Here is a 72089-nt window from a genome sequence, read left to right on the forward strand (position 1 = left end):
TGTCTTTATAGCAGCATGACTTATAATCCTTTGGGTATACACCCAGTAATGGGATGGCTGGGTCAAATGGTATTTCTAGTTCTCGATCCTTGAGGAATTGCCACACTGTTTTCCACAATGGTTGAACTAGTTTACAGTCCCACCAACAGTGTAAAAGTGTTCCTATTTCTCCACATCCTCTCCAGCACGTCTTGTTTCCTGATTTTTTAATGATCACCATTCTAACTGGTGTGAGATGGTATCTCATTGTGGTTTTGATTTGCATTTCTCTGATGGCCAGTGATGATGAGCATTTTTTCATGTGTCTGTTGGCTGTATGAATGTCTTCTTTGGAGAAGTGTCTGTTCATATCCTTTGCCCACTTTTTGATGGGGTTGTTTGTTTTTCTCTTCTAAATTTGATTGAGTTCTTTATAGGTTTTGGATATTAGCCCTTTGTCAGATGAGTAGATTGCAAAAATTTTCTCCCATTCTGTAGGTTGCTTGTTCACTCTGATGGTAGTTTCTTTTGCTGTGCAGAAACTCTTTAGTTTAATTAGATCCCATTTGTCAATTTTGGCTCTTGCCGTTGCTTTTGGTGTTTTAGATATGAAGTCCTTGCCCATGGCTATGTCCTGAATGGTATTACCTAGGTTTTCTTCTAGGGTTTTTATGGTTTTAGGTCTAATATTTAAGTCTCTAATCCATCTTGAATTAATTTTCGTATAAGGAGTAAGGAAAGGATCCAGTTTCAGCTTTCTACTTATGGCTAGCCAATTTTCCCAGCACCATTTATTAAATAGGGAATCCTTTACCCATTTCTTGTTTTTGTCAGGTTTGTCAAAGATCAGACGGCTGTAGATGTGTGGTATTATTTCTGAGGGCTCTATTCTGTTCCATTGGTCTATATCTCTGTTTTGGTACCAGTAGCATGCTGTTTTGGTTACTGTAGCTTTGTAGTATAGTTTGAAGTCAGGTAGCATGATGCCTCCAGCTTTGTTCTTTTGGCTTAGGATTGTCTTGGCAATGCAGGTTCTTTTTTGGTTCCATATAAACTTTGAAGCAGTTTTTTCCAATTCTGTGAAGAAAGTCATTGGTAGCTTAATGGGAATGGCATTGAATCTATAAATTACCTCGGGCAGTATAGCCATTTTCACAATATTGATTCTTCCTATCCATGAGCATGGTATGTTCTTCCATTTGTTTGTGTCCTCTTTTATTTCACTGAACAGTGGTTTGTAGTTCTCTTTGAAGAGGTCCTTTACATCCCTTGTAAGTTGGATTCCTAGGTATTTTATTCTCTTTGAAGCTATTGTGAATGGGAGTTCATTTATGATTTGGCTCTCTGTTTGTCTGTTACTGGTGTATAAGAATGCTTGTGATTTTTGCACATTGATTTTGTATCCTGAGACTTTGCTGAAGTTGCTTATCAGCTTAAGGAGATTTTGGGCTGAGACAATGGGGTTTTCTAAATATACAATCATGTCATCTGCAAGCAGGGACAATTTGACTTCTTCTTTTCCTAACTGAATACCCTTTATTTCTTTCTCTTGTGTGATTGCCCTAGCCAGAACTTCCAACACTATGTTGAATAGGAGTGGTGAGAGAGGGCATCCCTGTCTTGTGCCAGTTTCAAAGGGAATGCTTCCAGTTTTTGCCCATTCAGTATGATATTGGCTGTGGGTTTGTCATAAATAGCTCTTATTATTTTGAGATACGTTCCACCAATACCGAATTTATTGAGAGTTTTTAGCATGAAGGGCTGTTGAATTTTGTCAAAGGCCTTTTCTGCATCTATTGAGATAATCATGTGGTTTTTGTCTTTGGTTCTGTTTATATGCTGGATTACATTTATTGATTTGTGTATGTTGAACCAGCCTTGCATTCCAGGGAAGAAGCCCACTTGATCATGGTGGATAAGCTTTTTGATGTGCTTCTGGATTCGGTTTGCCAGTATTTTATTGAGGATTTTTGCATCGATGTTCATCAGGGATATTGGTCTAAAATTCTCTTTTTTTGTTGTATCTCTGTCAGGTTTTGGTATCAGGATGATGTTGGCCTCGTAAAATGAGTTAGGGAGGATTCCCTCTTTTTCTATTGATTGAAATAGTTTCAGAAGGAATGGTACCAACTCCTCCTTGTACCTCTGGTAGAATTTGGCTGTGAATCCCTCTGGTCCTGGACTTTTTTTGGTTGGTAGGCTATTAATTATTGCTTCAATTTCAGAGCCTGCTATTGGTCTATTCAGGGATTCAGCTTCTTCCTGGTTTAGTCTTGGGAGAGTGTAAGTGTCCAGGAAATTATCCATTTCTTCTAGGTTTTCTAGTTTATTTGTGTAGAGGTGTTTATAGTATTCTCTGATGGTAGTTTGTATTTCTGTGGGGTCAGTGGTGATATCCCCTTTATCATTTTTTACTACGTCTATTTGATTCTTCTCTCTTTTCTTCTTTATTAGTCTTGCTATCAGTCTATCAATTTTGTTGATCTTTTCAAAAAACCAGCTCCTGGATTCACTGATTTTTTGAAGGGTTTTTTGTGTCTCAATCTCCTTCAGTTCTGCACTGATCTTTGTTATTTCTTGCCTTCTGCTAACTTTTGAATGTGTTTGCTCTTGCTTCACTAGTTCTTTTAATTGTGATGTTAGGGTGTCAATTTTAGATCTTTCCTGCTTTTTCTTGTGGGCATTTAGTGCTATAAATTTCCCTCTACATACTGCTTTAAATGTGTCCTAGAGATTCTGGTATGTTGTATCTTTGTTCTCATTGGTTTCAAAGAACATCTTTATTTCTGCCTTCATTTCATTATGTACCCAGTAGTCATTCAGGAGCAGGTTGTTCAGTTTCCATGTAGTTGAGCAGTTTTGATTGAGTTTCTTAGTCCTGAGTTCTAGTTTAATTTCACTGTTGTCTGAGAGACAGTTTGTTATAATTTCTGTTCTTTTACATTTGCTGAGGAGTGCTTTCCTTCCACCTATGTGGTCAATTTTGTAATAAGTGCAATGTGGTGCTGAGAAGAATGTATATTCTGTTGATTTGGGGTGGAGAGTTCTATAGATGTCTATTAGGTCTGTTTGGTGCAGAGATAAGTTCAATTCCTGGATATCCTTGTTAACTTTCTGTCTCGTTGATCTGTCTAATGTTGACAATGGGGTGTTAAAGTCTCCCGTTATTATTGTATGGGAGTCTAAGTCTCTTTGTAAGTCTCTGAGGACTTGCTTTATGAATCTGGGTGCTCCTTTATTGGGTGGATATATATTTAGGATAGTTAGCTCTTCCTGATGAATTGATCCCTTTCCATTATCTAATGGCCTTCTTTGTCTCTTTTGATCTTTGTTGGTTTAAAGTCTGTTTTATCAGCGACTAGGATTGCAACCCCTGCTTTTTTTTGTTTTCCATTTGCTTGGTAGATCTTCCTCCATCCCTTTATTTTGAGCCTATGTGTGTCTCTGCATGTGAGATGGGTCTCATGAATATAGCAAACTTATGGGTCTTGACTCTTTATCCAATTTGCCAGTCTGTGTCTTTTAATTGGACCATTTAGTCCATTTACATTTAAGGTTAATATTGTTATGTGTGAACTTGATCCTGTCATTATGATATTAGCTGGTTATTTTACTTGCTAGTTGATGCAGTTTCTTCCTAGCATCGATGGACTTTACATTTTGACATGTTTATCAATGGCTGGTACCTGTTGTTCCTTTCCATGTTTAGTGCTTCCTTCAGGATCTCTTGTAGGTCAGGCCTGGTGGTGACAAAATCTCTAAGCATTTGCTTGTCTGTAAAGGATTTTATTTCTCCTTCACTTATGAAACTTAGTTTGGCTGGATATGAAATTCTGGGTTTAAAATCTTTTCTTTAAGAATGTTGAATATTGGCCCCCACTCTCTTCTGGCTTGTAGAGTTTCTGCCGAGAGATCTGCTGTTAGTCTGATGGGCTTCCCTTTGACCATAGTATTATTCTTTAATCTCTATGTGCTTATAAGATTGCAATCTAATATCATTACAAGTCATCCCTTGTGTTTAAAGTACAAATCCATCAGAATTAGTTCCCAGATTGTATTAATTCTTTAAGAATTAAAATAACTATTAGCAAGAGAGAAACGAAAAATCTAGGAAAAAGAACAACATAGCATATATATTGTATGCGCGCACACACACACACCCACTCACACAGGCTGGCCTGTTGACTGCTCCAGGCAATGTTGGAATGGGAAGTACGTTTTCTGTTGAGGTTAATATTTTGTGGATTTTTTTAAACCATTGTAAGAAAACCTGCAATAAACTTAAGAGTAGAAAAAATACTTTTGCTGTTAGGAAAGATAAAAGAAAGTTATCATATATTATACTCTATAGATTGTTTCTTTCGCTGGTACCAAAAGAATTGGGCCATGTTTGAAGATCTGAATTTAATTAAGTCTACACAGAATATAGTTTAAAGTTGTGAAGACTTTGCTATTAATATGATAAATAATTTTTCTTAAGACATTGTTTATCTACAGAGAGACCACCATATTCAAGATTTAAGGTAGATTATTTTTGTTCACATCATTTTGAGCTTAGGTTTTGCTTGATACATTCACAAGAAGGGAGCCTTTAATTTATATATTCTGTAAGAATAATTAATAGCTAATTTGCAGATTAAAAAGAAAATCCTGGCCAGGTGCCGTGGCTCACGCCTGTAATCCCAGCACTTTGGGAGGCCGAGGGGGGCAAATCACGAGGTCAGGAGATCAAGACCATCCTGGCTAATATGCTGAAACTCTGTCTCTACTAAAAATGCAAAAAAATTAGCCAGGCCTGGTGGCATATGCCTGTAGTCCCAGCTACTTGGGAGGCTGAGGCAGGAGAATCACTTGAATCCGGGAGGTGGAGGTTGCAGTGAGCCGAGATTATGCCACTGTACTCCATCCTAGGCAACAGAGCGAGACTCTGTCTCAAAAAAAAAATTCCTTTTTTGTTTTTCCACAAAAATTATTTTCTATGTTTTCCTTGAAGGTTTTCCAAGGAAAACTTTGGAAACCATGTCATTTCCCCCTCCCTTGGATTACTTTTAATAATCTCAAGACAGCGTGGATTGGCTTGCAAAGACTAATAGTTGACTTCATGTCCCAGAAACATCAGAGAATGTTGATCATGTTGAGAGCTGCCCCTTTGTAGGCATCTACTGGGTTTCCTGGAAGTGAAAACTTGTAATTTTCAAGTATGGCATGGGAATAGTTGCTCTGAAATACATTCCAGAACTGTCAAGATTAGGTCTTCATAAGAAGTCAGGTCTGAAGAAGTCATTCATTCAAGGTGATGTTTAGTTAGTAGAAATCAGTGAAGGCAATTGCAGAGGTCAAAGATCATGACCCCACGTTCTAATGACTGGAATTGTAAATTCAGTAAATAATCATTATCATTCTTAACTATTGTCCCTCTTGATCAGAACCTAGTTCGAGGTATAAGAATAATGCTACAGCACAATCAAGGTGGGGAAGAGCCATTTTGGCCTCTTGGTCCAAGCATCCATTGTAACAAGACAACTCATTCTGATGTCCCATGATCATGAAAGGAGCCCATGGTAGGATTGAATGAACACTGGTCTCTTAGAAATACTTAGGCTGAATCATGAGGGCCAGGGCCCAAGCCTTTAGTTGGGCCTACTGCTTGAATAGGGCGGCCTTATACAACCAAAATGGCCTAGATTTCCAGCACATTTCCCTGATGCTCTGCAATATTTATCTTTTTCTTGCAAGAGCTCGTTAGCAAGATGGAAGATGTTCAGGTTACTCATGAATGTACATATTATAGACTTCCCTTTATGAGTGTATGTGTCAGTTCATTTTTGTATTGCTATAAATACCTGAGGCTTGGTAATTTATAAAGTAAAGAGGTTTAATTAGCTCACAGTTCTGTAGTCTGTATAGGAAGCATGGTACTGGCATATGCTCAGTTTCTGGTAGGGCCATAGGGAGCTTTTACTCATGGCAGAAGGCCAAGGGGGAACAGGCATGGTGAGAGAGGGAGCAAGAGAGAGAAGGGGGAGGTCCCAGACTCTCTAAGCAACTAGGTCTATTGTGAACTAACTGAGTGAGAACTCAGTCATCACCAAGGGGATGGTGCTAAACCATTCATGAGAGATCTGCCCCCATCATCCAATACCTCCCACCAGGCCCCACCTCCAACATTGAAGATCACATTTCAACATGATATTTGAAAGGGACACACCTCCAAATCCTATCAGTATATGAATTATGTTGAAATATACTTTTCTGGGAGAATATAGGGGAGGTAGGGCCCGTGGTTTGCTCATAAAAATATTTCAAAAATTGTGAAAGCTATCATTAAAAATTAATTTATATATAAACCTGTACTAAATATAAGATCTTAAAAACAACGTTTGTAAATAATCAAAACTCACCACTTCATAATTATTTTACTGCATTTTACTAATATCTATGCTTTTGAGTTTGTGTCTGTTGTGTCTGTATGGGAGAAATATTCTATGGTGGTCTGCTATTGTCATCATATATCTTTTCTCAGTTCAGTGTATTCAGTGATGTCACCTTGGTAGCTTGAAATTAGCCATGATGGGAATAGTCACACCATGGAAACTGGTGAGCACTACAAATAAAGGCTTGATTTATTGTTTGTTGATTGCCTAGACCTTAGACAGTTCCACAGGAAATGCACATTAAACTTAATGTTTAATTGACTATAAATTGACTATAACCAGCACGGTGTGAATGGACCAAAAAATGAGGAAATACTCTTCAAGTATTCAAAAACAATTCTCTGATAGAGCAAAGAAGTCACTTCATCATTGAGAAACTATTGAAGTTCCTGTATTTATCTTCATTGTTTCACTTTCTTGTTAACCAACATTTATGTCAGGACTATACTGTGGCTCATCAATTGCAGCCATAGGTTGGCTGTGAATGCAACAGTTTAGTAAAAACAAAAACATTCTGTGAGATTCAATTAGCTATATAGAATTCACAGGAACAAATATTATGTATTTTATTATTTGCAAATCATATGCTAAGAATCCTTCATATTAGTCACAATTTATAATAATTGTATGTATGTGTCCATCTATCTATGGCTATATTACTTGTTTTAAATGAGAGATGGTTGTTAAATATTTTCCAGAATACTACTCATTGCAACCTATGGATCTAACCTTGTCTGATGTCAGTACTGCCCCTAAGGGTTCTGGGCTTGGCCATTGTGATATTTTAAGTCCATGGAGATGCCACATCACTAGTGATTAAAGCCAAAGAGGTGAAGCTTGAAGACTGAAAAATAAGAGTGAATGGTGACTTAAATTGGAGGCACACACTTGAAAAGGGACAGAGAGTAAGTCAGGATGGGAAACTAGACAGTCAGAGAAAGAATGAGATGAAGGATGGAGGTGGTTCCTGAATTCTCTCATTAAAAGAAGCCCATCTGATGTGAGGCTGCCAGATGATTTATTGTTCTGGGCACACGTGTAAAGGCATGTGTATTTTATGTATATGTACATACATTCACATTTATATACATATGTATATACATGTATGTACATATATATATATATGTGTAATTGTGAATCCATCTGAAGTTCAATTTTTTGTATGAAGGGAAGACCGGGCTTGATTTATTTTCTGAAAGTCTACCAAATTTTATTAGCATGTTCATCAGTAAAATACATTTTTAGTGAGAGAGACACTTGAAAAACAGTGGCTTAAACCAGAGGCTCTCAGACTTTTAAGTAAGCATCAGAATCTCCTGGAGGACTTGTTAAAACCCAGATTGCTGGACTGCTTCTCCAGAGTTTTTGGTTCAGTAGGTCTGGAATGGGGCCAAAGATTCTGGATTTCTAACAAGTTCCCAGATGATACCAATGCTGCTGGTCTGAGAACTACCTTCAGAATTACTGGTTTCAACAAATAAAGTATTGATGAATATCAATGGTGATATGGTTTGGCTCTGTGTCATGGGAGAGACCCAGTGGGAGGGAATTGAACCATGGGGGCAGGTCTTTCCCTTGCTGTTTTCATAATAGTGATTAAGTCTTACGAGATCTGATGGTTTTATAAAGGGGAGTCCCCTGCACATGCTCTCTTGCCTGCTGTCATGTAAAACATGACTTTTCTCCTCCTTTGCCTTCCACCATGATTGTGAGGTCTTGCCAGCCATGTGGAACTGTGAGTCCACTAAATGCTTTTTTCTTTATAAATTACCCAGTCTCAGGGATGTCTTTATTAGCAGCATGAAAATGGACTAATACAAATGGATATAAAAAACTGACTGTCTAGAGGTAGGCCACGCAGGGTGTGGTGGTTGTGTGATACTTTGGGAACCTCTTGTCCTTGACTTTTTCTCCCCAATAATCCTGAAAGTGTGGCTTTAGGCCTCATGGTCTTACGTGGCTCCTGCAATTTCATGCTTCTTTCAAGAAGAAGAGGAACAGCCTCCCCCTAAACTACCCTCCCCTTCCAATTCTTCAGCCCCCATCCGGGGATTTCTGCTTACAGGGTTTTGGCTAGAACTGTGACACATAGCGACTTTTACCTTTAATAATGACTTGAAAATATAGATTATTTTTGCTTTGCATTTTCTTAAACTAGATACATTTCTACCCAAAACAAAACTGGACATGGTAGACATTTATGTGTTCTTAGTAATTTCAGTGGCAGTGTTTCTAGTGTCTCATCATTAAGATGTTGGCTTCTCATATAGACAAAGATTCTCTCTTGACCAAATTCTGCTTAGGCCCCTGTGAACTCTTTCAGCTAGGCCTCAGTTTTTGGATTTTCATGTTCATCTCTGCATTGTACAGTTTTAGCAAGAATCCTGCCAAGTCAGTTTAACTAAAATCCCCCACCATCAATATCTGATCACCTTCAATATCTAATGGAGTTCCTTCCTCATCCTCCACCATCCGCATGGTGATATCTGAATACCTTGGCCTGCCTTGACAAGAATTCTGTTAAGTTTGTTCGGCCAGGATCCCCTCTTACCCCTGATGTATTCTCTTACTAGCGTTCCATCCGCTGACCCACACTCTGCTCCTTGGCTGTAGATTCCCACTTGCTCATTCTATATTTGGAATTAAGCCCAGTTCTATATTGAAGTCTCATTTCCTGCATTGTAATAGTCCTGAATAAGATCTGTTTTTATTGCTTTAACTACTATCCAGCTCTGTTTTTTCGTTGACAATATTAAGGAGATATCTTACTTTCCTTTCTCACTAATAAAAGGATATCAAGGCCAGGCATGTTGGCTCATGCCTGTAATCCCAGCACTTTGGGAGGCATAGGTGGGTGGATCACCTGAGGTTAGGAGATCGAGACCAGACTGACCAACATGGTGAAGCCCCATCTCTACTAAAAATACAAAATTAGCTGGGTGTGGTGGTGCATGCCTGTAATCCCAGCTACTCCGGAGGCTGAGGCAGGAGAATTGCTTGAACCCAGGAGGCGGAGGTTGCAGTGAGCTGAGATTGCGCCATTGCACTCCAGCCTGGACAACAAGGGCAAATAAAACTCCATCTCAAAAACAAACAAACAAAAGACAAAGGCTATCAAGAATAGGTTCTTTAAATGTGATTATATGCTTTTCTTATTTCATGTATTTATGTAGCTGGACTCATTGCATTGGTACATGTCGTAATAATAGATTATCATTGTATTTATATATGATTACTTTCTTATGATGTATTCAGTTTTATTGCATATATTTTGTTCAGATTTTTATACTGTTTTTCATTAATTAAATTGATATGTAGTTGACTTCAGAGTTATATTTAACAGTTTTATATCAGAGTTATTCTAGCTTTACCAAAAAATAGCTATTAAGTGTGTAGTGTGTCCCTGGGAATCTACTAAGCTGAGGTTTATATGCATTATCCCTTTTAAGTTTCACAGCAATTTTATGAAATCTATGCCTTAATTGTTATTCTGTTTTAGATAAGAATATTGAGTTTGAGAGAGCTTGTCTAACGCCACTGATCTAGATATTCTAAGGCTCTTATTCCCTAGATTGATTTTTAATTTATTTGTTTCACTAGGAAGCCTTCCATCTTTTGTTGCGTTGTAGAATAGTTTATGTCGTGTGGAAATTATTGATTTCTCAGATGATTTAAATAATTTATCTATAATATAAATCCAGGTATTTATTATCTGATTCTGTAGTCATTTGAGGAATTTTTTAATGATAATTTAGCATTTTATTTACAGTTGAACTAGATTTTCAATGTCTTCCTTGTCATTGAAATTGTCAAATTTATTAGCACAGAGTTGAACACAAAATACACACATAAAAATCACCTCCGTAGTTGTCACAATCTCTTTCTATTAAAATTATTAAATTATTATAATTACATTATATTTTCCTCAAAGAACTAGACTATGGCTTTATCTATCAATTTTCTCTATGTTCTAATTCACTGTATTATAAATATAGGATCATTACTTTCTACCTCCTGCCTACCTTAAATACTATTATAGTTGTTTCTTCCTAATATCTTAAAATAATTAGCTATGGCTTAGTATATTTTGTGTTTCTGTAACAGAATAGCTGATACTGGGTAATTGATAAAGGAAAGAGATGGGTCAGGCATGGTGGGTCATGTCTGTAATCCCAGCACTTTGGGAGGCCAAGAGGAGGGGATAACTTGAGGCCAGAAATTCAAGACTGGCCTGGCTAACATGGCAAAACCCCATCTGTACTAAAAATACAAAAATTAGTCAGCCATGGTGGTGTACCCCTGTAATCCCAGCAGCAACTTGGGTGGCTGAGGCATAAGAATTGCTTGAACCCAGGAGACAGAGGTTGCAGTGAGCTGAGATTACACCACTGCACTCCAGCTTGGGCAGCAGAGTGAGAGTCCCATCTCAAAAAAAGAAAAAGAAAAGAAAAGAGATGTATTTGGCTTACAGTTCTGTTGACTGCAAAGTCCAAGGTTGGACGGTTGCATCTGTTGAGGGTCTCATGATTTTTCCACTCATGGTGGAAAGTGGAAGAGGAGTGGGCGTATGAAATAGAACACATGGTGAAAGAGGAAACAAGAGAGATAAACCGAGAAAGCCAGATTCTTTCTCAGCAACCCGCTCCCAAAGGAATTTATCCATTCTTGAGAGAGAGTGAGAACTCATTCACCCATGAGAGGGTATTAATCCATTTACAAGGGATATACTTCTGTGATCCAGACACTAGGCCCCACCTCCCAACGTTGCCACATTGGGGATCAAATTTCTACATGAGATTCTGCTGGGACAAACCACATTCAAAGCATAGTAATCTAGTTTCTCTATATATTTTATTATTTTAAAAAATTGATGCAAGTTTTTGAGTCTATCCATGTATTTTCAAATATGGCTACAGTTTGAATTCCTTACCTTTTTGTATATGTTAGTTTCCTTTTCATTGTTCTCTGTTAGTCTCTCATTTTGCATTTGATTTCTTGTTTAGTCAACAGTTATTTAAAAGAAATTATTGAAGTTAGTAAAGGGCTATGAATATTTGTCTGATTTTTTACTATTAACTTTTAGTTATTTTGTGTTTTGTTTTGTTTTATGTTATGATTAGAGAAAACCAGTACAATTTTCATTTTCTAAGTTTACTGAGGTTTTGTTTCTAGAAAATGATGAAATTATATTTTTCAAGGACGTTGTAAAAAAAGACTATATGTGTTTGTCATAGATAAAACTATGTTATATAACTTAGTTTTCTAAATGAATTTGTCAAATATTTTCCACTTGATATTTCATAGACTTATAGTGGTTTATTAAGAATTCCAGTAGAGCCTATTTCTGTCCATTTCTTCTATTTCTGTCAGTATGAACTTTTTATATTATTGTAACCTGACAAAATTTTATAACTCTTATCTCTCCTTTTAGTCTTCTACATTCATTTTCTTTAACTCATATATGCTTTTATTCCTGCGTGGGTGTTTTCTTGTCAATAGTAGTATCACTCTTATACTTTTTAAATCTTTAAAAAACATTTGTTGAAAATATTGTTGGCTATCTCATTTTCTTCATTTTCTTAAGGTTTTTGCTTACTTTATTTTCAATATTTTTCGTGTAAGCAACAGTTATTTGGATTTTTATAAAGTTAAATCTAAACGTTTTGTTTTTCTTAATAGGGATTTTTTTTTTTTTTTGGAATGGGATCTTACTGTGATGCCCAAGCTGGTCTGGAACAGAGATCTTTCCTCAGTCTCCCAAGTAACTGGGATTATAGGTGTGTGTGACTGCATGTGGCAATAAGAAATTTTAATCCATATACATTAATTATCATAAGTAATCTTTTAAATCTACTTTTGAGATTTTGTTTTTTTTTTGTAAGTTTATTCTTCTTGTTCTTTATTAATCTGCCTTTTACTAGATGAACTATATATTTTTCAGTTGTATTTGTTTCAGGCATTTGGAAGATGCAGTCCCACTTTTAGTTCTTTCAGTTTCTTTTATTCAGAGTTATTTTTTAGTTAAAATGTGAGCATATGTAAAGCTTTAATTATTCATTCAGCAAGCATTTCTGATTGGATTTTGTAAGCGAGACACTATTGTAGGCCATGAGATAGCATGGTTGGCAAATAAATAAATTCAAATTCATTGGTTTTGGCAATGATTTCTTGGATATGACACCAAAAGCACAGGCAAAGAAAATGAAAACAGACAAGTGGAACTACAACAAACTGAAAAGCTTCTACACAGCAAAGGAAACAATAAAGAGAATGACAAGTCGGTCTGTGGAATGGGAGAAAATATTTACAAATTACATATCTGATAAAGGGTTAATATCCAAAATATATAAGGAACTCCTACAACTCAATAAGGGAAAAACAAGCAACCCAATTTAAAAATTGGCAAACGACTTGAATAGACATTAATTCAGTCAAGACATACAAATGACCAATGGGCATATAAAAAAATACTCATCCCTAATTGTTAGGGAAATACAAATCAAACTACAATGAGATATCATCTCACATCAGTTAAGATGGCTATTATAAAAACAAAAACAAAACAAAACAAGATAACAACTGTTGATTAGAGTGTGGAGAAAAGGAACGCTTGTACACTGTTGGTAAGAATGTAAATTGGTAACAATCACTATGGAAAACAGTGTGGAGGTCCCTTGAAAAATTAAATATAGAACTATCATATCATCCAGCAATCACACTTCTAGGTGTATACCCCAAATAATTAAAATTATGATTTCGAAGAAATATCTGTACTCCCATGTTCATTGCAACATTATTTATAATATCAAAGACATAGAAACAACCTAAATGCCCATCAACAAATTAATGGATAAAGAAAATGTGGTTTATATATACAGTGAAATATTATTCAATATTAAAAGAGAAGAAACTTCTGGCTGGGTGTGGTGGCTCATGCAGTCACAGCACTTTGGGAGGTTGAGGCAGGTGGATCACCTGAGGACAGGAGTTTGAGACTAGCCTGGCTAACATAGTGAAACCCCATCTCTACTAAAAATGCCATAATTAAGCAAGGCGTAGTGGTGGGTTCCTGTAATCCCAGCTACTTGGGAGGCTGAAACAGGAGAATTGCTTGAACCTGGGTGGTGGAAGTTGCAGTGAGCTGAGATTGCACCATTGTACTCCAGCCTGGATGACAAGAATGAAACTTCATCTCAAAAAAAAAAAAAAAAAAGGAAGAAGAAGAAACTTCTAACATTTGCAACAACCAACTACATGGATGAACCTGGAGAACACTGGAGTAAGTGAAATAAGTCAGGCATAGAAGGACAAATACTGCAAGATTTTATGTATATGAGGTACCTAAATTAGTCAGATTCACTGAAGCAGAGAACAGAACAGTGGTTACCAGGAGAAGGGAGAAATGGGGGGGTTGTTCAATTGGTATGAAGGTTCAGTTATGCCAGATAAATTAGTTCTAGACATCTGCTATACAGCATAATGCCTATAATCAACAATGCTGTATTGTGTACCTTAAAATTTGTGAGAAGGGTAAATCTCATGTTAAATGTTCTTACCACAAAACCAAACCAAAACAAAAAACAAAGAGACACAAATAAACTTTTGTGGGTGATGGATATGTCTATTGTCTTTATTGTGGTGGTGATTTCATGGGTGTATGCATATATCCAAACTCATCAAATTTCATACATTAAATATATGCCATTTTTATATATCAACTATATCTCAATAAAGATGTTTTCTAAAAAGACTATTAAATACGTCTTTCCAAATTACAATCATGTAAAGTGTTATAAGGAGAAGTACATAGTATCATAAGGTTGAATAAGAGGAGAAAAGTTGACTCAGACATGGAGGCCAGGCAGGCCTTGGCCCTTTAATTGTCCATCTTGTTGCTTGACTTGGCATAAAACTTTGTAACTATTTAGGGGTCATGGGCCCTGTTGAGTTTTCAGGTTGGCTAAGGCTTGGTAGCAACAACGCAGTGACTTTTGTCTTAAAAGAAAGCATTATTTCATTTATATACATCCGATTATCTTCCAAGTGACCGAGGCCAAAAGATAGCTTTCTTTACAACGATTCTGAGACTGTTTTTTTTTTTCACTTTGAAATGTGAATAGAAGCAAACAAATAATCCATCATCAACAACAATAGCAAAATCTATTTTTCAAAAAAGCATTTTATGACTTTTCTGAAATCTAATGCACTTTTGTACAGTTAAGAATTTAATATTCTGTCTTTCATTCTCAGCAAAACCTCTTGAAAAGGTGATAAATTTGTCCCTGATTTTGATAAAATGACTTTAATTGCAGGAGACAGTATTCATGTAGGATGCAGACATCCCCTTAATGTCAGTGTAGTCTGGTAGAGAGCATAACGAGGCTCAGTACCGCGTGTATAGCTTTCATCTTCGCCCTAGAAGCAAAATTAAACAAGTAGTTCATCATTTCAGGCACTCCATCTGCACCTTAGGTACCAACATGTTTTGTTCAATTTAATTTTTACTCAACAAATAAACATTTTACCATTTCAAATGTACTGGCAGCCTTTAGAATTTTCAAAAAGTGTTCATAAACTAGGAGTTTTTCTTGGACGTCATCAGTGTGAATATACAGGATAAAAACCAGGAATCTGGCAGCACAGAGGAATATTAGGATCAAATTACATCCTGAAGATAAAGGGAATAATTGTCAATTCATCTATATCCTACTTCAAAACATAAGAAGACCAACATTTCTGGACTGGATAAAATCATTTGTCAGAGGTGTTGCCTTACTTTTTCCCCTCTTCTCCAAGACACAACCGGTTCCATCATTTCCAGGGTACCTGGCTTTACCATGGTCCCCATAGCTGTGAGGATCTTCTTTTTGTTTGGATTTGAGATAAGCAAATTTGGAAGATGCTTTTAGATAAGGATTGTGTATTAGAAACTAATTCAACTTTGCTAAAATTATCTAGTCTGCACAATGAACCTCCTTTTTCACACAGATTTGTGCTGATGTATTCTTAGGATGTACAATTGTAAGGTCAACTTTACAATCGTTGTGTTTCATAACACATAACAATGTGATGCATTTCCTTGAATGCCTTTACATTGGTCTTGAAACCGTCTTGAGCCAGGAATCAGCAATCTGTCCTACCCCCCAAAATGAAAGTAACTTTAAAACCACTAGCAAAGAAAGCCTATTTCTGTGTCTTTTTCTTCTCTTTCTTTACTCTATTTTTTCTTAGCAATTGGCCTATTTATCTCAAATTGTGTTCTCCACTTAGCAAAACAAAACAAAACAAAAAAATTTTATCTGTAAAACCACTGCGTGGGAGAAGTATAAATCAGAGCAGTGAGACAAGAAGCAGGCGTGTTGAGGATTGCTGGCACCATTCTCTCTGCAGTTGTACTATCTTTAACATGAGAAAGAAAAAAAAGTGCTACTGGAGACCAAGTTCCATCAAAATAATGGAAAAAACCAAAAAAGCAGAAAATCTTGAAATTCATGAGATGTATAATCTAAATTAGGAGACAGGCAGAGGGAATTCCTAGGAGGAGATGGCGCAAGATATTAGTGGTGCAATTTATTTCTACTCCAGATAAAAGCAGAATGAAAGTTCTCAGAAGGGAAGTCTTCAAAAATAAAACACAAAAACAGAGAACTTATGTCTGATGAAATATTATTCTGACAACTGGCAAGTGTGTGAAAAATTAGCAATAAATATAAGTAAAAATGAAATAAATGAAAACAGGCAGGAATCAGAGATGTCAGGTGGCCTAGACAGGGATTCCCAATTGTGGCAAAGTGAAGAGGCTGGCAAATATTCTCCCACTAATATAAGTATGAAACTGGACACATTTAAATATAAACAGACAAACCACACATATTTCAGGGCTCTGGAAATTAAACAAATACAAACAACAAATTGAGAATTTACTAATTAAAAAAAAAATCACTCTACTTCAGTTAAGCACGATGGAAGTCTGTGCCATTCTTGCCTGGGGCGATTCCTGTCCAATCCTTCAGTCATTTGGCATGATAGTACTGTCCGGTGGGGCTGGTCATAAAATTATTAATAGCAGCTTTGCTGCTGTAGAGGCAGACTTGATTTGGAGTGCAGAGCAAAAAACTCCCGTATCCAAATAGGAAAAGAATAATGAAAGCCATAATACTGCAATAAAAGACTGAAGTTATCCTTGGTGGGGTGAACAGCAGAACCAATGGCACCATGGAAGAGCTAGCTGAGGTCTTTATAACACATCACTGGCAGACTGGGAGGCCTTGCATATGTACAGAGGAGACCTGTAAGGACACTACAGGAAGTAAAAGCCTGATACGTGGATGTGCTGCCATCACACAAACAGATCTATCAATGGGGTATAAGCCCTACTGGCTCAAGGTGCCAGAGCACAACATCTGGCCAGTCTTGGGGTGACCACTAAGCTATACATACTCTGTTGATTCCCAATCTAGTCTGACGGAGAAAAAAATGAGAGAAGACACAAACTATTATAGCAAATTCAAGAATAAAAGAGAACACATCACTACCACCCCTCAAAAATTAAAATAATTGTAAGAAAATATTATCAACGATTAAAATTTTGAATAAAGCCCTGGAAGAAATGAGGGAATATGCCATGTAGATATCTGGAGAAAGAGCATTCCAGGAAAGAAATAGCAAGTGCAAAGGCCCTGGTCAGAAGCCTACCTGGTGGGTTGAAAAACAGTGATCGGACTCTTTGGCTAAAGCAGAGAGAAACAAGAGAGCGTAACAGAAGATGAGGTCAGAAACAGGAAAGAATCTGGAACCCAGATCACATGAGGCCTTATAAACTTTGGAAAAAGGTTAGCAGTTTTTAAAAAGTGAAACATAAACTTATTGTACAACTCAGAAATTCCATGCCTAGATATCTACCCAAGGGAAATGAAATCATAAGTCCACACAAAACTTGTACATATATGTTCATGGCAGCAATATTTCTAGTAGCCAAAAAGTGGAAACAATTCATCAGCTGGTGAAAGGATTAACAAAGTGTTGTATATCTATAAAGTAGAATACAATTCATCAATAAAAAGATACAGACTACAGATACATGCTATGACATAATGAATCTCAAAATATTATGCTAAGTGAAAGAAGCCAGATGCAAGAGACTACGTATTGCATGATTCCATTTATATGAAGTTTCCAGAAAAGGCAAATTTATAGAGACAGAAAACAGATGAGTGGTTGCCTGGGGCTGGGAGTGGAAGTGAAGATTGACTGCAAACAGGCACAAGGGAGCTTTTTTGGGGTGATGGAAATGTTTCAAAGCTGGTTTGTGATGGTAGTTGCATTACTCTGTACATTTACCAAAGTTCACTGAATTGTATACTTATGATGGGCGCATTTTATGGTGTATAACTTGTACCTCAATCAAAAAAAGATGGTAATAATTAACTTTGGTGAAAATATAAGAAAGGAAGTGTAATCATAGTACAGTGCTCAGCTGTGAGTAATATTTACACAGACTTAACTGAATATTGATTTAATCTAAAAATGACTACAACTGAATTGGAATCATAGAGGAGGGAAAGTAGAGGCAATGGGAGCCTAAGAGAGTAAAATGCTAAACTACCATAATAGGAAGTAATTAGATAATGCTCAACATTCATGTATCTAAGAATAGCAAATACACATACTATTTAAACATATAAAGTTAGGTAAATGTCAAAAGAAACAGCCGAAAGAATCAAAGTGACTGCTTCTGAAATTACCAACCTGGGAGTAGAAAAAAGTGGGTGGGAAATAGATTATTTTATGTTATAAACCTTTTAGCACAATTTGAAATTTTAAAGCATATGAATTTAATTACGACTTTAAACATGCAAGCTTCCTTATTTTTTTTCTCTCTTCTCTGTTTTTCTTTCCTCTGCTTTCTGGGAGATTTTTCTAACTTTTTTCTAAATTTTATTTCCTAGTAAATCTATTAAGTTAAAAAAATTAATGCTCTCATGTTTTCAATTCCATACTCTTTCTTTTGTTCTTTGAATGCTCCTTTTTATAGCATCTTATCAATGCTCTTCTTTCTCTAGGATTATTGTGTTTTTCTCAAGTTTTTTTTCCCCCCCTGCAGTCTTTGTTTCCTTTGCATGTTTTTTTTTTTTTTCTTTCTCTTTTTGGTTTCAATTATTCACATTATAAGGTTTTCTCTGCTGTCTGTGGATCTTGGTAGCTCACTTATGTTTAAGAGTATCAACCTAAGATTAATATCCGCAGAATAAACTCCTGGTGTTCTGCCTGGTGATGGGGGAGAATTTGCCCAACTTCACAGAGTAGAAGAGGGGATTTGGTGTTTGTTCCTTAAACTGCTCTTAACCAATTTTCCTTATGTTAGTACCCCATTTCTGGGAGCACTTAGTCCTGATATCTGAGCCTTTGGAGGAGTCTGTGAACACATTCAGGCTTCCCACATTACTGGATTAGGATTCATCTTCTTCCAGTTTCCTGTTAGTTACCACTGGTTCATCTGCTTCCCCTTTCCACAAATGTAGTTGAAGTTGTATCCTCTTCTGCTCTACTAATACTTTGAGATTTAGGTCTTTAAAAGCAAAAATCCCTTTATTGCCATTTTTAGTGGAAAGGAGAAAAATTATAGGCATATGTTCAATCTTCCATTTTATCTGCATAACTGACATAGATATTTTGACTGCAGGATCATTTTTGATGTTGCATAAACAAAGAAACAATTAAAATCTTGATTTCCAAGGAAAATTGGTAAGTGATGTTTGAAATGGACATCCATACCTTGGACCAGAGCATGTCAACTTCTGGGAAAGACATGAGATTGATACAAATTAAGTCTGAGGATAAGGGAGGTTGGGACGGGCTAGGGTTGGCACATATAGTAGGCGATGAGGTGGGTGTCAGACAACGTGCAGAAAAAAATCGTACCAAACCCAGACTCATATGTCTACTCAATAACAACTTTTTTTTTTTCCAGAACCAGTCTAAGCAAAATATTTGCTTATTTTCTAGTGTCCTACATAATATGCATATCAAATCCTCTCATTTCTTTGTTAAAGTAGCAGTAATCATGCTCATTTAATTTTAAATAATACGTGCATTTATCAGCTTAATGATGGCACGTATTTTTCTGTTGGAAAATTTAAAGGAATCTTCTGCTTTTGGTAGTGTTGTTGATTACAATTCCCGAAGCAGAGTGTGAATAATTCAGAAATGCATTTCTTAACTCCTATTGATCATATGAATAGGGGAAATTTTCCCCAAGTCAAAAGTATCTTATTTTTTCTTCAACCAGAGGTGTTATCAATTTGTTTCATTTTACATAAAGTTCTAATTTTGATTGAGTATTTATTATAAAATGACTGTAAGGGAAGAGATATTTGTGTTACATTATAATCTTATTCTCAGTTCCCGGTTGTCCAGGATATTGTCACATCTCTTTTCCTATCAGATCTTTTAGTATTCAATATTATACATATATTTAATTGAATTATTTAGGCTATTGTATAATAATCATTTAAGAGCTATTTTCATGTCTTTAAAAGTTAAATCAGTTATGACACTTAAAAATTATTGTTAGTTCTAAAAGTAATATATACTTGTAAAAAAATTTATGTCATATCAGAATGAAAAAGTAAGGAGTGAAAGTGTCCCTTAATTGGAGTGGTTATGTCTGCTAAGCATCTTCCTTGCTAAAATAATAATATGCGAGTAACAAAGCAGTGATTTTACATTCTGACAGACTAACTTGGATGTTAAAATAGCCAAGACAATAGTCTCTTTAGTCATTATGTGGGGATCGACAAGTTTGTCTCAAATTGCACTGTGCATTTGATTAGTGGTACTGTTGAATCTTGAGAGGAATGGTATCTGGATGCAAATGGAAAAAGAAAAGCCTTGGAAGTGGTGAAGGAAGAGAAAGATGTTGACTGATTAGAAAATAATTGCTTTGGAGAATAGAGGTGGATTTCTGGTAAATGCACCCAGACACCTTTGGGTTGGGTGTGCTAGGTGATGTAAGTCAAAACCTTTTCTACCTTTCAGGTACCTGTTCTTAATGTTCTGATTCACAGATTAAAGTCTGAGGAAGTGAGGAATGTACTTCTTAACTCATCCTTATTGTTTACAGAGAGATTGGAAATCCCTTGAAGAGTAGGATGTGCTCTTTTGCCTTCAGTCAATGTAGTTGCCAGATTTTGTCTTTTTATAAATCCTTGTCATGAGGTTAAGAACAGAATTTAAATGGAAACTTGTAGGATATTTAAACAGACAGGAGACTCAAATACACTGTGTTTGTCTTATTTCTGCTGTCATTTATATTCTACAGCTTTCATATGATAGTTGATTATGGCATAGGAAACATGGTGCTATGGTTTCCAGAGCAAAACTTTATAGGACTATATTTTTATTAGGGAGGAGTAGGTGGTTCAAAGGAAAGAGTATTGGACTTCAGAAAATATAATTTGAGTTCCAATCTGTCACTCACTAGTTGTGTAAAATGGTTCTAAGTTACTTAACTTCTCTGAGCTTCAGTTTCTTCATCTGCAAAACGAGATGATGCCTGCTGCTTGGGGTTGTTGCAAAACTTAAAGACATGCTATTTGGGAAAGTGCAACATCAACTGTGTAATGGTGAACAAAGAGAAGTGTGGTCCTTGCCTTCACGGAGCTTGCTATCAGGAGGGACAGTCAGTATTAGATAATCAATATCACCAGCAAATGTAAAACTGCATCTGTGACATGCTACTATACTCCATATCCCACCTTCCAAAAAATCCTATTGTCTCTGTCTCTGTCTTCATTATATAGGGAATCCTCACTTTGTGGTTGATAGGCTTGAATTTCAGTTACCACAGTTTAGTTAAACAATGCCAGCTCACCGACAACATGGTTCAAATTTCAGTTACCACAATATATTAACTGAGTAATACTAGCTCTTCAGCTCATAAATCTCTACAAAAATAATAGCTGCTCATCATAATCAATGATCAATCATGTGACTTCTTTCAGAGCTTGTCAGTGACTCATCATAGCACATCTCTTATTCCCAGCAAAGTATGCAGTTGTGTTGACTCCTTGTCTCTTAGTGACAAATACATATGACATTTCACAAAAATGGATAATTGAAAGAAGAAATTGACCCATAAAGATGAAAGTGTGGCAAAAAAAAAAAACAAAAACAAAATGATAATAATGGTGGAAGTGAAATGCAAATCAAATGTAAATGGAGTTATAGAAGAAATACTTATCCGTGGCAATGTAAGTGCTACCATACTTCAAGAGACTCTAGATTTGTAGCCAGAAGGACTGTGTTCAGATGGACTTACCAACAAAAATGAAGAAAGTAGTTGCACTAAAAAGGATGAAGATGCCCCAGAGGAAATTACAGAGAAATTAACTGCACATTAAAGACAGTCAGAAGTATTTCATGATGTTGAAAGTACAAACATTAAATGGTGGAAGTTGATGCAAATTTAAATAGAAGTATAATAATTCACCAAGGTATATAGGAAAGAGGCTTGCTCATTATTGTAAATTATATGGCAATTTTAAAAAGGCAAGAACTGTTCAAAGCACTCTTCATACGTGTTTTATTTTTTACAAAGAAACAAAACACTATTTTTCTAGTGTTTCAAATTACTGTGTTCTAAATAAACAATAGTTTTAGTAGTTTTTAGTATTTCATTTCCCTATATATTTTAACTGACAGAGAGTTTTTAATGTTTTGAGAAAAATTTTAAAGGTTGTAGAATAATCACAATTATTCCTATTGATTATTAGGATGAGATTATTGATTATTAAGTTGCACAGTCATATTTACTGTTCTGCAGCATATTCAAAGATTGCCTGAATATATTAAAAAAATTCGACCATCATCATCTCATGCTTGGATTATCGCGATAGTCATCTGAACTGTTTTTTTTTCTGCTTCTTGCCTTGTTCTCCTGAAGCTTATCCTCAACGCAGAAGCCAGAGTCATCCTGAGAAACATATGCTAGATCACGTCATGCTTCCACTACTGGTTTCTGATCTCACTCAGATTAGAAGCCACCATTCTTACTTTTATAAGGCCTCATGTGATCTGGGTTCCAGATTCTTTCCTGTTTCTGACCTCATCTTCTGTTACGCTCTCTTGTTTCTCTCTGCTTTAGCCAAAGAGTCCGATCACTGTTTTTCAACCTACCAGGTAGGCTTCTGACCAGGGCCTTTGCACTTGCTATTTCTTTCCTGGAATGCTCTTTCTCCAGATATCTACATAGCATATTCCCTCATTTCTTCCAGAGCTTTATTCAAAAGTCACCTTCCCCATGTGATTATTTCCCTGGCTACCCAATATCTGAAGTTTCAGCCCTTCCTTTCTCATCCCTCTTTTCTTCTTTATTTTTATCTTTCCCTTAGTAAGTATCACTAACACTGTATTTTTCACATTTTAATCTTGCTTATATTTATTTCCTTCACTGCAATGTAAATAGAAGGAAGAGAGGGATCTTCTTTTTGTTTTTGTTCTCTGTGACATATCCTCAGTGCCTTACATGTGGTATGTGGCCTCTGAATATCTGCTAAATTAATGTGGAGTACATGATTGAAAGTCTACACTTTCAACAGTTTTCAGAAACAAAATTATTTCTGGATCATAAAGGAACTATTGTATGATATTTCACAAGTAAATTAATATTTTTATCATCTGGATATTAAATTTTACAAGTAGATAAAAACAACTAAATACAGCTTTGTCTTCCATGACAAACATATTATCATTTAGTTTCCTAAATGGTAGTAAAGTAGGGATGTTTGTTTGTGTCATTGGCATTGAGAGCTATGGAGTTATACAAAAGATGCCATTCATCAAAGTCCTGAAGGAAATATTCAGTTGCATTTCAGCAGCTAATGCAATTAGGAGGGAGATATTTTGTTCAAAAGAAATCATACTATAACTAAAGAAAAAAAGGAACACTCCACATAATAATATTTTTAATTCTACATAGGTTAAAAACAGAAGGTAAGATAAATTAGCTCTTGATGATATTAATTTTCAGCTATATCCTCCACTATTTCTCTCCTTGAAGTTTCTGTAACTGCTTTTAGTAGTCAAAACTTAAAAAATTTTCTACCTCCTCTTTTTAACACTTTTACCCAATGTATGAATCTTCCATTTTTTACATTTTTGTTTCTCACTTTTAATTCTATTTTTCCTCTGCCATGTTCCCTAACCTTGAATTTGCTTTTCTTTCTTAAACTAGCTTTCCCTCAGTTCTCTCATTATACTTTTTTTCTATGAAACTTTTAAGATGCTTATAGAAAATTCTTTTGCAGAGATAAAATATGGATATAATTGAGTTAGATTGAAAGGGCAAAGTAAAATGAAATATTGAGAAACAGTTTAATTGTCATTAGCTGAGGGATTTTCTTGCTTTCCCCAGTGTGTTCAGGGCCTATCTTTATTTGTAGTATGAGTAAGAAAATATAATGTGATCTGGCCAGGTGCGGTGGCTCACGCCTGTAATCCTAGGACTTTGGGATGCTGAGGCGGACAGATCACCTGAGGCCAGGAGTTTGAGACCATCTGAGGAGTTTGAGATCACCTGAGGCCAACATGGTGAAACACCATTTCTACTAAAAATACACACACACACAAAATCAGTCAGGTGTGGTGGTGCATGCCTGTAATCCCAACTACTCAGAAGGCTGAGGTCCCAGAATCACTTGGGCCTGGGAGGTAGAGGTCTTGGTAAGCCAAGATCACACCACTGGAATCCAGCCTGGGTGACAGAGCAAGAATCTGTTTCAAAAAATAAAATAAAATAAAAGAGAGAAAAGAAAATATCCTGTGACCTATGTCAGTCAAGGAGTCTAGGCTGTGTTGGGTTCAGCATCTTCCAGCTCGCTCAGGTTTATGAGATCTCCTGTGATCTCAGCCTGTGTAGAACTGAAAACCACACTTTGCCCTGGGGTTCCCCCTAGATGCTTGGGGCCAGCTAATTGTTCCAAACCTCTCTCTTTGAGCAGACTCAGCTGTGCTCTGAATGCCAGCCTCTGGTCATCTCTTCATTTTAGTCGTCTCCCCCTGGACTCTGCATGTTCTTGCTGCCCATCCTTCTGTCACTGCCCTTTACCCAACACTACCCGCTCTGCCCACTGAAGCCTCTGCTCCATGGTAAATAAACTCTCTTGGTCTTTAGCTTTTCCTAGACCTCCCTTAGTTTTATGACTGAAGTGAAATCAGAGCTCCCTGAAATGTGTGATGGGGATAAGGTGGAAGCAATATCTAACTTCTCATGCCTATGTGCCTACTCAGTTTCACTCTAGTGTAAAAACATTGTGGTGTTTTTCCTTTTGTTTTTCTTTTTGTAGAGACAGGATCTCACTCTATTACCCAGACTGGAGAGTGCAGTGGTACGATCACAGCTCATTGTAACCTGGAACTCCGGGGCTCAAACAATTCTCCTGCCTCAGTCTCCCTGGTAGCTGGGATTACAGGTGCTCACCACCACATATGACTTCTTTTTAAATTTTCTTGGGTTTTGCTGTTTCTCAGGCTGGTCTCAAACTCCTGAGCCTCCCAACACACTGGGTTTATAGGCATGAGTCACTGCGACTGGCTACAAATTATTCTCTTTTGAGGCTTCTCTCTTCAGATGCTAACCACCTACCTTACCAGTCATTGTCATTAACTGAATTGTGGACCCATATAGCTGCCTTCATCAACAGCACTGGCCCCCAGCTTAATCGTTCCTTTCACTTAAGTCCACAACCATTCTTGGTCATGCATGTCTACTTTGGAGGCACTTTTCAACCATTAGCATATACGGCCATGTTAGGCTATAATTAGTTTTTTAAAGCAGCGAGACAAACATTTCCTAATACTAAAAATGGCAGTCTATGTAATCATTTACAAATATTAAGGTCCTGTAGAAGAATGAAACACCCCACCTCTTTGAATTGAAGAATGACCAAGTGACTCTCTTCGGCCTATGCAGTATGAAAGGACAAATCATGTGTTACTTCCATTTTAAAGTCGTAAGAGCCAGGGAGGGCTTCATTACATTTTCCCCACCCCTGTGCTCACTGAGATACAATAAAAGTGTGCAATAAACGTTATGTTAAGCTGCTGATATTTTCTTGCTGCTGATTCTCTCAGCACAATTTAGCATATACTGATGGATATATTAAGAAACAGATTTCTCCTCCTCCACACACATAAAATAAGGTTTTTATCAGTAAGGTACTTTATTTTATATCCAAAATAATCTATGCTTGTGAGAGAGAGAGAGAGAGAGAAAGAGAGAGAGAGAGAGAGAGAGAGAGAGAGAAAGAGGTACTGTCGTATCAAACTAGTCTAGACCCTTCATGTTCCTAAAGACAACCATGGATCAATTTTCAAAATACCACGATAGCATATAATGTTCCTCCTTAAAATAAAGTGAAGTATAACCAAAAATAGGAATAGTCCCATAAATCCCTAATGAAGATTCCTGCATGAAAGACATGAAAGACAATCTTTGATGCAGTCAGTGGCAGAGATCCGTTCTTAAGCCCCCCACCCATTCAGATATGGTTATACCTCAGCAACATGGCAGACTATTGCACAACAACTTCATGAATGCTTGGAAGAGTCCCAGTTGTAAGCACTGAGCCCCTGAGTGCCAGAGACCTTCTTGTATTAATGGTTCTAGAAAAGATATTTAGACTTTTTGTCACTTCGTAGTTTGCAGATGAGGGTCCCTCTGCCTCAAAGGCTCTTTTGCCACATTCACCCCCTTCTTTACCTAGGTAGGCCCTGCTTCTGGGATTTGTGGATTAAAGTATACAAACAGTAAAACACTTTAATGGATATCCAAGAAATAGTTGTCAGAAATTTGTATCAATTTAAACTCCTACTAGCAGTGTGTGAAAGTGTCCTTCCCACCAAAAGGAGGACATATTTTTAATATTATGTTTCAAAATAATGTTAAGTTGTTTCAAAAAATGTTTTAAACCACATAATTGTATACATGTCCAAACCCAATGCTTTATTCTGTGAATGTTTGATACATTATAATTATAGTACCAATAACCCCTATAATTCTTTACCTTGGTTTATTCTACGGAATTATTTCAGCACTTTGGGAAAAATCATTCTGGGCATGTTGTAAAATTTGTTTTATTAGCCATGAGTGAAACCTGAAACTGTAGGTATTTAAGCAATTGCTTCTTGAGAGGTGTTCATCCGAGTGCAAATGAGTTTGGCTCTGAACAGATTTTAGCAGGCATTTGACAGCTTGGATGACTGGCACATTGTCATCTTCATAACACACCTAAAATGCAGAGTGCCAAAAATCACAAACAGGTTGGGTGTAGTTAAAGATCTGAGACCTTGTCCAACTTAGTTAATCTTTTAAATCATAGCAGCAGAAATATGCCAACTTTAATTAAAATTGCAGATTATGGTGTAAAACATGACTACCTGATCCACAGATACGAATTTTTTTATATTAATGTTCCATATTTGTGTTATAAGACTCATGTATTGTGTGGACTTGGCAGCTAATGGTACTGGGAACCCTCTTGGGCAATGATGGTTGATTTTGGCATAACAAGCAGCATTTTTTTTCTCTGATCATTTTGATTTCATGCTCTAGGGCTATTTAACTTCGGTAATTTTTATGGATGGGGAACAAAATCTATGTTTTTATATAATATATTGATAATTTATTATCAATATATCCATTTAATAAAGGACCGTGAAAGGACTCAGAGAGCCAGTGGTTCACACCATATAAGATATTCTTCTTGGGAAGTATTAGGGTTTTTTCATTAGAGGGATTTTGGATCATAGGATGTGTGTGTGTGTGTGTGTGTGTGTGTGTGTTTTAATGTTCTGCTGTTGGTGAAATACAAAAAAGAGAACAAAGTTATGTTGTCAACCAAATCTCATCTTGGAGCATAGTTCCCATAATCCCCACGTGTTATGGAAGTGACCAGGTGGAGATAATTGAATCATGGGGGATGGTTTATTATGTTTTCATGATGGTGAGTTAGTTCTTATGAGATCTGATGGTTTTATAAGGGACTTTCTTCTTCACTGGGCACTCACACTTCTCCCTGCTGCCATGTGAAGAAGGATGTGTTTCCTTCCCCTTCCACCATGATTGTAAGTTTCCTGAGGCCTCCCCAGCCATGCTGAACTGTGAGTCAATTAAACCTCTTTCCTTTATTAATTACCAGTCTTGGGTGTGTCTTTATAGCAGCGTGAGAACAGACTAATACAGTAAATTGGTATCAGGTGGTGGGATTCTGCTGTAAAGGTACCCAAGAATATGGAAGCAACTTTGGAATTGAGTAACAGGCAGAGGTTGGAAGTTTGGAGGGCTCAAAAGATGACAAGAAAATGTGGAAAGTTTCAGAAATTCCTAGAGACTTGTTGAATGTCTTTGATGACAATGGTGATAGTAATATGGACAATGAAGTCCAGGCTGAGGTGGTCTTAGATGGAGATGGAGAACTTGTTGGGAACTGAAGTAAAGGTCATTCTTGCTATGCAAAGAGACTGGCAGCATTTTGCCCCTGCCCTAGAGATCTGTGAAACTCTGAACTTGAGAGAGATAGTTTAGGGTATTTGGCAGAAGAAATTTCTAAGCAGCAAAATGTTCAAGAGGAAGCAGAGCATAAAAATTTGGAAAATTTGCAGTTTGACAATATGATATAAAAGAAAACCCCATTTTCTGGGTATAAATTCAAGCCTGTTGCAGAAATTTGCATAAGTAGCAAAGAGCCAAATGTTAATCACCCAGACAATGGGGAAAATGTCTTCAAGGCATGTCAGAGACCTTCATGGCAACCCCTCCCATCACAGGCCTGGAGGCCTAAAAGGGAAAAATGGTTTCCTGGGCTAGGTCCAGGGACCCCCTTTTGTGTGCGGCCTAGGCACTTGGTGCCCTGAGTCTCAGCTGTCCCAGCTATGGCTAAAAGGGACCAAGGTACAGCTTGGGCCATGGCTTCAAAGGGGGCAAGTCTCAAGCCTTGACAGCTTCCATGTGGTGTTGAGCCTGTGGGTGCACAGAAGTCAAGAATTGAGGTTTGGGAACCTCTCCCTAGACTTCAGAGGATGTATGGAGACACCTGGATGTCCAGGCAGATGTGTACTGCAGCGGCAGAGCACTCACAGGGAACTTTTGCTAGGTCAGTGCAGAAGGGAAATGTGGAGTGGGAGCCCCCACACAAAGTCCCCACTGGGCTACTGCCTGGTGGAGCTGTGAGAAGAAGGACACCATCCTCCAGACCCCTAAATGGTAGATCCACCGACACCTTGCATGGTGCGCCTGGAAAAGCCACAGACACCTAACACTGGCTGAAAGCAGCCAGGAAGGGGGCTGTATCTTGCAAAGCCATAGAGGCAGAGCTGCCCAAGGCTGTGGGAGCCCACCTCTTGCATCAGCATGACCTGGATGTGAGACATGGAGTCAAAGGAGATCATTTTAGAAATTAAAGTTTAATGACTGCCCTTTTGGATTTCAGACTTGCATGGGTCTGCAGCCTCTTTGTTTGGCCTATTTCTCCCATTTGGAATCGGTGTATTTACCCAATGCCTGTACCCTCACTGTATCTAGGAAGTAACTAACTTGTTTTTGATTTTACAAGCTCGTAGGTAGAAAGGACTTGCCTTGTCTCAGATGACACTTTGGGCTTGGATTTTTGATTTAATGCTGGAATGAGTTAAGACTTTGGGGGACTGTTGGAAAGGCATGATTGTATTTTGAAATGTTTGATTTCAAAATGTTTGATTGTATTTTGAAATGTTTGATGTTTGATTGTATTTTGAAATGTTAGGACATGAGATTTGGGAAAGGTCAGGGTAGATTGATAGGGAAGGGTCAGGGTAGATTTGGGTGGCTGTATCCCCACCCAAATCTCTCTTGAATTGTAGTTCCCATAATCCCCACATGTCATGGGAAGGAACAGATGGAGATAATCGAATCATGGGGGTAGTTTCCCTCATCCTGTTCTCATGAGCGTGAGTTAGTTCTCATGAGATTTGATGGTTTTATAAGGAGCTTCTTCCTTCTCTGGGCACTCACACTTTTTCCTGCCGCCATGTGAAGAAGGATGTGTTTGCTTCCCCTTCCACCATGATTGTAAGTTTCCTGAGGCCTTCTCAACCATGCTGAACTGTGAGTCAATTAAACCTCTTTCCTTTATAAATTACCTAGTCTCGGGTATGTCTTCACAGCAGTGTTAAAAGGGACTAATATAGGCTCTTTTTTATGAAATTTAGTTTTCAAAAAAATTTTATTATGTTGCAAAATATTCACTAGATAGATGTTTTTATTCCTAGCATAATGTCATCAAAACATATTGAGTACCTATTTTTAAATTTCTTCTCAATGTTTTTCTTTCAAAGAGGAAATATAGGAATCCTGATCAAAGAATGGAGAGAGTGGGGCATGACAGGTAAAAAGAGAAGTCATTGAGGAATGGTAATCAGGAGAATCAAAGCTAGAGTGTCAGGATGGAATGAAGAGGAAGAAACTGCATTTTGTTAATAAATAAATTACTAGTAGTTCTGAAAATCAGCACCTTGAGGAAGATACTTATCATAAAGCCATGAGTTTAAGAGCTGCAAGAGACCATGGTGAGTTTTAATTCACCCATTCATTTTTCCAAGCAAGAAAATTGAGATCCCAAAACTTGTCTAAGATCTCACAAAGTGGGTGTCTCAGGCATTGGGGGTGGTGGTTAAAGCTGAGGTCAGAAGGCACATTCTTGTATTTTCACTTCTGTGATCACTCTTCGTTGCTTTGGCTAATATGTCCACTTTAGAGTTTAAATTCACTGAAATCTGGAGCATCAGTGATTGATATTTTTTAAAATGAACATGCTAAAAGTTATACAATGAATCGGTTTTATCCCTTAATAGAATCACTACAGAATTATACATTAATTCCAAAACTGATTTATGAACTGTGTAACCTTTGGCAAATTTCTTCATCTTTCTACTCTTTCATTTTCTCATCTGTAAGATGAAGGTATTGACCTTGCAAAGTTGTTATAAAGTTTATAGAAAATGTATGTAGCACTATACCTACTCAAGAAATAGTAGCTAGTGATTTAAAAAGAAATCACAGCTAGCATTTATTGATATGTGTTTGTGTTTAGTACTTTATATGAAATATCTCATTGGCTCATTTACATTATTTGCTTGAATATTATTTAAAATATATGATAATCTTTTATTACCATATAAAGTTACAGTGCACTGTGTAACAACACTTTGGTCAGTAGAAGACTGCATATATGAAGATGGTCTCATAAGATTATAGTGGAGCTGAAAATTCCTATCACCTAAGTGACATTGTAGCCATCCTAATACCATAGCATAACACATTACTCACATTTGTTGTGATACTGGTGTAAACAAACCTACTGCACTGCCAGTAGTGTAAATCTAGCACATACAACTATATACAGTATATAATGCTTGATAATGATTATAAACTACTATGTTATTGGCTTATGTGTTTACTATATTATACTTCTTATCATTATTTTAGACTATACTCCTTCTACTTATATATATGAAAAAAGTTAGCTGTAAAACAGCCACAGGCAGGTTTTTCAGGAGGTATTCCAGAAGGAGGCATTGTTGTCATAGGAGATGACAGCTCTGTGCATGTTACTGCACCTGAAGACTTTCCAGTGAGACAAGATGTAGAGGTGGAAGACAGTGATATTGATGACCTTGACCCTGTGGAGGCCTAGGCTAATGTGTGTGTGTACGTGTGTGTGTGTGTGTGTGTGTATGTATGTGTTTTAGATTTTAATTATGAAGTTTAAAAAGCTAAAAAAAAGAAATAAAAATATCTTCAAGAGTAAGGATATAAAGAAAATTTTTTTTTGCAAAGCTGTACAATGTGTTTTAAACTAAATATTTTTAGAAAAGAGTCAAAAGACTTAAAAAGTTTAAAAGGATTTATAAAATAAAAATGTTTCAGTTATCTAAGGTTTGTTTGTTATTAAAGAAAGAACAAAATTTTTAAATGTACTTATTGTAGCCTAAGTATCCTGTGTTTATAAAGTCTATAATAGTGTACAGTAATGTTCTAGGGCCTCACATTCACTCACCACTCACTGACTTACCCAGAGCAACTTCCTGTCTTGCAAGCTCCTTTCATGGTAAGTGCCCTGCACAGGTGTACCATTGTAAATATTTGATATGGTATTTTACTATACCTTGTCTATGTTTAAATATGTTTAGATGCACAAATACTTACCATTGTGGTACCATGGCTTGCAGTATTCGGTACGGTAATGTGCTGCACAGGTTTGTAGCCTAGGAGCAATAGGCTATACCACATATCATAGGTGTGTAGTGGGCTATATCATCAAGGTTTATGTAAGTACATGCTATGATGTTCACACAATGGAATCGCCTAATGGCACATTTCTCACAAGGTATCCCTTTCATTAGGCAATGCATGACTGTATATTAGCATTGCTCAAAGTATGTTCTTGCTATTCCTTTGGAATTCTTGCATTTGAGTAATTAGAAGAGCCAGATTTCTGAATGTGAAGCTGCTACTTCCCTGCTACCAGTGCCTGACACCTTACAGGTGGAGCTGGGTCACCACAGGCAGTGCCTCTTGTCATGACACTTTGTGTTGTTTTATGTGGATGTGTATTAGATTCCTCTTGCTCCTGTAACGAATCACCATAAACTTACTGGCTTAAAACAACACCATTTATTATCTTACAGTTTTGGAGGAAAGGAGTCCAACATGGGTCTCATTGGGCTAAAATCAAGAGATTGGCAGGGCTGCATTCCCCCCCGAGGCTGTAGGGGAGAATTAGTTCCATGCCTTTTGCAGCATCTAGAGGCTTCCTACATTCCTTGGGTCATGGCTCCATTCTTCCATCTTTGAAGCCAATAACATTAGGCCAAATCTGTCTCACACTGCTATTTCATTTCCACTTATAAGGACCCTTGAGATTCTACTGGGCTCACCCAGATAATTTAGGATAATCTTATTATAAGGTTGGCTGATTAGCAACATTAATTTGATCTGCAGCCTTAATTTTCCCTTGCCGTGTAACAAAACACATTTATAGAGTCTGGAAATTAGGATGTGGACATGTTTATGGTTTGGAGGGCATTATTCAGCTTGCTACAAAAAAGAAGTAGAAATCCCTAGTTAAGAGCTAAATAATCTCACTATACTGTATCTATATCTCTGCAGGAAATAATCTGATAGCATTGCCATATTCTTCACCAGTTTTGTTTTGTCTTCAGTGCTGCCTTGCAATAGTGAGATTTTTCTTTTTTGCCAGTAAAATAGTTTCTTTTATATAGATATTATATGCAGCAATTTCTTTAAGATGTATTAGTATTGGTCAGGTGCTGTGGCTGACGCCTGTAATCCTCGCACTTTGGGAGGCTGAGACAGGCAGATCATGAGGTCAGGAGTTCGAGACCAGCCTGACCAACATGGTGAAACCCTGTCTCTACTAAAAATACAAAAATTAGCTGAACTTGGCGCACATCTGTAATCCCAGCTACTCAGGAGGCTGAGGCAGGAGAATTGCTTGAACCCAGGAGACAGAGGTTGCAGTGAGCCAAGATCGTGCAACTGCACTCCAGCCTGGGTGACAGAGCCAGACTCCATCTCGATATATGTGTGTGTGTGTGTGTGTGTGTGTGTGTGTGTGTGTGTGTGTGTGTGTGTGTGTTAGTATTATTATTCCTAATATGTCCCAATTACTTGTCCTCAAAGAGATAGTGTAGCATTAGAAAGGCATTCTTGGTGGGGGTGGGGACCAGGAGGGAGTACAGAAGGGTCAGAGGGAATTAGGTATCTACTATGTCTTTGCCTTATGCATCCTGATCACCACACTGAGTCTAGGAGCACAGGTGTTGCAGTCAGATGAACCTGAGTTTGAATCTTACTGTCTCTTATTAGCTAAGCGACCCTGGGCAAGTTATTTAAATTTTATAAGTGGCGATTTTCTCACATGCAAAGCAAAAATGTTAGCGCTTATTTTACAGGGTTATTGATATTAAATGAGATAATGCATGCAAAGCATTTAACATACTACCTGACTCAGTGAGGACTCCATTAACATGAGCAGCTGTTGTGGTGGTGGTTTTTATTTTATTTGATTATAATTTTTTAATTATACTTTAAGTTCTAGGGTACATGTGCACAATGTGCAGGTTTGTTACATATGTATACATGTGCCATGTTGGTGTGCTGCACCCATTAACTCATCATTTACATTAGGTATATCTCCTAATGCTATCCCTCCCCGCTCCCCGCACCCCACAGCAGCCCCAGTGTGTGATGTTCCCCTTCCTGTGTCTAAGTGATCTCATTGTTCAATTCCTACCTATGAGTGAGAACACGCAGTGTTTTGTTTTCTGTTCTTGCAATAGTTTGCTGAGAATGATGGTTACCAGCTTCATCCATGTCCCTACAAAAGACATGAACTTATCCTTTTTTATGGCTGCATAGTATTCCATGGTATATATGTGCCACATTTTCTTAATCCAGTCTGTCACTGATGGACATTTGGGTTGATTCCAAGTCTTTGCTATTGTGAATAGTGCCGCAATAAACATATGTGTGCATGTGTCTTTATAGCAGAGTGGGTATACCCAGTAATGAGATGGCTGGGTCAAATGGTATTTCTAGTTCTAGATCCTTGAGGAATCGCCACACTGTCTTCCACAATGGTTAATTAGTTTACAGTTCCACCAACAGTGTAAAAGTATTCCTATTTCTCCACATCCTCTCCAGCAACTGTTGTTTCCTGACTTTTTAATGATTGCCGTTCTAACTGGTGTGAGATGGTATCTCATTGTGGTTTTGATTTGCATTTCTCTGATGACCAGTGATGATGAGCATTGTTTCATGTGTCTGTTAGCTGCATAAATGTCTTCTTTTGAGAAATGTCTGTTCATATCCTTTGCCCACTTTTTGATGAGGTTGGTTGTTTTTTCCTTGTAGATTTGTTTGAGTTCTTTATAGATTCTGGATATTAGCCCTTTGTCAGATGAGTAGATTGCAAAATTTTCTCCCATTCTGTAGGTTGCCTGTTCACTCTGATGGTAGTTTCTTTTGCTGTGCAGAAGCTCTTTAGTTTAATTAGATCCCATTTGTCAATTTTGACTTTTGTTGCCATTGCTTTTGGTGTTTTAGACATGAAGTCCTTGCCCATGCCTATGTCCTGAATAGTATTACCTAGGTTTTCTTCTAGGGTTTTTATGGTTTTAGGTCTAATATTTAAGTCTCTAATCCATCTTGAATTAATTTTTGTATAAGGTGTAAGGAAGGGATCCAGTTTCAGCTTTCTACTTATGGCTAACCAGTTTTCCCAGCACCATTTATTAAATAGGGAATCCTTTGCCCATTTCTTGTTTTTGTCAGGTTTGTCAAAAATCAGATGGTTGTAGATGTGTGGTATTATTTCTGAGGGTTCTGTTCTATTCCATTGGTCTATGTCTCTATTTTGGTACCAGTACCCATGCTGTTTTGGTTACTGTAGCCTTGTAGTATAGTTTGAAGTCAGGTAGCATGATGCCTCCAGCTTTGTTCTTTTGGCTTAGGATTGTCTTGGCAATGCGGGCTCTTTTTTGGTTCCATATGAACTTTAAAGTAGTTTTTTTCCAATTCTGTAAAGAAATCATTGGTAGTTTAACGGGGATGGCATTGAATCTATAAATTACCTTGGGCAGTATGGCCATTTTCACAATATTGATTCTTCCTATCCATGAGCATGGAATGTTCTTCCATTTGTTTGTGTCCTCTTTTATTTCATTGAGCAGTGGTTTGTAGTTCTCCTTGAAGAGGTCCTTCACATCCCTTGTAAGTTGGATTCCTAAGTATTTTATTCTCCTTGAAGCAGTTGTGAATAGGAGTTCACTCGTGATTTGGTTCTCTGTTTGTCTGTTTTTGATGTATAAGAATGCTTGTGATTTTTGCACATTGATTTTGTATCCTGAGACTTTGCTGAAGTTGCTTATTAACTTAAGGAGATTTTGAGCTGAGACGATGGGGTTTTCTAAATTGCAGATGGCAATCATGTCATCTGCAAACAGGGACAATTTGACTTCCTCTTTTGTTAATTGAACACCCTTTATTTCTTTCTCTTGCCTGATTGCCCTGGCCAGAACTGCCAACACTATGTTGAATAGGAGTGTTGAGAGAGGGCATCCCTATCTTGTGCCAGTTTTCAAGGGGAATGCTTCCAGTTTTTGCCCATTCAGTATGATATTGACTGTGGGTTTGTCATAAATAGCTCTTACTATTTTGAGATACGTTCCATCTCTCTGAACTTCAGTTCCCTTGTTTGCAGGGGATGGTTGTTGTATTAGATGCTCTCTAAGATTCATCCATTTCTAACGGTCCATGATGGACTGGGCACTGTGGCTCATGCCTGTAATCCCAGCACTTTGGGAGGCCGAGGCTGGTGGATCACGAGGTCAGGAGATCGAGACAATCCTGGCCAACATGATGAAACCCTGTCTCTACTAAAAATGCAAAAATTAGCTGGGTGTGATGGCGTGCACTTATAATCCCAGGTACTCTGGAAGCTGAGGCAGGAGAATCGCTTGAACCTAGGAGGCGGAAATTGTGATGAGCCGAGATTGAACCACTGCACTCCAGCCTGGCAACAGAGCAAGACTCCATCTCATCTCAAAAAAAAAAAAGAAAAAGAAAAAAAAAAGTCCATGCTGTTAGATATTATTGTCCCTGTATGAAAGGTTTGATTAACTTTGTTTCATTTTATTGCTGAAGAGTGAGCTGTGTAGATTTTAATTACGGATTCAATATCTGTGTTCTAAAGGTTATATATCCGGTGAAGTTATTTGTTTCTTGAGATGGGTCAGATAAATTATATATTTTTCAGAGACTGTCCTTTTAATCTTAACTTTCAAATTTCATGGCATAAATTTGGCCATAGTATTCTCTTCTGATTAAAAAAGTCTCCACTGTTTCTGTAGCTATGTCCTTTATGTCTGCTTTTAAGATTATTTTCTATTTGTCTTTTCTCTTTTTTATTCTTTATTGTTTTGGCTAGTAGTTTGTCTAATTAGTTTTTTTTGTTTTCAAATCAACTTTTGTTTTTTGCTTGTTCTTTTTAGTTTTATTCTTGTTTTTAAACATTTTATTAATTTCTGCTTTTATTGTTATCATTTTATTTTATATACTTTGCAGTTGATGCTCTCCTAATTTCTTAAGTTGGATAGGTGAGTTATTGATTTTTACTTTCTAAAAATATTTATACTGTTAAGAATATAATTTTTTTCAAAATATTGCTTTAGCTTTATCTCGTAAGTTTTGATATGTAAAATTTTCATTGTTCAATTAATTATAAATATTTTGAAATGGCCATTGTAATTAGAATACATAAATTACTTATATAAATTTTAAATTTCTAAATATATGGGATTACTTTTTGTATTTGACTTCTAATCTGTACTTGTTCAGAGATTGTGATCTGAATGACAGAGATTCTTTAATACTTGTTGAGAATTGCTTTTTGTTCTAATAGATGATCAATTTTTATAATTTTTCTACATAGGCTTGAGAAAAGTATGTTTTCTTTCATTAGTGGATGCAATTTTATATGCAAAATATGAAGCAATGCATAGTAATATTTTGTTTTTGATTTATCAATTACTAAAACAGATGATCAAATCTCTCATTATAATTTTGCCATTATCAATATGTCCTTGCATTTCAACTGATTTTTGCTTTTCATGTCTTGAGGCTATATTATTAGGTACATGCAAGTTGCCATTTTTTCATCTTCCTGCTAAATTGTTGATGCTTTTAATATATAATGACCTTCTTCATTTCAATATGTTTTTTTTTTGCCCTAAATTGCATTTTATCTGCTATTAATATAGTGACAAAAGCTTTTTTTTGATGGTGGTGGGAGGGCAGATATCTTGTTTCTTTCTTTGCTTTCAAACTTCTGTGTCTTTATGTTTTGGGCATCCCTCTTTCAAATACATACAAACACATTTCTATGTTTATTCAATCTTAGAGTTTGTAACCAACTTGTATTTTATCTTCACTGAAGATCTTTTAAACTGGATAATTTAGTTTTTAAATATTTGCTTTTATTAATGGCATTTGGGAATTTATTTCTACCATATTATTTCATCCTTCCCTTGCTTTCCTCTTTAGTAGTTACATTAGGGCTTAAATTTGGAAATTATGTACCTAGAGGCGATTGTAGAAGCCATTGGAATGAGTATATTGTCAAGAATAAGAGTAAAGGAGTTGAGGTGGCAGAACTTGGAGGAAAGTTTATCAAGCCAGTAGAAAGAGATCCTACAAAGAGACTGATGAATTCTGAACAGAGAGACAGGAAAAGGATCTGGAAAGGGTAATGTCTTAAGAGTCCAGCAGGTGAAAAGGTTTCAAATAAGAGTGCATGGTTAGCAATACCAGATGCTACTGAGTCTATGAAAGGGAATTACATTTTGTGGTTAGAAGATTATTGAAGACTTTTGAAATAAATATTTCAATGCAGTAATAGGAACAGAAATTTTATGGACAAAGAAAAGGCATGATATAGAATACAATCTTTGACTGAAGGATTTGTAACAATGGGGGAACTTTAGCATGAGAAGGAAAGCACTCGTCAAGATGTAGAAGCAATAATGCAACAGAATAGGAGCAACTGATGAGCCAAAGTCATCAATATAATGAAAATCTCCACACTTTCTTCTGATGTAGGTTTCTTTTCAAGAATCCACTTAGAGACTGCACAGATTACATGCCTAATTACGAGTTGGAAGAAATGCAATATAAATGACAAGGGTGTCTCAACGGGCAGCACTGATGAATCCATTAATTTGGGTATCATTGATCAAGCACTGTGAAGTTAATCCCACAATGTGGGTTAGATCAGAGCATACATTAATAAATGCACTTGCATTTGACCTATAAAATGAATGATCAACATGTCCCATAGGGCCGGGAAACTCGTGAGCTCTCTGAAGAATCATCACTATCACTAAGCCATTTTAAAGGCCTGGTTTTAGATTTTCATTAGGAGAAATATCTCTGAATGCCTCTGCTAATGAAAACCAAGTGCCTAATTTCTGCTAAAACAGACTCAAGGCAATTATTAAAGTTTTTGCTCTTAAAGTGAAAATAAAGTCATTTTACTTTACTTGTACCTTTTGTCTTCTTTCTTTTGGGAAGTGACTGCAATCACTAATTTATTTAGCAAATATTTGTTGAACAATATCAAGAGTGTGACACTCACCCTAAGTGGTACTAGCTTATCAAATAGTTCAGGAGGAGCTATTTCTATTTTATTTTTAAAAAAGAATATTTTAACTAGGGTATACTTCCTCTAGTTATCTTAAATAAAGCATTGTTTTAGGGGAGGGCAGTTATCCACACTGCTGAGAGCTTTGACTGCTTAAACAAGGCTCTATCACCTTTCTAGAACTCTAAAAGTTGTGTAGTGAGAAAAACATAATGGGTGGCTTCATTTTGAAGTGGCCACCCTTAAAAAAGAGGATTTCTCTTTTTGTAAGGAAAATCTTTTTTTGTTGTTGGTGTTTTAAAATGAAAAGTAAGTGCCCCAAAACTCACCTAGATATTGGGAGGGTGCTTTATTTGCTCTGTATCATCAAGTAACAAGAGTTTGATAATTGTCCTTTGGAAGCTCAAGAAGGAGTTGTTTAGGGCTTGAGTAGTATATAGAGTAGAGGAGAGATGGAGTAATAGGGTCTTAGTAGGAAGATGACATGGATATCAGTCAGGACCTAAGCAGGGAAGAGGGTTAGTAAGACAGTTATTGTAGAAGAATGGCTGAATATATTTATGATGTGAAATATTCCATTTGAAGTTAGTTTTTGATCTGTGGTGTAGTTTAATTTCCTTCCATAATCCTCAATAAAAGTCAGCTTTACATAGCACCCTTATTTAATGAGGCTTTGGGTGATGCAGGAAGAGGAGCTCTCCCATGCTTGGGACAGAGTGGGAATGAGGAAGAACTCACCTGGACGTGAGATGGCAAGGAGGGGGATTTCAGAAAGAGTAGGAATCAGACACAGGGAGCCTTTTGGGAACCCACGGAAGTATTGTGGTGTGGTGAGATTTTTCACAGAAAGTGGAATGATTACAGAGTGACTATTTATAAAAACATGGCTCCTGATTCTTGAGTGCCAGAGAACTTGGGGATAGCCAGCTTACTCTTGAAATACTGATAGCAATGCCAGTTGGTCATAAGAATGTATTCCCTCAGGCAGCCCAGGAAAATAAAAACAATGGAAAAGAAAAAAGCTGGATCTTGAAAGTTCTAGGACTCAAATTGGAAATAACAGACTTTTCAAAGAGGGAAATGAAGACATCCTAGCTTTGCTCTCACCTGCAGGGACTCTGGATAACTGACTTATCCTTCCCAAGCCTTAGTTTCTCAATCTATAAAATGAGAGAATTAAGCGAGTTACCTATTAGAAGAGTGCCTGTCACATATTAAGTGCTTAATAAATGCTAGCTTCTAAAGAAGGTGACTCTGATGCTACCCAAATAAGTCATTTATCCTTTTAACATTGCATACCTGGAGTGTGCCAGCATCTGTTAGACTAAGGCTAAGACTCACTCTTCTATTCTCTGGTTTTATTACTATTGAGAAATAGGAGAGGATGAATTGGGATCCAAACTTTATATTTAGAAGCCTAACACTACCTAGTGCAGGGCCCCTGGCAAAAAGAGAAGAGAAAATGGGGCATCCTATCATTCTTTTGTAAACTGAGCAGCAGAGGGAGCTGCCATGATGTGCTTGCCTCTTAGAGACAGGACATGAATGAGGAAACACCATCTCTTGGGAACAAGCAGCCCTGGGAGAGCATGAAAGGAGCACTTGTCCCAGTTGGAAATAATGTAATCTCACCACTTCTGAGTGGGACTTGGCCCAGTGCTGCTTGGTCTATTCTCACCATCATATAAGTGATTCCTCTTCTAATCTCACAAATGTGCACGTGTGTGCAGTTTTAAACGTTTGAGAGAATGGATTTTGTATTAAAGGCATCTCCATTCATGTTTATTAATGGAGAGGTTGTAGAAGCAGGACTGGTGTTTGTTTCATTTATTTAGCACTTGTGACAAGATGGCTCTGGGCCTGGCCAGTGCGAGGACATTACTTTATTGATTAAATAATGTGATGAAAGGGAACGGTGCTTATGTGTTGAGAGATTACTGCCAGAGACACTTGGCCAACGAAGTGCTGAAAGGAAAGCAGTGTGACACTTTCACTGCGAGTAAGTAATTAGCAGCCAGTTGGAACTGAAATGAAGTGTCCTGGGGAAAGTTCCCATTAATGTTGCAGGTTTGCATTTTTAAAGGCGTACGGAAACATACATTTTACTTCTTCATGTTTTGACTCTGAAATAATAAAAAATAAACATCGGAAACTACAGTGATACAGAACAATATCTTTGAAATGGCACAAAATAAAACTGCCCAAGTTTATATAAAAGGGATATAATTCTAACCTCAGGTATCATATATAAAACAGTAAAAAATTCAAACAATGCATTTATTACATTACTTTATTGCAGTTCTAAGAAACATCTACAACTCACAGAAATATTCTAGGGTCCGTATGAAGAAGACGTCTTATGCAGGCATTTATGGGAGAAAATAGGGCTGGGCTATTCAAGAGTGTAACCTGACATTTGTTCTTTAACACATGGAGTGATTTGAAGGATGGATATTTTGCCCAGAAAGATGGGGATGTGTAAAAACTCGAGGCACTTGTAGGTCTAGTTTGAGTGATGGCATCAGGATTTACTCTGTGTCTCATGCAGATAGTCTAGCACTACTGAAAGTGCATAAATGGGCATTTGCAGCTCTTTTTGACAACTTGGTCTTTATTCCATCATGTCTGTAACTCTTCAGAATATTGCTCCTTGCTTTTTGTTCTTCATTATTTATCTTTTTCTCTCATTAACCTGCCTGTCTGTATTCTTTTTCTTTTTCTCTCTCTTCTTTTTCTTCTTGGTAGAGCAAATAGTTAAAACAAGGACTCTGAAGGCTCTCTTCCTAGATCCAAATCCTGATTCTGTGACTTACTTGCTGTGTGACCTTGGGAAATCTGCTTGACATTTCTGTGCTTCCTCATTTGTAAAATGATGATAATAATAGTGCTTACTCTTAAGGATGCTACAAGAATAAAATGATTTAAAATATTTAAAGTGCTTAAGCTATTCTTGACACATAATAAATGCTATTATAATTTTTATGTATTTGTACAATGAATTAATACATTGGTTTGATTCCCACTGATTTAAAAACATTTAATCACTCTGTAAGACCTCCAGAAAGATGCCAAAATTATTACCAAGAGATTCAAGGTACTCTATTATTTGTCTATAACCTTTTAAAACTCTTTTATGATATGCTCCATCACATCCCACATTCAAGTCACTTGAGTATAGTCATGCCATAGTTTAGATGTTTGAATCCTCCAAACCTCATGTTTCAATTTTATCTTCAATATTGGAGGTGGGCTTAATGGGAAGTATTTGGATCATGGTGGCAGATCCCTCATGAATAGATTAATGCCCTCTGGTGGGAGCCGGAGATGAGTGAATTCTCTCTCTTAGTTTCTGTGGGAGCTGGTTGTTAAGAAGAGCCTAGCACTTCCCTTCCCTCTCTCTTGCTTCGTTTCCCACTGTGTAATCCCTGTACATGCAGGCTCCTCTTCACCTTCTGCCATGAGTGCAAGCAGTCTGAGGACTTCATGACAAGCAGATGCTGGCACCATTCTTCTTGTACAGCCTGCAGAACTGTGAGCCAAATAAACCTCTTTTCTTCATAAACTACTCAGCCTCAGGTATTCCTTTATAGCAACACAACTGAACTAAGATAATTCATCACAGCTTGAATTTGCCATATATTTTCTAACTTCCCCATACTACTCACTCGGTAGAAATACTCCCATTTCTTCTTGTTTTCTGCCACTCATATGCTGAACACCTATGTTTTTATCACTTTAGAATTTGAGCATTATCAGCATATGAAAAGTTCCCTGTGTAGAACTCTCTTATTTACCAAGGTTGTGGGATGCTGAATGATGGCCTCATACCCCAAATGGCCACATTTTAATCCCTGGAATCAGTGAATATTACTTTATATGGCAAAGGCTGTGCAGAGGGATCAAGGATCTTGAAATAGGAGATTATCTTGGAGTATTCACCTGATCCCTAATGCAATCCTGAGTATCATTATAAGAGGGGAGCAAAGGCAGAATTCACACAGACTAAAGAAGAGAAATTAATATGACCATGGAAACAGAGATTGGAGTGATGCAGCCACAAGCCAAGAAATGTCAATGGCCACCAGTAGTTGGAGGAGGCAACCTCCAGGAGGAGCCTGGGCCTATCCACACCTTGATTTTAACTCTGTAAGACTCATATTGGACTTCTGGCCTCTAGAATTATGGAAAAGTACGTTCATGTTGTTTAAAATCACCAAGTTTGTGGTTATTTGTCACAGCAGCCATAGGAAACTAATACAATAGTATTGTGGTCTATGATTTTTTTTCAATACATTTTCTTAATTTGTTTTAAAATTTACATACAGCAGAACTCACTCTTTTTGGTATATAGTTCTATGAGTCTTAACAAATGTACAAACTCATATAACCATCATCACAATCAAGATATAGAACAGTTCCATCACTGCCTCACCCCCTGCATACCCAAATATCCTTGTGCTACTCCTTTGTAGTTAAACTCTTTCTACACTCTTTTTTTTTTTTAATTATTTTTTGAGACTGGGTTTTGCTGCATCACCTAGGCAGGAGTGCAGTGATACAGTCATAGCCCAGTGCAGCCTTGACCTCCTGGACACAAGCAATCCTCCTGCCTCCACTTCACAAGTAGCTGGGACTACAGGTGCATGCCACCATTCCTGGCTATTTTTTTAAATTAATTTTTTGTAGAGATGGGGGCGTCTTGCCATGTTGCCCAGGCTGGTCTTGAACTCCTGGGCCTAAGCAATCCTCTGGCCTTACCTTCCCAAAGTGCTGGGATTAGAGGTGTGAACCACTGCACTTGGCCCCTTTATATACTCTTAATCCTTGGCAACCACAGATCTTTCACAACTATAGTTTTACATTTCCCAGAATGTCATCTAAATAGAGTATTTTCATATGCAGCTGTTTTGAGTCTAGCTTTTTTCATTCCATATAATGCATTTGAAATTCATCCCATGTGGTCGTATGTATCAATAGTGCATTCTTTTATATTGCTGAACAGTATTCCATTTTATGAATATACTAAACAGTATTCCATTTTATGAATGTACTAGTTAGTTTATCTATTCCTCAGCTGAGGAACATTTGGAAGATTTTTAAATTTCACTTGGGTAAATACTTACGAATGGAATTGCTGAGCTGCATGGTAAGTATATGTTTAATGTTTTTTCTTTTTTTTTTTTTGAGACAGCATCTTACTCTGTCACCTATGCTAGAGTGCAGTAGCATGATCATAGCTCACTGCAGCCTTGAACTCCTGGGCTCCAGCTATCCTCCTGCCTTAGCCTCCCAAGTTCTGGGACTACGGGAAAACTCCACCATGCCCAGTATATATTTAATTTTATAAGAACTTGTCAAACTGATTTCCAAAGTGTCTGTACCATTTTCCATTCGTATCAGCTATATCTGAGAGTTGCAGTTGCTCTGCATCTTTTCCAACACTTAATATTGTCATTTAAATTTTTAAAAATGTTTTTATTTTGGTCATTCTGATACTTGTGTAGTGGCATCTCATTGTGGTTTTAGTTTACATTTTTCTAATGACCAGTGATGCTAAGCATATTTTTCATGCGCTTGATTTCCATCTCTGTGTCTTCTCAGATGAGCTATCTGATTTTTTTTTTTTTTTTAGCAGTTGGGAAACCAATGTAACCTTAGCAATAGTGAATGTCAAGTTCAGAATTATACATTAGTGATTGCTTTCAAATGAAACTTTTTGTCTTAGTCAGTTTTGGCTACTATAACAGACTACTATAGATTGAGTATATTAAACAACAAACATTTGTTTCATTTATTTCTCACAGTTCTGGAGGCTGGAAGTTTCAGATCAGGGTGCCAGCATGGTCATTTTCTTGGTGAGGGTCCCCTTCCTGGTTTACAGATGGCTGACTTCTCCTTGTATCCTTACATGGCAGAGTAAGAAAAAAAAATGTCTCTTGTTCTTTTTCTTATAAAGGCATTAATCCCATTCATAAGGGCTGCACCTTGTGACCTAATTACCTCCCTAAGGCCCTGCCTCCTACTAGCATTGATTTGGAGGTTAGGATTTTAACATACGAATTTTAGAGAGACCCAAACATTCAGCCCATAGCACATCCTGTTTCACATATTTTAAATTTAGAAGCACTTAATTTTACTATGAGGAGTCAACCTCAAACATTACTTTTACATAAAACAGTTCTGATAAATGTATGATTTAAGGTAACAATAACTTTGTGAAATTAGATACAATGAGCAATATAACATTTATTCAGGTTCTAGTTACTATTGTTCTTTAGCCATTATATAGTCATAACATAATCTGCAGAGCAGATTGAGTTCTTTCTCATTAGGATTTTCTTGAATTGGTACCTTGACTTAAAAGCCGACCCAAGTCACTGTGTTATTGGTCTTTTGTTTTTCCTCTGAAGGCATTGGCAACTCCATCCCTTTGTGATTCGCTTGCAGTTTTATCACTTGACATAGTGAGTTTGAGTTTATCTTTTCTTCTTAAATACTACCTATTTCCTTAGAATTCACATTTCAAGAACCCCCTGGATATTCTGAATACATTGCCATTTTAAGAGGTTCTCCATTCCATTTTTCAATTATCCACCAATAATCCTGCCTTTAATCCTAGCAAAGAACTTTCTCTACAAAAGACCCCTGAGCCATCATCATTCTCCCAGAGAAAATTATTCTCCAATCTTCCCCTCAATTTCTTCTTGTAAACATTGAGTCTTTGACGCTCTTCGCAGAGAGTTGTTAGCCTTTTGTCTCTTCTTCCATAAGAATGGGCTTTCGCAATCAGACTGGAGTATAATCTTGAGCTGAACTCAATGAACAAATGATTTCGGCACGGCTGTTGTATTTATAACTCTGTAGTAGAAAAATGGGGTTTATAATCTGTTTTCACTACTGAAAACAGGGTAAGTAAGGGTTTGCTGCTACTAATCTTACTCCGGGAGTACTATCTTGTTTTTAAGATAGGTACATAAAAAATCAACTCAAGAAAATGTTTCTTGAATGAAGCAAAGTGTTTTGCAGCCCCAGCTATAGATTTAGATGCCCTAGCTCACTCCATTTGGGAATATTGTCTTCCAGGCTATAATTTCTTCCTTCTCTTTCATAAGACTGGAGGAGGGAGAGTCAGTTACAAATCTGATTATAACATAACTGCAAATAACCATGTTGTCAGGTAACTTGTCTTTCATGTGATAGAATACATTGGTTTGGAAACATATCAGAAAATATTTTACTGGGATCTTTCAGAAAAAAAAAGTTATAAGACACACTTGCCCATGCCTTTTTGGAACAATTTATTCCTTGCTAAAGTATCTGCTTGTTGCTATACAGATGCAGTCTGAGAGATTAAAAAATTAAAACCATCAGTGTGTCCTACATAAAAGCAAATGAGCTTCTCAGGCTTTAGAAGACTTTTATATACGTGGTTTTTTTTGTAGGCTAATTTAAATGTTAATAAAAAGATAAGAGAATTGATCCAAATGTCTTTATTCTTATAAACCAAATTCTGCATATTGGTTCAGAAATAATGAGCCTTTAACCAATTATAAACATCTCCATTCTAATTATTTACATTGAAGTACTTTTAAAGATTGCATCTAAGCATGCAGTGATTGAAACAAATGTTTTTGTAAGTTTTTTTCTATAATGCCCTCCATTTTTTTATAAATGTTTAGAATATTTAGACATATTTCAGGTGTTTTGGGATCTTCTTGTTGCTATTCATTGGCATGGGATGAGTTGATTAATAAACTGATGGATCACCTAGTTCTCCAGTTGGTCCTTCACATTTGTGGTACAGGTCAGGATTTCTAAGAGAATAATGAAACATACTCACACCTATTATCCCTGCAAGAGGAAGGCTACAAAGGCAGGACGAATCCCACTCAAGCCACCATCCATACGAATCCACTGGCTTAGCATGTTTCCTCTCTTAATTATGTTTTGCTGAAGACTGATATTAACAGCATTCTGCCAGGAAAACACTAAAGGACTGTGTCAGAATAAAGAAGACTAAAGAGAAATGACAACTGAATTCAGGGCATGACCCATGACATTTGATTTTTTTGACCATAAAAATAGTATTGGAATCTGAATAAAGCCTATAAATTAGATAAGAGTATTATATCAATGCTAGTTTTCTGATTTTGATAATCTTTTGGTTTCATTGGAGAATTTCTTCTTTATTGGAAACATACAGAAGTATTTAAAAATAAAGGGGTTTCATGACTACAACTTATTCTCAAATAATTAAAAAACTCAGAATCTATTAAAAATGTGTGCAAATATACTTACATGTATACACAGAGGTATACATGTGTATATAAGGCATAGACATTCTGTGTATGTCTGTGCCTGTACACACAAAGAGAGATACAGCAAATGTAGTAAAATGTTAACATTTGGGGAATGCAGATGAAGGCTATATGAGAATTCTTAGAGCTATTCTAAAAACTGCTTTTGTAATCATTAGGTTGGTGAAAAATAAAAGCTCTTTACTATGAGTCTGAAAATTTGGCAAAATAACTAGTTAAAGGAAAAGAAAAAAAATCCCAGCTTGCATGTTTTTGAGAGTGGAACAGGTAGCTCAGAAGCAATAGTATAGCAGGAAAAATGCAACCAAATATGGGAAACTGTAGGCATTATTAAAAACTAGTAAACACTGTTAGTCTACATATTCTTATATGATTGTATTTCAAAACCTAAAACTAAATTTTCACTTAGGAAAATATATTAAATGAATGAGAACAAAGCCACCCAGGAAGCTGGAAGTAGTAAATTCTGTAGTGTTTTCTCTGTAGTTGTTGACAAATGCCAACCTGGCTTTAGTGTATACGCAGGATGATTCCGTTTATTTTTATGAGTGTTGATACTTTCCAGATGTTTGTTTTATTAACCTACCTAATTTTCTTCTTTCTAGTAATGAAAGCACTGAGTCCTGTTAATTTCAGAGCAAACAGCAAATGCATAGTGGATTCTTACAGCTATATTTCCTCATTAAATTTGCTAATTTTTATGAAACATTAAACAGATTAAATAATGAGAAATAATTCTACTTTATATTATATTTTACCAAATCTTCCTGTCAAAAGAAATATTTTTCGTCTTTGTATCAGACACTGCTTACTCAGTATATATATTTCCCGCAAGACCCCTCTTCCTGTCCACAGATCTCTGTGCTTCAGGGCAAAGAACCTCATTCCTAGTTCCAGGAGGCAGAGCTTTTCTAATCCAATCACAGTGATTCTACACCCTAACAGTGACTAGTTTAGGAATTGGCATATAACTCATTTTTAGCAAAGGAAATTTGCTAATTGGGATTTAAGGGGCACTTAGTTGACTCCTGAGAAAGAGACCTTTGTTCTTGTCACTGTGATGCTGGATGTGACACCTGGATCTGTGCAGCCTTCATAGGACAAAGCTGATGAGGGATGGGAGAGTGGAAAGATGGAGAGAATCTGAGTCCCCAATGACAGTGATAAGCTGCTGAATCAACCAGCCCTGGCACTGTTATTACATTTGGACTTGCAGATATTCTTGACTATTATACCTAGAAATTTGTGTTTTTTGAAGGTGAATACATACTAACTTTTCATTAAGTATTCTAAAAGTTTTCTACAAAAAAATTTAAATTTCATGATTATTAAAAAGCTAGTAAGATTTATCAAGCCAATTAGATGATACAGGCTTTTGCATTTTATTTAAACCAACCATAGAAATATGTATTTCTTGAGTCGTAGTCACAATCTCATTTATTTTCTGAGATGTATATTAACATTTTAGAATGAGAAATTTATGAAAAAGAAGATAAAGGAATTCTGGCTGTAAAGCGAAAGTAATATTTACCTACTTCATAAAGTGATAGTGAGAACTGAATGAGCTATATTGAAAGCTCATAGAGCAGTGGCCAGCAGGTTGTGAGTTCAACAATTATTGTTAACAATAGCAATGATAATTCTTCTTTTTTTTGTGGTTTTTGCTGCTAAAATACTTGCTATCTTAATTTTAATTGTTTTTATTTTAAGTAACACACTCTCTGAGAAGCAATGAACACCTCCAGTGAATTCAACTGGGGAGTTTTGGGGAATAAATATTATAATTTCTAGTTCTTAGATGAAAAAAACTGAATCATATGGATGGGACTTTCTATGCAACATCTTCAAATACACTCTTGATCATCACATGGGTACCAAGTCCAACACAGCATCATTTAAAAATTTGAAGGGTACCAAGGTGTACTCCAGTGTGTGTCAAACAGTGGGCCATATTACAGTGGTAGATTATGAGGCCAATTTAGTGGGGTTGCAACCATAATTTTAAAGAATTGAATTATTATGGAGTAGGACTGGTAAAATAAGAGTGAATTGTCTATATAAAGGTAAATATTGTTTTGTGAAACCTTGTTTTGGTAATGTATGCGTGTGTTGGTTTACATTACAAATGTACTTCTCACTGTGAGTTTTGATTATTGGTATAGTGGAGAAACAGGGGCTCCACAGCCAGACACTCTTGGCTTCCAGTATCATTGGCCTGTTTTACAGAAAAGAGCATAGAACTGTGCCTACAAGCTAACAGGCATTCAAAACAATGTCCCTTCTTTACTGCCTCTGTCCACAGGCTGCCCCCACCTTCTCCAGTGTGGACTTGAAGTTTTGGAACCACAGAGTAATGCAACACTGACATTAGCAAACAAGATGTCCTTAAACAAACAGGTATCATTGTTTCATATATTACCAATTCATCCATGTTTGGCACACCAGGAGCTCTGCAGCAAGGTTCTGAAGCAAGGAAAATCAGTTGTATTTAAACAACGACAAATAGTGTCTCCTGAGCTGCTCATAGCCAAGAAATCACTCTGGCCCCATTCTTAAAATAAAATATTTGGTTAGAACTATTGATTGTTTTCACTTTTGTTACCTTAGCAGAATGACGCATCATCCATCAAAAATGTGAGTGTGAGGATGGTGGGACCATTCTGGCACGCTTGAGCAGCAGGGCCCTCTGAGCCCTCAGATGTCGTCTAGCCAGGTGTGTGGGGGCCACTTGCCATGCGCAGCTTCTCTCAGCAGAGGTGAGTTAAGGGGAGGGAGAGGATAAATGTGTTATCACATGCTACCCATTGCTTGTTACACAGGGAGCCCACATCTCCAAGTCCAGTGCATTTATTTGATATTACTCACCTTAGTTCCTTGTTTACCTGGGTGGAATGCTCAGGGGGAGGAACCAAAACATATTATTTGGTTTGACTGACATAGTATTGAGCAGAAAAAGACGAATTCTCCTTTCCACCTCCTTTCCTTCTCTTCTTTTCTTCTTCCTCCTCTTCTTCCTCCTCCCCTTCTACCTTCCTTTTCTTCTTTAATAAAGCATCCATTTATGTACCAGAACTTAGTGAAACTGCTGAGGTAGTCAAGGCTATAAATTGAACCAGTCCCTTTTACCTCCAGAAAATATGAACGCATCCTTCTGCCACAGGGCTGGCACACATGGCGGGATTATGCTGCCGTTAACAGGAAGGCAGGAAAGTACATTATCACTTCAGGGCTGTCATTACCAGAGGGTTTCGCTGTGAACTATAGCATTCAGGGCAAGGCAGGCAGTGGAAAAGGGGGGCTGGGTGGGCAGGGAAGAAAAAAAGAAAGTAAGTGTTGTTGTTGTTGTTCTTCCCTTAACAGGCTGACCAGAATGGTGGTGATATGAAGAGTTGGGGAATTCGACTTGAATACAAAACATAATACTGCTTCCACTTAAAAAGGCAGTGACAATAGCTACCTCCTTCCATTGTCCTGTAGGTACATATTTGGAAAAAGACAGGCTCAGCCACACCTGATGGCTTCAGCTAATCAATTCATGTGCATCTTAAGTCTGTCAAGACGAGATCACCTATTTAGTGTTAAGCCTAAAGGGATATATTTTGTGCCAGTGAAATCTCAGAGAGATCAGTTCACTACTCACTTTTTTTTTCTTTCTTGATGCTCATAGAACAAATCCATTTTAAGATTATTTTTCCTCCTTGGTATAAATTTTAAAATTTATTTTAAACAAATCACCTATTTAATATCATAAATTACAGCAATAAAATGACCAAGAGATGAGAGTGCGTGTGACTTTTCAGGTTAGTTCATAATACAGTTGCAAAGTTCTATATCTAAGTAGCGTTATTGCCATCTTATAACGGCAGAACTTGGGGATAGGCAGTGGAGCGAAGTTCAGAATCTTGGGCTTTGTTTTCTTCAGTCCCTTCTACAGAGGTTGCTTAGCACAGATACTGAACTCTTAACTGAGAGAAGTTACAATCATTTTTAGTCTGTTTCTTCACAGTCTGTTTTTTGTCTGGATTCTGGTGTACAGCATAACAGATAAGCAGATCCCTAATGAGTTCAGAGCCAGCCAGTTAGTTCCTGGATATGTAAGCAGGTCCTTGTTAATCCAGTTAGGTGTAGCAGGTTACTCATTCTTCCCATTTCTGCCCTTCACCTTGGCCTCCACTAAGATTTCTAATTTTATTTCAGAAAGATCTACCTTTTAGCAATGAAGAAACCATTGTTATTATTTTTAAAAAGCAATAGTGGTGAGAGTAATTCTAGGCAAACTGTTGTAGAAAACGTAAACAGCATGAGATGGCGGTGCTGTGATACCCTACAAGACCATCTGTTTTCCCAGTGAAAAATCTAGTGCTTCCTCAAGTTATGTTTTAAAAGGCTTAAGCAATCATTCAGATAATCAGACTTCATTGCTGTGAAATTTCATCAAAGTGTACTCAATCCTTGAACTCATATCTGGGTCCATTTTGCCAATCAGATAAAACTTCCTAGGCTTTTTCCTAGAGGCATGAGTGGTTAACTTGATCTTATTGCACTGCAAAAGATTTTGTGCTACACATCATTTTTCATAAAAGCTATTTGTTGTGTTAGGAGAACTCCAGAGAGACTGCTTGTTAGAATAGATTTTGGGGGTGAGAGTGGGCCGGCACTTGCTCTGCTTTGTCACTTTGGACCAAATGAAAATTCTTAGAAATTGTTACACGTTAACCTCAGAGGAAATGAAGAGGCAAAAACGTGATACAGAGGGAATTAGCGACTTGGTAAGTAAAGATGTTATTTCTCATGAACAGACCAATAATTATTAAAAAACAAACAAATGAAATCCAAATAAATCCATAATTTGGAAGCACTGAATTCCTTTGTCTTAAGATTGTCCCTTGCTTCTTCTTTCAGTTGGCATAGGGGTTGTTTAAGCCACCTGACTCCTCTTTTTTTTCCTTTGTAAAGGTCAGCCAACGCATGCCCACTCCTGTCCACACCAGCACAAACAGCCTTTGCATTGAAAAAGCACTAGGTGGTGCCCATTTTCTTTGCCGGTGAAAGGGCTGGATTCCCCAAGGGAGTCACTCCGGGGAAGTTCATCAGGCCCCAGCCCACACAACACAGTGCACTTCTCTCCTCTCACAGATGACCAGGAGCTTGGTGTCACAGTCCGTCCCTTCCCTCATGCATCCTGGGGCTTGCGTATTTTAGGACAGAGTGTTGATTTGGGGAGACAGTGTTTTTACATAGGAGGGTAGGAGTGGAGGGGATGGTGGCAGAAAGCTTCGAGTATTCCCTTTGAAAATGAAAGATAAGAGGAATAAAGGCTGCAACCCTGCCATCTGCCTTTGTAAAAAGTCATAGTATAATATCTCTGCCAAGGCTCTCCTCCTGCCAGATCATCTGGACAATGCAGTGCACATGCTAATTTTATTTTTTCCCACTTTTGCCTGTAATCAAACTGTGAAAATAATAAGAGAAAATGAAGGTTAATCTTAAATTTCAATTTGTCCCTTCACAAAAATAATTCTTTGTTAAATAAAGTATAGCTAAATTGAAGATTTTGCATGCCCATGTCTCCCCCCAATACCTACCATATGAAGAGGTGGCTTTATACTAGTGAGTTCTTTCCTTTAAAAAAAAATCTTATTAGGCACGCTTAACAGATTGTTGCTTTGTGTTCAAGGAGAGCAGATAACTGGCTAAGAAGATTTTTTTTCCCCAGAATAATTTTATCCAGGCAATATGCCCATCAGATCTGTTTTAGAATGTAGAACTGTTTAGAAAGTTTTTGTTCTTGTGAAGATCTGGTAGCAGCAATTGAGCATAATCATGCTATTGTCATAAAAGGAAAAGAAGAAAAGAATAAAGCAGTTTTTTCTAATACACATATGTCTTGTCTATCTATAACCTATTCCCTGAAATTTGGCCTAATAGAGTTATTTTGTTCAAATATATTTATTTTGTTTTAGAGAAAGCAAGAAAATTGTTTTTTGAATGCCAAAGAAGTAGATTCTTGCAGTAAAATCTGAATCTTGTTTCACAGGTTGGTGAACCATACTCCAACAGAAAGGAGAAATAAGACTGTAAGTAGTTTAAAAAAGTTGAACTAAGAGAAAAGCTTTATTATGAAACTATGAGGATTATTTCTGTGCACTGGCTGCCCCGTCATATGTCATGGCATGTGGCGGGTTGACTGCTCATTAATTCTATTTATATCAGTATGATAATCCACCCCACTGAGTATGCATGTGTTAAAATATTCATAAATTATGTTTATTGTGACCAAATATACATTAAATGCCAAAAGAAGACCATTATTTAAAGACAAAACTAGTCAACAATCAAACAAGCAAAGCCTTTTTACTGTCAGTCCAGTACATTATGTTTTATCAAATTCACATGAATTACCTCTCCTTCCAGTGCCCCATAAGGAATGCTTATCCTTTGTTTTTAAACTATGCAAAGAAATAGACTTCACTGAAAGGAATAGATTTGGAAAACAAAAGCTGTTACATGATCTCAGACTAATAATAACATCGGCTGGAAGAAACCATCTAGGGAAATGCACTTCTGGCTTCCAAAATTATTTGATCCCTAATATACCCTTGACCTGAATTTGATGGTATGTCATAAAATCATAGACTAAGTTAAATAAAGCAGCTAGCTTTTTTTGATAAACCAGGCTGCCAATAGAATTTTAAGTTTGTACATTTTTTTTGAAAACAAAACAAAACAAAAATAGGATGGTTAAGAAAATCTACAAGGTTGAGAATTGACACCAGTAATTAAACTATACTGTGGCAGACTGTTTTGGAACTTATTACTTCCAAATGAAGCAATCCTTAACTACTCTGTTTTGAATGATTCCAGGAAGTCGAAAAAATTGAGGTGATTATTCTTTTTACAGGCTGCTTATGCAGCAACACAGCACAGTTGAAAAGTTTGAATTCCGTGTCAAAATCCAAAGTGGTTTTAGTTAAAATATATTGCCTAACTTACCCAATTTATCATATTCTGAATTGAAGCCGTGAAAACATCTAAGATTATTAATGATGAGGACCATACTTCAGATTTAACCAAAATAATGATCATTTTAAAAAGTGACCTTAGTGCTGACTTAATAGTCTATTTGTAATATCCTCTAGGAAACTGTTAAAAATTTCAAAATTTAAATTATACTTGAAAGGACTTTTTTCTAAATCAAAACAATAAGTGATGAGTAAAACAAAATAGAAATTTCTGAATTTATTTCATTGTCACCATATGCTTATTTTAAAGAAGAACACAACATTTAGAGAACAAAACAGTAAAAATTAAATATTTTTCTCATGTTGCCAATACTTACTATGGGAATGAAGTCATCACTCAGATTGCATGTTAATTTCAAGTAAGATTTTTGTTTTTCTATATAATGACACCATTATAGAATGTTTTACTTTCTACTTTCCCTTGGAAGAAAAATGTCTTTACTTCTATACAATCTTTTAAGAAACCTAAACAGTATGGCAACTTAAACTGGTATAGGAAATCTCTCCAAGGAAATAATTCAAAATGTGGAAAAAGCCATATATAAAAATTTTCTTTATAACATTATTTATAATAGCAAACATTGGAAGGCATTTTAATATCTATCAGTGGAAGCTTGGTTAGGCAAAGATGACAATATTCATTTGATGAAATATTATGCAGTCAATAAAATTGGTATGCAGCAGTATTAGAAATATGGGAAAAATACTAAGTTAAAAAAAGGAAACAAGATGAAGGTGTAGCATGATTATAATAATTTTAACACACGCAAACAATAAAACACTAAAAGAGGATGCACAAAAATGTTAATCATCAAATTAAAGATTGAAATGGATTTTTTACCCTCTTTTCAAGCTTTTATTATGTTGTCTTATGTAATTTAAAATACATTTTAACATTTCAAAATTATTATCAGCAATCAATTTATATTTTTTCTTCAGATGTCATAAATAATCACCATAGATTTTTGAGGAGAAAAATTAGGCAACTCCCATTTTCAAAGATGTTAATTTTAAAATGAGTATCCCAATGTGTGGTTTTAGTCGTCAAACCCAATTTGATTTCTATGGAATCATAGTGCACATATATTTTATTAAATAATAATTCCTCTTTTATTAAAAAAAATCCTGCTTATTATTTTTAACTCTAAACGACAGCTTTTTCGCCTCTCAGTTCTCAAAAACCCTGAGCAGCCATTTCAGAAAACAAAACAAAAGAAAACCCCACATATCAAAACACCACAAAACCCTCTCATTAAGCTCTCTGCAAAGTTTGAGATGTACTTTCATGTGAATCTTGGCCTCTGTACAGCATTGCTGCACAATCATTTTCATCTGAGATTTGAACATATTGGAAGAACTAGAGCCTTCCTTTCTTTTATCCTGTCATTTCCTCCCCCTGGAAGTGACGGGCATATGGCAGGCACCCTCCCTAGATTCTCAAACAACAGGAGGGACCTGATTTCAATTCCTACATCCTGTCATCAGTGACTCTCGGGATATTTTGTTCTTGCAAGGCTAAGGATGTGATTCGAATTTGCCATACGGACAGAGCTTAATGCGATGCCATTTTTACCACTGGCGCCCTCAATCAGTTAATTAAACATGATATAAATCACCACATGTATTTGTAAAGTAAGATTAATATGGCAAAGTCAAAGTAAATGAGGAATCCTCCTTATCCTAGGAGTGTGAATCACTGATAGGAAGATTACACTTTTGGAAACTCAATACTTTTGAGCAGGCTTTGTTGGTTTAATCCCTCAGACTGCTTTGTGCAACTTGAAACCTGGAGCTGTCATCTTTAGCCAAAATTTCAGCCATAACTTCCTCAGCTTTCACCCCATTATTGAAATCAGCATTCACAATACTTAACAAAGATCAAACCTTTCAGCGGACCACAGTGCAGCCTCTTACCACCTGGGACACCAGAAACATGTTTAATAAATATTTCATTTTGTTTTAACATGAAGACTTTCCCTGGTTTCAATTTTTTTTTTCTTTCCTGGGGAGCTAAGGGCTACCACCAAGCTGCACATTCCGTCACTATGGTCAGTTAGGTTTATAGCCTTAATAAAAGGATTTGCCCCCCTTCACATGCTAGGGAGCCTTGTTAAACCACAGCAATTATAGAAACACAAGATAGCTGCCCTGCAAAGATCAAAGCTCACCTAAAGACAGCTCTGTAGGAATTTGGAGCTCTCTTTGAAAAGCGCTCAGTTTACAAAGTGTACAGGTATTAAACCCTAGGAATTAAAAAAAAAAAGCTTATTTTAGAATAATGTTAAAAGTCTGACAGTAGTTAATATGGGATCTCCTTCAGCCACTCTTTGTGTATTATTTCTAATATCTATTCACGGCATACCTATAATAGCTCCAAAGGAACCATTATGCTCAGAAGACATACGCATATGATGGATCCTTAATACCAAATGCATTACCTACTCAGTAGGTACATTTTAACCTCAATATCCCAGCTCAGGGACAGGGTGGGAAAATAGCATGTAAATTTCTTTAGGAGGAAAAAAATGCAGCATGCCTGGGTCTTCAGCTTTGTGGCTCAGTGAAATCCCTAGAGGCTTTGCTTTCCATGCAGGAGGGATAGGCGATGGCCTGTGCTGGGCTGGACCAGGTGACTTTAGCATCTGGCCTTTGGGCTGTGGCACAACTCACCCAACTCTAATTGGATGTTGAAGTACCCAGTCTTAGGCGTTGTAATGTTTGCTCTACCTCTGTAGATTGTATCATTCATCCAGAAACACACACACACACACACACACACACACACACACACACACACACAGAGTAATGCATGTAGACTCCATTTCAGAAAAAGAATGCTAAACCCTGAGTGGCCTAAACTTAATTGTGTGGCTATGGGAGCTTTTGGGTGACAAAGGGTCTGCAAGCCAAACAATTACTTTTGTGTGCAGCATCTTACAACAGGGCAGTATAAATGGGCTCGGCCTGGGATTTTGAATTCTGTGCTTCAGCCTTGGAAAATGAGTTATTTAAAAGCAGCTATTGCCAGGAACATTTTAATATCTATTTAGAGAAAACTATTTGGGATTTTGAGTGTCCAGGAGTCTTTAGCTTTGAAACATGCAGAGATAAATGCAAACCCCTCATTTTATGTCAGCATATCCATTTTAAATAAAAGGCTGTAATGATGATAAAAGTAAGAGCAGATATTTATTGACTGCTTGCTATTTACCAGGCTGTATGCCCAGTACATTACATGGAGTATTACATTTAATCTTCATGACAACCCTATGAGGTAGGTTCCTTTATCATATTTATTTTACAGATGAGGAGACTGTGGCTCAGAGGGGCAAAGATCACATCACTAGTAAGAGGTGGGGTTGTGATTTTAATCTGCATTACACGACTCTAGAAGCCATGCTTTTACAGCCTGTTACTATCTGATTTGAAGTTTATTTTGTACTGTGATCTAAAGTTTCTATTTTATGCTTCATTTTTATTTAGCTGTAACTTTTAAGAGAATTCTAATCCTTGAAAACAAAGTTAACAGAGTCTATTTTTCCTGATTAACTTTCTGCTTTTAATTTTAGTGTTAAATGGGTAATGTAACTTCAGGTTTTGTATTTCTAATAATGTATTTTGGAAAATGCTATACCCCAAGAGTTACCTGAAAGAGTTTCACGATAGCAACTCTTTTTTTTTTTTTTTTTTTTGCCTTGGAACCACCATTTTATAATTAATGTAAGAAAATGCCATCATTGAAAATAGAAGCAATCAACTATCTTGTTTGCCTTCCCTTTGAATAAAGCTTTTCCTTTGACTAGTTCAAGATTCTGATATGTTATTTAATAGTGAAAGAGATGTTCCAGATTTAGAAGTATTATAGTGCAGCATGAGTCAGATAGGCCTGAATTAGAATCTTGGATTCACCAAGTTTTGGTTCTGTGATCTTGGGCAACTATTCAAATTCTCTTAATCCTATCAGATTATTATTAGTAAAATGAAAAAAAAATAATGACAATCATACAGTGTTATATGAAAACTTTATGAAATATATATGTGTGTATATGTGTGTGTGTGTGTGTGTGTGTGTGTGTGTGTGTGTATCTGTCTTCTGAGCATAATAGTTCTATTTCAAGTGCCCCCTTGATGTCCAACTATCAAGCAAAGCCCCAGCAAGAAGAGTGAGTTCTCCTGTGTTCACAGTTTCAGGCCTTAGCAGACATGGTTAAAGTGCTTCCTGACAATACAAACACTAAAGCTTGATCTGGGCCTCAGAATAAGGCTCTTTTTTCCCAATAGAGTTCCAAACTGTAAAAACAGTATTTCTAAAGCCTTTCAAAGGGAAAATGGAGAATCGTCTTAATTATATAGATTATTAACACAGTCAAAGGGAAGGAACAATATGTATATATACATATATATGTACATAGATGTGTGTGTATGTATACATATATAGAATATTTGTGAGCTATACATATATAGAATATTTGTGAGCTATACATATATATGTGCATGTGTGTATATGTGTGTGTGTATGTGTGTGTGTGTGTGTGTGTGTATATATATATATATATATATATAAAAAAACGCCTCCCTTTGTTGAAATAGAAGGAAAGTTCCAATTTTAGATTTTAGATGATAAACTTAGTTTTAAGAATTTTCTATCTAACTATCTTTCGTGGATTGTCAGATCTCATTTGAACAAATATCTCAACCCACTGCTCGGCAACAACATGTGTCATCCTGCCCTTTTAAGACCTTGTAACCCACCACTCCAAGATAGGCCCCTTCCTTCTTAGGCCGTGGAGACTTGGCCTGCATGTTTGAATAGCCTCTAGCTTCTTACTGGTATGTAATACATATTAATAATCATTCAATCAGTCAATCTGCCACCTTTCATAAACACTAAATTTCTTTCACAGTGTAATAACACAGTTGACATTTTATCAAGATTCAAGACTTTTTGAGAGGTCATTTTTATCTTTGATGTATCTGAATATAAGTTTGTAGAAACATATAAGCTACCAATATCCTCTTAAAAGGGACTGTTAATGTCAAAAATGTTTATTCTGCCTTTTGACATGTTTTCTGTGTTTGCTTTCTTCACTTTTCATAATCTATCACCGTCTACATGTAATGCTATCATTGTGTTTAGAAGCATTATTCAACTTGCAGAGTGGCTGCAAGATAAAGGGTCTTTAAAAATATCATTTTAGTGAAGTATGAAAAGTTGGCCATCACTGAATAATGAACCAGGATAATTGTGCCATTGCTTCTTATTCAAAGGTTCACCTGTTCTACCAGAGTCTGGATGTATGGAAACAACTGGTATTTAGTCAGAACATTTGGTTTCCTTCTGAGGTTGCCAGATTTCGCAAATAAAAATACGTAGTATCTAATTAATGTAGACTTTCAGATAAACCATAAGTCATTTTTTAGTATAAATATGTCTCATACAATATTTAGGACAGACTTATACTAAAATATTATTCATGGTTTATCTGTCATTCAGTCTAATTGAGTTTCCTGCATTTTATCTGGCAACTCTATTTCTTTTACCTTTTAAGTTAATAAAATAACAAACTCAGCATTACTTCTGTTAGCTCTTGTGGGATTCAGTACCATGCCATTTGATGGTGTGGGAGGACAGCCCTGCCTTTGCATAAACACTTGGAAGACTTGGAACCAATGGTTGAGAACCAAGTCAGAAGAGATGGTTTTGTAGTCTGTGTGTCAAACAGTTATCAAGCCACAGTTTGTAATTCAATTTTCTAATTTGCTTTACTCATTTCTCTTAAAGACAAAAGTGAAAATAACTCTTTTAAAATAGTATAGAAAAGCAGACTGCCTATGAATATGTTTTATTCATTATTCTTTCATTCATTCATTCAAAAATATTTATTGAGGGCCTACTATGTGTCAGGTACTCCATGACAGTTATAATAATATTTTTATATTTATGTTATACTTACGTTGAGGTTCACGTGTATTGTGTATAGCTGGATATTAACGGTGCTTGTTTTGAATAGCAGTGGTTGGAGATGTCTAAGTCATGCTTCCTGCCTTCTAATCAAACAGCAACAGTAGACATCATCTGTACTCCTGACAACTAATAACATATATTTTATTAGAAGTCTTTTGGTTTTGCCTTGAAAAATAGCTGTATACTTAGGCAACGATGTTGTCAATATCTATAGTTTTATAGCTAGAGCTATATCTTTGAAAAGTCCCTGCTTCCCTATAGCACTAAGTTAAATCATGATGCATTCTATATTTTTAGAAACCAGAAGGTCAAAATATTGTTTAGGTATATTGCTTCATCTGTCATATATAAAAAAGACTCCTATCAATTGCCCTTCTTAATTTTTAAGTCATTTTTACCCATTTTGAGGTTATGGAGAATCTTACATGTGTTTGATTGGATTCGGTCAAATAGGCTATACAGATTTTACTATGCCTTGTAATTTTTTTCATTACAATAAAAAGCCTTTTAAATCACTGCTACTTAGAATTATATTGAAAATACTTGTGATACTTTTATATACAGTGAGTTTAATGCCAGAATGTGAAAGCAAATTGATTGTAGGCAATTCTGTGCTTGAGCACCCCAGAGTAAAAAGAATTACACTAGTAACCCTGGGGACCTCCTGCTCTCAGAAAGACTGTCTGTGCACCCAGACATCCACTGGCAGGTAAAAAAGAAGGGATTTCTTACTCCTTGTCTGAAATTCTATAAACACATTTTAATTCAGAGAAATAATTTTTGAAGGGAGAAAAAGCACCTCAAGAGACACTTACGTTTAACATTTTTAATGTAGTAAAATGAGCTGCAAGGAAAAAGTATGTCATCTTTGCAGTAAGCATTTGAAGATCTTCTAAGAGTGACTTAAAAGTAGATAACTTGCCATCTGGAGGTTGTGTGGCTGTGGAAGGCTTGGCTGGATCAGCAGATAAAACCCTCATGGACTTTTTACCTCTGACACCCTGGTCAGAGTGAGAAGTACTTGGGGCTTTTAACAAGAGTCTCTAATGACACATACCTCCATCAGCTTGAAGAGCAGCTGACATGTTTTAGGAGTGACCTTAGACTGTCATGCAAGCATTAGAGAGAATGAATTAATATTTTGGGGAGGGGCCTTTGGTCAGGATTATGATCCCTGAAGAGTCACTCTTGATTCTTCTTTCCCAGATCTTCAAGGTGAAATGTTCAGGAAACCACAGGGTTATTGGCTTTTCAAGTATGCAAAAAGCAGATGTGTCAGGTTTGATTTCAGAAGGCAGACTAGCTGCATACACTTTTTCACTCTTTCCCCACCCCAAGCTAAATTTGACTGGAAATATTGAGGAAGGGGACAGAGTGGGAAATAAAAGGCTAACATGTGTCTGCTGACATGGGCTGTTAATATCTGGAAGGGTCAAAAGGGAAAATCTCTACAGGCTAGCAGGCCTGGAGACAATATGGTTCTAAATGGAAGTCAGACCTCACATATGCAAGCAAATTTCTATCAAGGATATGGCCTTGATCAACTTTTTGGGGGAATCTTGTAACACAGTGGCCACACGCAGTCATTGGAAATGAGGCCCCTTACCACCAGTTCCCTTGAAAAGGATGTTTTAGCCAAGACATTCTCTTGAGTTCTCACACCAACCCTGGCACAGCGCTACCATGTTTAGAGAGGCAGGATTTGCAGAGAGGGTAAGACTGCATACCGTAAGCCTCACAGCTTATCTTCTAATTCCAGCTCAGTCACTTATTAGCTGTGTAACTTCAGGCAAATTATATAACCTCTCTGCCTCAGTTTCTTTATCTGTACCATGGGAAGGATTGAGTTCATACATATAAAGTCCTTAGTTACCATCATCATATGCATCTTCCCTTGCTGGATATGAGACTTGAACACTCAGTCTGGGTGTTATTTTTGCAGTCATATATGTGCTTAGAAAATAAAAGTGTATAAACATGGATAGGCAATGAGAGCATTTTTCAAGGGCATTTGTCAGAATGATGGCTCCTGACTGCAATGAGGTTCTGATCATCAGCATAGGCATGTTTTAAAATGTCACGTGTAAGTGTTGCACAAAGATGGGTCCTCAGGAATCATCTGGCCCAACATCTTTCTTTTATGGATAACTGTAGCCCATGGAAATCGATCCTGAGCCAGGTGTTGGCAGTGCCAGGACTAATTTCCATGTCCCCTGTCATTCAGTGCCTAACCCATTCCATGACACTGTACTAACTTTGAGTCTTTGTTGCAAAACAGATTATCTAATCAGTTATAAAGAAGCCCTTCTTACCATTTTTCTCCCTGAAAAATATTCCCTCTTGTAAGTTTCCTGATCCATTCTCCAGATTATCTATTTGTGTACTCTGAAAACTGTCTGCCAGATCAATGAGGTTCATTGCCAATATCCAGCCTCCTCCAAATAATGCCAATCATCATATCATTGGTTAGTTACAACAGTCCTTGCCAGCCTTTCTAAAAGAGGATTGCTAAATTGTTTTACTTATGGGCTAAACTTGACATTTTTATCTTTTACCATTCTCAACATCAGTTCTATTCTTTCACCTAGCAGAGGTGGTCAGTTTGCCTCAAATACACCTTTTGAATTCTCACTGTGATAGCTTGGTTTATGCTGTATCTCTTACCCAGAATGGCCTTCATGTTCCTACCAATCTTACAAGATCCTACTCTATGTTACCTTTCCCATGGAGACGTCATTAAATATTCCAGCTTTTAGTCGAATCAGGTAAGGGTTAATGCCACACTTTGTTTTGATAAACTGGAGCCAGTAAATATTCATGAAACTCCACTATCCTTTTATGAATATTGCTCAACCTAGACCTCTGCTCCTTTAGGCCAGAGCTGAGTATGCTCCTACATGCAGTCTTACCATCTGCACTGTAGACTAATGCAACTTCTTGTTGTCTGGTCTTCCTGAGAATGCATTATATAGATTGCAGTTCATTTAGAATGCAGCTGCCAGGGTCGTGACTCACACAGAGATTAATCATTATGCCTGGGTTAGCTTCATTACTTTGACTACCCATTACATCTTGCCAAGATTATGAAATGTTGCTTTTAACTTACAAGGCCTACACTAGCACCCACTTACCTCCAAGACACACATTTATGCTGTTTTCTTTTGTATTGTCAGGTCACTGGAAATTGCCACTATTTCCCATAAGCTTTAACTTCAAAAATTAAGTCATGCTGAAGCTTTCTGACATCAGATTGAGTAACACGTCTAGAAAACAAAGTATACCACATATTTTGTTATAAATTATATAAAAATTTATAGGGCATATATGAAGTGCTGCTGTGAAATTTTTAATAAAAGAACTAAGCATTTATTTGACTTTTCTTTAAAATAATAATGTCATCACAAAAAAATTGAAGATTATCCAGCAATTGTAGAGTTACTAATTAAACTATTGCCACACTGGTGCAAGCCATCTGTATCATCTGTGGTATTATTTAGTTCATCATTTGATTCAACCCAAACCTGAGAAAAGAAAAGGATTCTGAAAAGAAATGTTGCCACTGCTCCCAGTACACAGTTAGCATAAGTGGAAAAATTAAAGAAAAGACATTTTCCAATAAAAATTGCTGCATGAATTTAGTTAACAGAAATTAATAAGAACTACCAATAGAGATGAAGTGTATTAATTTCCCCAAATCTGTATTCATGTGAAGTCTTTGCAGGAACAAAAAGAAAGAAGGTTAATGTAATAAAACTTTTGAAGGACAATTGTAGAAGTGTGATTGGCATACTTCTCCAATTGTATTTCTTGATGACTATATTTTAAGGGAATTAGAATTAAATCTTAAAATATATGTGATATATATTCAGACTTGAAGGGAAAGTAGAAAATTAAAGATGTAGTAAATGGTTATGTTTAAGAGCAAAAGTTCTGTATTAGAGTTTCAATCCTTATATGAAATTTTGAAGATCTTGTTTTTGTAGTGGGAACTTAAATCTATCTGTGGTTCTTGGTGCAGGTAATGAGGCTGAACTTGCTACTGATTGATCTCAAAATTTTTGTGAAGTCTTTATATGATATAACTGCCATGTACTTTAGAAATATATAATTATTAAAATGACATAAAAAGTATAGAAACGATTTATTCTATGTCATTTTATTTTAAATACTTTAGATATAGTAATTTGTTTAATCCTCACCACACTTCTGTGAAGTTGGTATTATTGTTATCTTTATTTTACAGATGAAGAAAGGAAGGCCCACAGAAGTTAGGAAACTTGCCCAGTTACATAGTTTGTAAGTGGTGGCACAGGATTCAAACTCAGCTGATCTGGTACCTGAATTCATGTTTATAACCACTGCAATATACTATTTTTTGGAGTCAATGTAGGGAAACATGAATGATCATGCCAAAAATTATCCAAGGTCATTATTATCAAAACAGCAATTTGAAAGGGAGGAGAAGTAGAAAAAATGGTTTTGATGGCTTATTAATTGAGATCCAACGGTCGAATGTATTCTACTAAGAATCAAAGTTCATCCCTTGGTCTAAAAAAGTGTTTGATAATAGATAGATGCTAAGTGACTTAGTTGGGTGGGGAATGGAGAGCTTTTAGAGTAAAGAGTCATTTGGAAGGTAGTCTGAAAGCATTCCTGCAATCCCTCCCATATGTTCCCCACCCCCAAATCTCTAATTAAACATTTTGTCAAAGAGTAGAATAGTTATTTAAACTTGAACACATATAAAATTAGATAACAATGAGATCTTAATATCTGTGATCGTGTGAATAAAATGTACATCTTGACTGTTTTAAACCAGCAGAACTTGCAGTTATCAACTAAGCATTATCCAAAAAAAGAAGCGGAAGCATTGAAAGAAAAAAGCATGCAAATTCTTATTCCAGCTCTGGAATCAATATGTTCCATGGATTCAATAATATTAGACTTTCTTCATAGTTTCTTGGGAACATAAAAAAGAATTGTATATATCAGTGCCTTAAAATCTACAAAAGAATCATTCAAAATTTTTAAATTGTTATTTTGAAAGCCAATGTATTTCTCTAGTAGTGTGAAATATTCTCTTGTGTTGTTCTTTTCTGTGCCATCGGATTGTAATTTGTTTGCGACCAAGGACATTTCCTTTTTTATTTACTCATCATGACTCAAATAGAGCTTTTCTCTCAGGAGGCCTTCAATATGTGTTGGCACAGTAAATATAAAAACTGGAATTTGGTTCTGTTTACTCAACATGCAGGAGGTGCTTACTGAGGAATAAGAGCTGTGCTAGGCATAGAGACACACAATGACTTAGATGTGGGCCTTTTCCTTGAGGGGCTTAGTCTAGTGAGTTCCCAGTAAAATACTGACCTGCCAGGATCATTGGGGTAGAGTCTGCCAGTCATCTCACAGATATCCTCTCCAATGTAATATTCTTGTTAGAATCACAGTTATGTGTCTCACCCTCAGCCAGTAAATACTGTGAATTGGTGAAAACAGCTGTCACACTTCATTTAGAGACCTGGTAAGTGCCACTAAAAAAAAAATTAAACAAAAACAACCTCCTTAACAATACAAAACAAAGCAGTAAAACATCACATCTCACAATAATTTTTGATATCAACTTATAAAATTTGATGTAAAAATGCATTCTGAGTATTAATCTTTCCAGAGAAAGGGGAAAAACCCTAGCTACAATCTTGCGGACATATTTGTTGGGTCATTTTTATTGTTTTGCCAAATGGAAAACACAGCTTAGAATTTTTTTTTTTTTTTTTTTTTTTCTGAGATGGAGTCTCACTCTGTTGCCCAGGCTGGAGTGCTGTGGCCTGATCTCAGCTCACTGCAGCTTCTGCCTTCCAGGTTCAAGCAATTCTCCTGCCTTAGCCTCCAGAGTAGCTAGGATTGCAGGCGCCCACCACCATGCCCTGCTAATTTTTGTATTTTTAGTAGAGACAGGGTTTCACCATGTTGGCCAGGCTGATCTCGAACTCCTGACCTCATGATCTGCCCGCCTCGGCCTCCCAAAGTGCTGGGATTACAGGCATGATCCACCGCACCTGGCCTAAACACAGCTAAGAATTCTTATTCTTACTTTTTATGTTCTTAGTTTGTATCCCAAATGGAACATAATTTGGTGTTTACCATTAGAGTGATTGTACTTAAGGCAGATTTGAAAACATAACATTTATAACTTAGCTTAGAGGCTTTCTGATAAATCATAGATCAGCACTATGGAGTTGAATACAGTTAAAACAAGTTAATTAGGCAGAAGAGTGTCAACATGAACCTTTTTTCCAATCTGGATTAATAGAGCTTAAAGAAAGGGGGAAGAAATAATCATTTCCTAGTGAGTTATTTCAGAAACTATGTGACCCGTGTGTAGTACCACAAAACACAGTCTCTTACACAGATCTGGTTGAATCTGGTTGGAAAAACTTTCTAAGGGTTTGCTGCAGGGAATAGGAAAGGAAGTAATTAGAAACAGGACAGGGACTTTATGGAACACAACAGAAAGCAAATTAAAATACTTAAGTTGCTTATTAAACTTAAGTTGCTTATTAAATGATGATCCAGTATCCTGGTAGTCACTTTCTCTTTTGCATTTCAGATTTATGCAATAGAAGTGAGTTGAACCATTCTAATTTGGAAGTAATAGGCCAAGATATATGGGAATAGAAGGATGACTAAGAAGAACCCTGAAATATGCTTATATTCTGGGAGTAGAGATGACATACATACCGAGTAACTATCATATGCAACTATGATATTATATTAAAGATCTACTGCAATTAGCTGTATCTGAGGAATGAACAAAATATTGAGAGGAAGAGGAAATGGTGAGAATGTTTCATGAACAAGGTAACAGTTAATCAACATTTTAAAAATCCTAAGGACTGCCAGCAGAGTTGAGGAGCAAGCCATTCTAAGTGGGAAGAAGAGAGAGCAAAGACATGGAGTAGGAAAGCATATGGTGCTCTGGGCATGAAAGCCATATTTAAGGAAGAAACTTTTAATTTTCTTTCTTTCTTTTTTTTTTTTTTTGAGATGGCATCTCACTCTGTATCACCCAGGCTGGAGTGCAGTGGTGCCATCTCAGCTCACTGCAACCTCTGCTTCCTGTGTTTAAGCAGATTCTCCTGCCTCAGCCTCCTGAGTAGCTGGGATTACAGGCACCTGCCACCATGCCTAGCTAATTTTTATATTTTTGATAGTGATAGGGTTTTCCCATATTGATCAGGCTGGTCTCAAACTCCTGACCTCAAATGATCTGCCCGTCTTGACCTCCCAAATTGCTGGGATTACAGGTGTGAGCCACTGTGCCTGGCTAGAAGCTTTAAATTTTGATGGAATATATTTATTCTTTATTTTAAAAACCAATGCAAGAACTAACAGTTGCACAATGAATTTAAAAGGGTAAGAAGCCATGGTACTTGATACATAGAAACTTATACTTGAGTTAGAGAGATTCAAAACTAAAGTCCATGATAATTTTTTTCAGAAAAAGAAGTGCTTAACTTGTGTACTGAAAACTTTAAAACATTACTGAAAGAAACCAATGAAGACCTAAGTAAATGGGAAGACATCCACATTTATGGATTATAAGACAATATTATTAAGATAGTAATACTTACTAAATTGAGCCACAGATTCAATCTTTGTCAAAATCCCAGTTGGTTTTTAAAAGAAATTGATCCTAAAATTTACATGGAAATTTGAGAGAACCGAAACAGCCAAAGCAAGGTTGAAAAACAAAAGTTGGGGGATAAAGTGGATTAGTGGTTTTAAGGGGCAAGAAGGAAGGAGAAATGGGGAGTGACTGCTAATAGGTATAAATTTATTTTTGGAATGATGAAAATGTTCTGGAGATAGATAATGATGATGGGTGCACAAATTTGGGAATATTGTAGAAACCATTACATTGTACATTTTAAAATTATGAATTGTATAGTATGTAAATGATATCTCAAAAAAGCAAAAAACAAAACAGAACAAGAAAAAGAAAGCCTGTGAAGCAATTAGCTAACTGGTTATGGTGAATTTATGGGCAGTGGAAGTTTAGATAAGAGAAAGCTCCTTATGTCATAAATGGGCTAGAGAGGTGAGAAAGATGGGTAAGATAGCCTTAACTGCAGCAGATTGGGGGAAAAAATGGAAGTTTGTCTGGAAATATAGCTGTGGTCAGGTTATAAGGGACTTTAAGAATCAACTGGAACAATGTTATAAAGAATTATACATGAAAAATAAGGAATCAATCATTGCAAATTCAAGATGTTGAAAGTAGAATAAAAAGGAAAAGCCATAAGAAAAGTCAGAGATGAAGAGAGTAGAATTAAAATGCAAAAGCAGAAAAACCCCTTTAACTTGGTGCAGTGGGCTAAATATTTGGGTTCCCCCCAAATTCATGTTGAAATCCTAATCCCCAGTGTGATGACATTAGGAGATGGGACCTTTGGGAGATGATTAGATAAAAAGGGTGGAGCTCTCATGAATGAGACTAAGGCCCTTATCAAAGGGACCTCAGAGAACTCTCTCACCCTCTTTTCACCACATAAGGATAAAGCAAGAAACTGGCTGTGAACCAGGAAGCAGCCAGACATAAAATATTCCAGCCCCTTGATCTTGGACTTCCCAGCCTCCAGAACTGTGAGAAATAAATGTTTGTTTTTTAAGTCACCTAGTCCATGGTATTCTGTTACAGCAGCCTGAATTAAGACATTGGGACAAAGCCAACTTAGAAAGTCAAATATATTCTACAATTATTTTATATATATATATATATGTATATGTATATGTGTGTATATATATATATACTTATGATATATGTGACTTCATGTAATAATAATGTATTACATTAAATGCAGACACATGTTGATAATTAGCCCAAAATTCTATTCTTCTATTTAAGAGCTATAGAGCAGTTTTTTTTAAATGACAAGTGTTGAAGCTCACTGCAAATAATAGTGATCAAATAACATTCTTTAGTTTATTGATTTTGCCATATTTAGTGTTTGCTGTGACTATCTGGTGTACCTTTGTAATAAACTAAATGACTCTCTTTTATTAATATATAACTCCATGTTTTAACTGTATTACCCATTGAAGCTCACAAAAGAAAGATTTTATCTTGTTTATTAGCTGCCCTCTTGAGAGTCATTGCAAATTTATTTGATGTTCGGGAGGCCTGCTGATGGAAAGCTCTGATAGAGCAAAGTGCTTCCAAATCCATCTCAATTTTATGAGGTGACTAAAACCCATGGGCAGAACCAAACTTGTAACCTTGATTTTGTGACCAAGAATGCAAGACCCACACCTAATCCTCCAGCGTTTTTGACCTAAATGAATCAGGGAAGATTTGGGGTTTGAGTTTAGTGCTGTGGGTCTAACAGCTATAAACGAGCTTCTTCATTTGGGCGGACTTGTCTGGTTGAGTGATTTTTAGTAGCTATCAACAGTGAAACTCAACAGAGCGTGCAGAACTACCACAAAGAGGGTGTGTTTGCCAATAGTCAGGTATCCTATAAGTCACTTAGACACTGGCTTGATTCGTTGGTGTGTGTAAAATATGAATAAAAGAATGTGGGCATCCCCATTCACCTACTTTTATGTATTTCTATGCATCCACAGAAATGGACTTTAGTTTCATTTATATGTTAAGGAAGAAGTGATAAAATGTTTATAATAGGTATAGATTTCCCAGAGTGAGTCATAATAAAGTATTTGGTGTGGAATTGCCATACTTTTCAAGTAAGCTGTGGCATATGAAATTCTGAGTAACTTTCCACCCATTCTTTATTCATTTGAAGAACACTTACTAAACTTCTGTCAGATGTAAAGTACCATATTAGGCTCTTTGGGCATGTTGTAAAAGGCCAAGTCTTGATCCAAGTATTTCAGGAAGACATGTATTAAAGAAAGAATAAAGAAATTCTGTACATGGTGAACATTTCGGACTAAAGATGCAGATTGATCTTGGTGGTAGGAGTTGGTATTTTTTCTGTACTTTTAACGTTTTCAGTACTTAAAAAATTTTCTGTGAGTACTTATTACTTCTCTAATCAAAACAACAGAACAACAGCAAAAACAAACATTTAAACAATCTGTCCTTGAGAGAAGAGATAAAGGAATAAACAGAACAAGGTCAGTGAGGAAGCTCAAAGGATCACTATAGACGGAAGGGCAAATTGTAGGAAGGAGTTTTATAGTCTCCAACAGAGGGAATAAAGAAAGAACGTGTGGGGAGAAACTTGGAAAGGACATTCCTGCCCAAGAAGGAAACACTAGTTGCCAGTTCCTGGTCCTCCTTGCCCTGACCCCACTTTTCTGACATATTTTTTAAATGTCTGCAGTCTGCCTTTCTTTTCTCCTGCTTTCTCCTGTTGATTCTAGAAGTTTCTACTATGCCTACCCTCAAAACCTTCAAATGTTTTTCCTTTGTCTGATGAATGAATTCATCTCCTTATCCTGAAATTGAAGACCTCTGGTCATCTGACTCCAATTGTTCTACCCTAACATTTTAATTATTAGAAACTTCCATTAACCTTCCTGCCACACAGGCCTACTCTGTGTCCTCCAATGAAGCTTTATCATTTCCATTATACTTCCAGCTTTATTTTTTGAATCTTTTTCTCCCTTTTTGATTAAATAACTCCTGTATGTCCTTTAAGTTCAGTAGTTCAATTCAGAATGCTGCCATATATCATGTTTGTTTCTTTCTCACTAACTTTATCATACTAGTAGTACTTGTAACACTCGTGATACTTATCACTAGTGTTCTATAGTAGTAATCGTAAATACTTATGTAGCACTTGCTGGGTACCAGGCGCCGTCCTAAGTACCTTATATATACATATATATGCGCATGTATGTGTATGTGTGTGTATGTGTGTGTGTGTGTGTGTGTGTGTGTGTGTATGTAATTTGTTTCATTTCTTTTTCTGTTTCTGTTTCTTTTTCTTTTTCTTTTGAGTCGCAGTTTCGCTGTGTTGCCCAGGCTGGAGTGGAATGGCTCAGTCACGGCTCATTGCAAACTCTGCCTCCCAGGTTCAAGCAATTCTCCTGCCTCAGCCTCCCGAATAGCTGGGATTACAGGTGCATGCAGTCATGCCTGGGTAAATTTTGTAGTTTTAGTAGAGGGGTTTCACTATTCTTTGCCAGACTGGTCTCGAACTCCTGTCCTCAGGTGATCTGCCTACCTCAGCCTCCCAAAGTGCTGGGGTTACAGGCGTGAGCTACTGCGTCTGGCCTAATTTCTGTATTTCTAACAATACTTACATAAGGCAGGAACTATTATTATTTCTATTTGGCAGGTAAGAAAACTAATACATCAGATTTGTACCTCCCAAAATAGTAACTGTGCGCTATATGTGGTTATTTTAAATTAAATGAATTATCTCTCATATGTAACATTAGCCACATATCAAGTGATCAGTTGTCATATATCGCTAGGGACTGCTATATTGGACAGGACAGATTATAGAACGTTTCCATCAATGCAGAAAATTCTATTGGCCAGTATGGCCAATATGGTTAAATGACTTCCTCAAGGTCATATAGCTGGTTAGTGTCAGGGTTGGAACCCAGTCAGCCTGGTTTTATGTTAAGATGCCGTAAAGCCCTTCCATGAACATAGGTGCATAAGCAGACGCACACACCCTGCACACTCAGACACAAGCATGCTCACTGAGAGCTGAGGAACAAAAGGGCTTGAATAAGATGTATGTGAAAGCAGACTTTCCTCTCTCAGATGGAGGTGCAGCAGAGGAGAGGGACAACTGCTCTGCCCAGTCTCATGCCACCTGTTTTAGGTAGAAAAGCAAGGAAATGTAAAGAAGGGTTCTCAGCAGGGCACACAGAGATATTTGAGGCTTGGTGACAAGGCTCACTCATCACACACACAAATGCACAACCTTTGGATTATCCAGAATAGACGTTCTTAATCTACAGCCAAGCTTTTTGGGACTATGAAACATCCAGTGAAATATAAAAGTTCAGTGTATTTGTGCCTGTGTGTTTTTTTCTTTAGACATAATCCATAATTTTTATCAGGCCCTCAAAATGATGTGTGACCCCAAAAACTTTAAAAATTATCAGTCTAGGGTAGTAAAGCAATTATACAA

At 36.7% G+C, this 72089-nt stretch overlaps 1 long non-coding RNA gene across 2 annotated transcripts; it reads left to right on the forward strand.

The window, feature by feature from the left end:
- Window positions 1–12050: 12050 nt before the first annotated feature.
- LOC126934109 (uncharacterized) lies at window positions 12051–54801 on the forward strand. Of its 2 annotated transcripts, none has more exons than XR_007718829.1 (3): window positions 12051–12190; window positions 49289–49742; window positions 50347–54801. It is a non-coding gene; the product is annotated as an uncharacterized LOC126934109 (long non-coding RNA). The 2 variants fall into 2 exon arrangements; XR_007718830.1 differs by lacking the exon at window positions 12051–12190 and having other exon boundaries at window positions 48557–49383; window positions 49594–49742.
- Window positions 54802–72089: the final 17288 nt, after the last annotated feature.

Source organism: Macaca thibetana, chromosome 13, assembly GCF_024542745.1.
Source record: "Macaca thibetana thibetana isolate TM-01 chromosome 13, ASM2454274v1, whole genome shotgun sequence".
NCBI classification, from domain to species: Eukaryota; Metazoa; Chordata; class Mammalia; order Primates; family Cercopithecidae; genus Macaca; species Macaca thibetana.